This window comes from Triticum aestivum, chromosome 4B (assembly GCF_018294505.1).
Source record: "Triticum aestivum cultivar Chinese Spring chromosome 4B, IWGSC CS RefSeq v2.1, whole genome shotgun sequence".
Taxonomy (NCBI): Eukaryota; Viridiplantae; Streptophyta; class Magnoliopsida; order Poales; family Poaceae; genus Triticum; species Triticum aestivum.
In genome coordinates, this window is record NC_057804.1 from 580968962 (window position 1) to 581041050 (window position 72089).

General features: G+C 47.1%; 2 pseudogenes; one reads left to right on the forward strand and one right to left on the reverse strand.

Annotated features, from left to right (window-relative positions):
• Positions 1-11077: 11077 nt before the first annotated feature.
• LOC123090239 (aspartic proteinase nepenthesin-1-like) lies at positions 11078-26135 on the forward strand (annotated as a pseudogene).
• An 11218-nt stretch (positions 26136-37353) lies between these two features.
• LOC123089266 (salicylic acid-binding protein 2-like) lies at positions 37354-42795 on the reverse strand (annotated as a pseudogene).
• Positions 42796-72089: the final 29294 nt, after the last annotated feature.

Sequence of the window (72089 nt, forward strand, 5' to 3'; positions counted from 1 at the left end):
GGTACGCAAAAAATGATATACCTTTTGACAGTTTTTGCACATGAAGTGCGACCTGTATAGATAGTAGCCCCTGAGACTTGGTATGCTGTCGAAAGCGGCAGCGTGCCGAGGATCATAATCTCAGTTATAGAATGTCGCCTTTCCTATGCAGGTGGCGGAACGTTCGGTGGCCAGCCGGACTGATGGAGTTGCCGAGCTTAAGAGGCAACTCGACATTGCGGATGCGGACATCTCGCTGGTCAATAAACGACTTGATGAGTCACAAGGTACGTGGTTGCTCTGCGGTCGCCTAGTAAGGGAGCTGACGCCCATTCCTTACAATTTGTATGCCTGATGCAGATAGTGCTGCTGCCGTGGAAGGCCTTCGAACAGAACTTGCTCGGGCCAAGGAGCAAGCCAGAAAAAGCGAGGCGGCTGCCTCGAAGGCAGCGGAAGAGCTAGAAGCCGAGAAGGCTGCTCACTGCCGAAGCAGGAAGGAGATGGCCGGAATGGCCACAAAATTAAAAGTTGCTACCGACCGCCTAGAGGTTCTTGAAGGAGAACGCCGAGCGGAGCAAGAGGACCTGAAGAAGGCCGACGCCGAAGCCAAGGATGCCCGTAGTGCGATGCGGGCTATGAAGGAGGAACTGCGTCAGGTCGGAGACATTGTGGCTGGAGAGCCCTTTATGCTGCGTAGGAAGTTCACAGATCCGAAGTATGCTCAGCTGGGCCGATTGTACGGTGCGGAGGATCCTTATCTGGACTTGGCGGCGAGTGTGGCGGACGCAGTCGTGCACTTTCGAAGCCAGGAGGATCATGAAATGTAAGAGCTTTTCTGGTCTCAATTCCATAGTCCGGAGCATCCACTTCCGTTGAGTGATCGGCTGGTTGAGTGGGCTGAGTTGAATAGATTGTCCGAACTTGCCATGACGGATGTGGTCGCTCATCTGTGGCCGAAAAGGCCCAAGCCGAAGAGTTATTTTGGCTTGTTGCAGCAATTCCTTGGGGCGGTGCCGCGTATTGGGGCGATGAAGCGGTCGGCATGCATAGAAGGTGCACGGATGGCTCTCGCCCGTGGTAAGACATACTGGGCGGAGATGGATGCCACCGCTGTTGCATCCCGGGGTTCGGACAAAAGCCGATTCCCCACCGAGCACTATTTTGAGGAAGTCCTGCAGGGCGCTCATATAATAGAGGCACAGTGCTCGAAAGATGTTATGTTGAATGACATGTATGATTTCTGAGATCATGTTTATAATGCAATAACTTTTTATACTTGTGTGCTCAAGTATTGAACTATCTCCTGTGCGGCCGTATATGTATGAATAACCTGAAAGTTGTAGTCTTTGGCTTCAGCCCCCACGCACATGGTGCGGGGGTGTTTGCAAAAAGAAAAGCGCTTTTTCACACTTAATCCAACGTCTTGGTCCTTTTAGGGAGGTGATAGTGTAGCAAACTAGGCAACCGGACTATAATGCTTTATCACTTTCACTTAGCCATAGGAGCTCGAATGTGGGGTTACTATATAGCCCCAACGGCACCGCTCCTCTCCGAACTTCGGGGCGCGTATGTGCCTGACCGGGAAGCGGTCCTTCATCAAAGCGGAGGAATTCTAAACATTCCAATGGTCGATCGAGTGGTTGACCAGTCTCTCGCTATATCATGACAGTCAGTTTTCGGCTTTCTCTACTGAGGTGCTCGCCCGGCCGAACCGGGGCACAATCGCAGTAGTTCTCCTGGTGCCGCGTTAGCCGATGATACGGAACGTAAGGCAGCAAAACACAGGAGCCGGGCAAACCCAACATTTGACCAAAGACATGATTCGGAGATAATGCATATAAGGCTTAACTCGAGACGCCGAACACTCCCTGAGGTGTTCGGTCTTTATGATACCGGGCAGAACAATGCCCTAAGCCCCTAGTGTCCAGGTTCAGGCGGGAACTTCCGACGCGGCCGATGCCAAAACGCCAGCCTCCTCCTCGGTTATGGTAGGAAACCGGGGGATGTGTATCAACAAGAGACAGTAAGAAAGGTTGACGGAGGGTCTTAATCTGAAGAGAATCCTTGCAACGGGTCCCTGCTGCACGTCTGCGCCTGTGTCTCCGTTGTGTTGTATCCTGGACGGGTGTAGCACGTGCTTCATCTGTACAAGAGAAGAACTTAGTTTCCAAGAAATATCGTGCAGAGGTTGTATAAAAATAGAATAAAAGGAAGAAAATTGAGCTTTATTGGCTCTCATCATTTATACACGCGGCCCCTTATAAAGGGAATATGCGGCTGGGAAGCCCCTTGCCGGACTCGTCTAACCATGTCCGGGGTCTGAATGACCTGTTTTTAGGGGCTTTGACCCGCAAGGTCTGATTAGTGTGTGGCTGTCGAGGCAGTCTTACGTTCTCCGTGGTCGAGGAACACTCGGAGTTACTTTTTAATGAAATTATGCCACGTTGACCGGGCGTTTTTAAGCATAAAAAACGCGTAATGTGGTATTGCGTTAGGGCTAGCGAAAGCTGCGCGCCCCAGTAGTGCTTAAGGGCTACTGTTTGAATGGGGCGATGGATAGTGAGCTTTTCGCGACGGAGGTTGTCGGATGGACCGAACACAACCTCTAGTGGTATAGAGCCTGTATAATTGGCTTAAAGGCCTGGTGTCACTCCTTTGAAGGAAGTGCTACTATGGCGAATTTTGGTATGGTCTATCCCCATTCTGCGGGCGGTGTCCTGGTATTGCAGGTGTCGCGCTGTCTTTTCGTGTTATCACATGAAGTGAGTTCACTGTTTTGACTTCTAGTGGGAAAGTCTTCTGTTTTCCTGAGTGCTGATTTTGGGTTTCGTCACTTTCGCTTGGTGTGTCGAGCCCCTTGTGTTCGGCATTAAGTCGGTCGGACTGTTTGAAGACCCAACAATCTCTGTGGGTATGGTTTGCAGGCTTCCCGGAGGTACCATGTATTTGACATAGTCTGTCCAGAATCTTATTTAGGTTGGATAGCTCGTCACTGTTGTCCTTGAGGGGCAGTGTTTTGTTGTTCGGCCGAGAGCTTTTGAATCCGGCGTTGACCGCCGTACTATTTGGGCCATTTTCCTTATGCCGGCGATGATCTTTTCTGCGTCGTGATTTCCCATTTCCATCCCTGACTTCGGATGTACTTGGGTCGATGGTGCTGCATCTAGCCAGCCAGCTGTCCTCCCCTGCACAAAAGCGGGTGATGAGGCTTGTTAGTGCGGCCATTGTTCTTGGTTTTTCTTGGCCGAGGTGTCTGGCGAGCCATTCGTCTCGGACGTTGTGTTTAATGGCTGCAAAGGCTTCAGCGTCCGAACAGTCGACTATCTGGTTCTTTTTAGTGAGGAACCTGTTCCAGAATTTGCGTGCTGACTCTCTGGGCTGTTGAGTTATGTGACTTAAATCGTCTGCATCCAGAGGCCGGACATAAGTCTCCTGAAAATTTGCTCGAAACGCATCCTCAAGCTCTTCCCAACTTCCGATGGTATTTTCTAGGAGGCTTTTAAGCCAATGCTGAGCCGGCCCTTTGAGCTTGAGGGGTAGGTATATTATGGCATGGAGATCGTCTCCTCTAGCCATATGTATGTGTAGGATATAATCCTCAATCCAGACTCCGGGGTCTGTTGTTCCGTCATATGCCTCTATGTTTACGGGTTTGAATCCCGCTGGAAATCCATGATCCAGTACCTCGTCGGTGAAACATAGTGGGTGTGCTGCGCCCCTGTATTTGGGTGTGCCGTTGTCTTCAAATGTTTGGCGGGTTATGTTGCTTCCTGGAGTCTTCTTTTTTGGTCCATAAATAGATCTGACTGGGTCGTCCTTTTTCCGGGGATCTTTATGCTGATCGTGTGCCGGCTTGTGTGCGGCGCCCCTTGTTGCTCTTGGCCTGTCATCTGGTCGTCTATCCGGCCAGGCGGCTTCTTTCTTTTTTGACTGCGGGGGCTCTAAGGCCTCCTCGTCAAATTCGGGCAACAACTTGCGCTTCGGGTAGCTCTTTGTCTGGTGACTAGCGCCATGTTTATCTGCGCTGTTGAGTACTTTGCTCCATCTCATTCTGAGTGCGTCCTCTGCTGTTTTGAGCTTCCGCCTTTGCTTCTTCAAACTTCTTGTCGTGGCGACGAGCCTTTTATGAAGATTCATATGCTCTGGTGATGTGAGATCGTCTTCGCCGGGGATGGGTTGCTTGTCCAGTTCATGTCCGGCTGGCTGCTTGGTGACGTGTGCATCGTCCACTGCTTCGCCCTACTCTAGGGCCTTGTCCGTATGGGTGCCGTTTTTATCGAGGCCGGTCTTCGGGCGGCGCTTGCGTCGCCGTTTTGGTTGTTTGTTGGGGGAGTTGTCCTTCGCCACGTCCCGTTTTCCCTCATTGTCGCTTCCTTTTGGTGTATCCACCATGTATACGTCGTGAGTTGGGGTGGCTTTCCAGTGCCCGGTGGGCGCTGGTTCTTGGTCGTCTCCGGCATCGTCATCCATACCGTCGATGTCTTCGGAGTCATAGTCTAGCATGTCAGTTAGATCATCGACAGCGGCTACCAAGTGGGTGGTGGGTGGGATTTGAATTTCTTCGTCGTCCACATCCCAACCGTCCTGACCGCAGTCCGGCCAGGGCTCTCCTAATAACGAGAGATACTTTAGCGAACTCAAGATGTCGCCGAAAGGTGAGTGTTGAAAGATGTCCGATGCTGTGAACTCCATGATCGGCGCCCAATCGGATTCGATCGGAGGGGGCGCGGGGGGTTCGGAGTCCAGCGAGGAGTCCGACACCTCGGAGTCACGAGCTTTATGAGGGACGAGGTCAGTGTTCGGCTCTATCGCCGTAGAGGTTGCAGCCCCCGAGGCGATGTCTAGCCATCCGTCCTCGATCTGCGCAGCCGACTCCGAATTGAAGATCGGAGCGGGTTCTGGTGCGGCCTCCAGGGTACTGTCCGGCTGCAGAGCTAGATCATGCTTGCCGTGACAGTGCGGCACGCTCGGCTGTGGCTCGAATCCGTCGAGGATCAAGTCCCCGCGGATGTCCGCCGTGAAGTTTAAACTTCCAAATCTGACCTGACGGCCAGGGGCATAGCTTTCGATCTGCTCCAGATGGCCAAGTGGATTGGCCCGCAGTGCAAAGCCACCGAACACGAAGATCTGTCCGGGGATAAAGGCCTCACCCTGGACCGCATCGTTGATGATGGTCGAAGTATCCATCGAGCCTATCGGTGACGACACAGAGGAACTCTCAATGAAAGCACCAATGTCGGTGTCAAAACCGGCGGATCTCGGGTAGGGGGTCCTGAACTGTGCGTCTAGGCGGATGGTAACAGGAGACAAGGGACACGGTGTTTTACCCAGGTTCGGGCCCTCTTGATGGAGGTAAAACCCTACGTCCTGCTTGATTAATATTGATGATGTGTGTTACAAGAGTGGACTACCACGAGATCAAGGAGGCTAAACCCTAGAAGCTAGCCTATGGTATGATTGTTGTTCGTCCTATGGACTAAAACCATCCGGTTTATATAGACACCGGAGAGGGCTAGGGTTACACAGAGTCGGTTACAATGGTAGGAGATCTACATATCCGTATCGCCAAGCTTGCCTTCCACGCCAAGGAAAGTCCCATCCGGACACGGGACGAAGTCTTCAATCTTGTATCTTCATAGTCTTGGAGTCCGGCCGATGATGATAGTTCGGCTATCCGGACACCCCATAGTCCGGAACTCCCTCAACGCGTGAATACAAAGACCATAATATGTCCCTAGTAAGCTTCTAGTTGACTAGCTCGTTGATCAACAGATAGTCATGGTTTCCTTACTATGGAGATTAGATGTCGTTGATAACGGGATCACATCATTAGGAGAATGATGTGATGGACAAGACCCAATCCTAAGCATAGCACAAGATCGTGTAGTTCGTTTTGCTAGAGCTTTTCCAATGTCAAGTATCTTTTCCTTAGACCATGAGATCGTGTAACTCCCGGATACCGTAGGAGTGCTTTGGGTGTACCAAACGTCACAACGTAACTGGGTGACTATAAAGGTGCACTACAGGTATCTCCGAAAGTGTCTGTTGGGTTGACACAGATCGAGACTGGGATTTGTCACTCCGTATGAATGAGAGGTATCTCTGGGCCCACTCGATAATGCATCATCATAATAAGCTCAAAGTGACCAAGTGTTTGGTCACGGGATCATGCATTACGGTACGAGTAAAGTGACTTGCTGGTAACGAGACTGAACGAGGTATTGGGATACCAACGATCGAGTCTCGGGCAAGTAACGTACCGTTTGACAAAGGGAATAGAATACGGGGTTGATTGAATCCTCGACATCGTGGTTCATCCGATGAGATCATCGAGGAGCATGTGGGAGCCAACATGGGTATCCAGATCCCGCTGTTGGTTATTGACCGGAGAGCCGTCTCGGTCATGTCTGCGTGTCTCCCGAACCCGTAGGGTCTACACACTTAAGGTTCGGTGACGCTAGGGTTATTAGGAAGACTTGTATGTGATTACCGAATGTTGTTCGGAGTCCGGATGAGATCCCGGACGTCACGAGGAGTTCCGGAATGGTTTGGAGGTGAAGATTTATATATGGGAAGTTGTCATACGGTCACCGAAAAGTTTCGGGGGCATATCGGTATTGTACCGGGGCCACCGGAGGGGTTCCGGGGGTCCACTGGGAGGGGCCACCTCTCTCGGTGGGCCTCATGGGCTGTAAGGGGCAGGGAACCAGCCCCTGAAGGGCTGCCCCCCCTTGGGCCCATGCGCCTAGGGTTTGGGGGGAAACCCTAGTGGGGGCGCCCCCCTTGCTTGGGGGGCAAGCCCCCTCCCTTGACCCCCGCCCCCCCTCTAGATCTCATCTAGAGGGGGCCGGCCCCCTTCCCCCTTCCCCTATAAATAGAGGGGGTGAGGGGAGGGCTGCACACAACATCCAAGGCGCAACCCCTCCCCTCCCCAACACCTCTCCTCCTCCGTTAAGTGCTTGGCGAAGCCCTGTCGGAGTACTGCCTCCCCACCATCACCACGCCGTCGTGCTGCTGCTGGAGCCTTTCTTCCTCAACCTCTCCTTCCCCCTTGCTGGATCAAGAAGGAGGAGACGTCATCCGCTCCGTACGTGTGTTGAACGCGGAGGTGCTGTCCGTTCGGCACTTGGTCATCGGTGATTTGGATCACGGCGAGTACGACTCCATCATCCCCGTTCTCTTGAACGATTCCGCACGCGATCTACAAGTGGTATGTAGATGCATCTCTCTCCTATCACTCGTTGCTTAGATGAACTCATAGATGGATCTTGGTGAAACCGTAGGAAATTTTTTATTTTCTGCAACGTTCCCCAACAGTGGTATGCTTGTCCCTCGCAATAATGTAATGATGAGGGTATTGACGATTGAAAGGAGTGGCGCCTAACCATTAATCCTCCTAGAAACACACATTTGAGCCATCCTCAATGTCGAACGTCCAAAAGAAAAGAAATCCCCGCTTACATTCATAAGGCTTGCTCAACAGCGTGAGTCTCACATTTTCCATTCTACTCTTTGGAAGAGAGTTTTAAGCTTGAAAGTTTCTTGAAGATGCCAATGAAAAGTTTCATTATTTTGGTTGGTTTGAAGGGAATTAAAGGGGACCGAAGGGATTAAATCCTCTGTAAGTCAAAATCCTCTCCTATCCCTTGGAGAAGGAATTAACCTAATAGACCCTAAAGAGGATTATATAATCTACTCCCTCCGTTCGGAAATACCTGTCGCAAAAATGAATGTATCTAAATGTATTTTAGTTCTAGATATATCAATTTTCGAGACAAGTAATTCCGAACGGAGGGAGTAGGATAGACCACCCATCATGCACAAAATGTGGTATCAACCCAGAAATTTGAGCTGCCAGCTTTCCTCTTTCAGCAATAAAAATTGTCAACACGCCAAGGATAATACTGAAAAGGATTGGGAAAAGAATATCTCCTTGACGGGGTCTTTTTTGTTTGGAAGTATGCCCTAGCAATTTGTAACAAAATCATTCTTTTTTCAGTTCCCACTTGTAGTATTTAAGGTGTGTGATTGGCTGCGCTGTGCCTATGCATTGACATACTACCCGGAAAATAAATATTCAGCACAATTTATTTAGTGATGGTTCGTAGTTAAGGTTTTCGTTAGCAGCTGCCTGGGTCTGTTTGGAAGGCCACAAACTCACACCATGCAACAACCAAATGTTCAGATCGAGGTTTTTTTATTTCAAGAAATGAAGGGCCTCCGTCTTGGCGCCACAAAGCTATCTAATCAACACACAAGAATTGAAGGTTTCCATGTCTATAAATGGTGGAAGCTGCAAGAACAACTAACGTAGCTAGCTAGGAGCTCGAAAATGGGTATGGGTCGCCAAAGACCAAGACCAAGCGGAGTGGCCGTGACGGCGGCTATAGTTGCTCTCCAGCTTCTCCTTCCGAAAACATATAATAGAACACCTGCACCCAGGCCCTCCCTATCTAGCCATCCATTCTACGCATCGCGATTCCTGCAAACACATTTCTCTTTTTTGTTTCTCTCACATAAAACATGTTTTGAAGTTTAAACCTTTGCAGCATGGCAAAGTTTTCTATCTAGAATCTAGGATAAATCGCTCAGATTTTTTGTCAAACATAAATATACAAATTATGATTTTCTAGATTAGAAAATCATAATTTCTATATTTATGTTTGACAAAAAAATCTAAACAATTTATCCTAGATTCTAGATAGAAGGCTTTGCCACGCTGCAAAGGTTTAAAGTTCAAGACATGTTCTATGCGAGAGAAACAAAAAAGAGAAAATTTCATATAAAAAGTTAGTTGTGTTGCACAGATCTTAAAGCAATATTGGACACCCAGGATAGCAGGGCCCGGGTGCAGATGTTCTAAAAATCCACGTCCCTTCTCCTTCTCCCCGCGCCCGCCTCGTCGCAGGCGCACGTCCTCTTGCTTCGTTACATGAACCGCGCCAGGCCACTCATCACCAAGGTCGTCATGGATTTCTTGCAGAACCGCGCCGCCGAGGGCGTGACGGACATCTTCCGGCAATAGCCAAAGGATGAGAGCGGCGACGTCCCGGTGCCGGCGGGCCAAGACGCGCAGCCACAGGCTCAGCTGGGCAGTGCGGCGGTCGAGACCGCCGGCCTCGTCGTCTTCGACCTCGCCGTCGGGACGCGGACCATCTCCGGCGTCATGGACATCTCCTCCCAGCTCGTCTGGACGCAGTGCGTGCAGACGCCCACCAACCTGCATCCCAGAGAGTCTGGGGGAGGCTCCTTCTCGTGGCTCCCCTGCGCCAGCCCGGCGTGCCAGCGCGTGCTCAGCCGGACCTGCATCCTCGACAGCGACGGCTGCAGCTACGTCGTGTTGGAACCGCCACTGCCTTAGCCCTATGTCTCCTCTCTCTCTCTCTCACTCAGCTCACTGTCGCCTGCCGTGGCTCGATCAGAGAAAGGAGGAGGAAGATCAGACAAGTGGTGGACACGGTAGTTTTTCTGGCGCTCGAACGCCCCCTCGTTTCCTCGAGCACGAACTCGACCAAGTCATCTGTTACAACGATCACCCCGCGACTTTATACCCCGAGCCGGCGCACTGGGCACGCACCCACGCCTCCACTCGCCCCTGATTTCGCCCGCGCTCTCCGTGCTCTGACCGCGCCCATGCCGAGCCCCGACGCCCACGTCCACGACCAGCACCAACGGCTCGCATCCGATCAGGCCGCCAACGGCACGCCAACAGACCCAACACGCTACCCTGGTGCACGGACACGCCCGTGCACCCAACGCACGCACACACGCACACCCTACTCCTTGGACCCGACGCTCCCAGCAAGTCCAGCGCGCGCCCATACCCGCACTTGACGTGCCCGGCTCGTCGCCATGGCTTATTCGCCCATCATTCACGCCCTAAGCCGCGGCTCAGAGCAGCTCGGCGTCCTCGACGTCGCCGTCCACCAGCAGTGCTCGCCCCGCCGCCAGCTCCTTCCGCAGCAGGGGGCACTCCCTTTTGAAGTGCCCTCTGACGCCGCACTTGTAGCACTTGTCGCGACGATTGTCCCTACCGCCTGATGCCGTGCTCGCCGCGCCGTCATCGTCGTCGTCGTCCCGCGCACCTCCCTGACGCCGTTCCCGAGTTCGCCACCGTGCCGCCGTGTACATCAGCTGCCTGTCCGCGCGCTCGCCGCCCGCCTGCCCGCTTCGTCGAAGCCGCTCGTCGAACGCCTTCAGGCGGCCCAGCACGTCCTCGAACAACAGCGAGTCCAGGCCGCAGAACTGCTCCATTCCGGCGACGGCGGCGTACAGGCAATCCAGCACCGAGTCCAAGAGCTTCTTCACCATCGCCGAGTTCTCCAGCGTCGAGCCCAGCGCCGCGTAGCGCGCCGCCATGCCACCGAGCCTGCTGGCAAACGCATCCAAGGTCTCGCTCTCTGTCATGGGCAGGAGCTCAAACTCCCCCCAGAGCGTGCCCAGCCGCGCCGCGCGCACGCGGTCAGCGCCCACAAACCTCGCCTTCAGGCTCACCCACACCTCCGCGGCAGTTTTCTTCACCGCCACCTGCAGCGGCAGGTCCTCCGCGAGTGCACCGAGCAGGTACACCCTCGCCGGCTTGTCCTTCTTCGCGATCACAGTGGCCGCCGCGGTTGCCGGCACGACCACCGCCCCCACAGCCCGGCCGCATCAAGGTTTGCCTCCACCTTGATCGACCAGGCCGTGTAATTCTCTCTGGTGAGCAACGGCACCTGCGGCGGCAACGCACCGCCCGCTCCACCGGTGTACCGGACGATCGACATCGCCGGCGCGCCCTGGTCTGCACAAGGCTCTGATGCCAATTGTTGGAACCGCCACTGCCTAGCCCTAACTCTCCTCTCTCTCTTACTCAGCTCACTGTCGCCTGCCGTGGCTCGATCAAAGAAAGGAGGAGGAAGAAGATCAGACAAGTGGTGGACATGGTAGTTTTTCTGGTGCTCGAACGCCCCCTTGTTTCCTCGAGCACGAACTCGACCAAGTCATCTGTTACAACGATCACCCGCGGCTTTATACCCCGAGTCGACGCACTGGGCACACACCCACGCCTCCACTCGCCCCTGATTTCGCCCGCGCTCTCCGTGCTTTGACCGCGCCCACAATGAGCCCCGACGCCCGCGTCACACGGCCAGCCCCAACGGCTCGCGCCCGATTAGGCCACCAATGGCACGCCAACAGACCCAACACGCTACCCTGGTGCACGGACACGCTCGTGCACCCAACGCACGCACACACACACGCCCTACTCCTCAGACCCGACGCTCCCGGCAAGTCCAGCGCGCGCCCATACCCGCACTTGACGTGCCCGGCTCGTCGCCGTGGCTTATTCGCCCATCACGTTGCCACGTACGGCAGCGACGCCACCGCCTACACGTCCGGCTACCTGGTCACCGACACCTTCACCTTCGGGAACACGTCTGTACTCGGCATGGTGCTGGGCTGCAGCGCCGTGAGCATGGTCGACCTCTCCCTTGCCGGTGCGTCCAGCGTCATCGGCTTTGGCAGAGGGCCCCTCTCCCTCGTGTCGCAGCTCAACCTCTCAAGGTTCTCCTACTTCCTCGCGACCGACGACTCCGACAGCTCCGAGACCGTCATCCGTCTGGGCGACGACGCCGTGCCGCGGACCAGTGGCAGCCGCTCCACGCCGCTACTCAGAAGCACCATGTACACCGACATGTACTACATCAGGCTCACCGGCATCCAGGTCGACGGCAAGGCCCTGAGCAGCATCCCGGCGGGAGCGTTCGAGCTCCAGGCGGACCGCGGACGGCTCTGGCGGGGTGTTCCTGAGCACGACGGTGCCCCTGACGTACCTCGAGGAGGCCGCTTACAGCATGGTGAGGCGGGCACTGGTGACCAGGATCCATTCGCAGGGGGTGAGCCCATTCGACAGCCAGGACCTCGAGCACCTGTGCTACTTGTCGGCGTCCTTTGTTAATGTGAAGGTCCCAAGGCTGACGTTGGTGTTTGACGGCGTGGAAACGGCGATGGAGCTCAGGCCGGAGAACTACTTCTTCAAGGATGGCGCCGCGGGAGGGCTAGTGTGCCTGACCATACTGCCGTCGAGGGGCGGATCGGTCCTGGGAAGCCTGCTGCAGACGGGCAGGAACATGATCTACGACATTGCACTAGTAAAAAAAGGGTCAAATGTGAGACACATTAGTCCCGGTTTGTAACAGAACCGACACTAATGTGTCCATTAGTGCTGGTTCCAACGGCTAGGCGGGAGGATCTCTTTAGTACCGATTCGTGGCAAACCTTTAGCACTGGTTCGTGCCACGAACCGGCACTAAAGAAAGTGGTGACAGGATGTTGTCAGAGTGGGGCCCTTCCAGCACCTTTAGTACCGGTTCGTGGCACGAACTGGTACTAAAGGTCATCCTATATAAACCCTTCGTCCACCCGCACTCTGTTCTTCACCCTTTCCCCTCTCCCTCTCCTCTGTTCTTCCCTTCTTCCTCTCGAGTTCATCACAAAATTTGCCCCAAATTTGTCAAGATTTGCAGGCCCCCATCCATTCAAATGATCACCAAGGTTAGCAACTTTGTCCTTTCATCTCTCATTGCTAGATTAGCTCTTGCATTGGTTTATATAGTGATTAATTGTGGGTTTTAGTAATTTGGGAGGAATTATATGTGGTAGTATTTGATTTATATGCAATTTGAGGTCAAAATAACACTTAGTTTGCATATGTAGGTGTGGTTTACTTAGTGCCTTCTAAATCTCCGTCGTAACCACCGTCGATCGCCCGCACCGTCCCCTCGCCGGCACCACCTTGTGGTGAGCCTCTTGTTCATGAAATTTTATATAAAAAATTGATGTTTGTGTGATTTGGATATATAGTTACTCGTATAATAATTATCTTACCCGTACGTTGTTTGTTATACATAGTGCCATGGTTTTGATATCCGTCCCCGTCGGCCCTCGTCCTTGTTATGATTCGGATGTGGTATATTCTCTTTTAAAACTATTTGTTGCATTTCGTGTTTATGACAAATTATGCCCATCAAGTTGACATAGATATTTTTATCTAGGAGGTATGTGAACCAGAAATTCCAACCGACCCTATTGTCGAGAGGTTAAATTTAGTTGAAAGAGAAAACGAGTACTTGAAAGAAAAATTGAAAAGAATTGAGGGGGAGAAGATGGAATTGGAGTTGCATGTTGCCGATGTCGTCGATGATCACAAGATCAAGATGGAGAAAATGCGCTTGAAGATTAGAAAGATTAGAAAATATGCCATCGATAGTGAGGCTTGGTATCATTATGCTGTTGGATCAATTGTTACCTTAGTTGTGATCTTTATCACATTTGTTGTTGCATTTAAATGCTTTATCTAGAGAGTTATTTGTTTGTTGCATTTAAGTGTTGTATGAACTTTATGTATGAAGATGAGCCGGCAATGGATGTACGATGACTGATGCTCTCCCCAGTTCGTTGAGGGCGTGCATACTTTTCTGCTTGTGGCTGAGGCAAACAAGCGGGCGGATGGTTTTATGCCTTGTCCATGTGCCGGCTATAAGAATGGTCGCAATTACTCTACGTCAAGAACCATTCACGTCCACCTGTTTGAGTCCGGTTTCATGCCCCACTATAATGTTTGGACCAAGCACAGAGAAAGAGGGGTTATGATGGAAGACAATGAAGAAGAAGAGGGCGATGACAGCTATCCTTGTTGGAAATATGCCCTAGAGGCAATAATAAAAGTATTATTATTATATTTCCTTGTTCATGATAATTGTCTTTTATTCATGCTATAACTGTATTATCCGGAAATCGTAATACACGTGTGAATACATAGACCACAATATGTCCCTAGTGAGCCTCTAGTTGACTAGCTCGTTGTGATCAACAGATAGTCATGGTTTCCTGGCTATGGACATTGGATGTCGTTGATAACGGGATCACATCATTAGGAGAATGATGTGATGGACAAGACCCAATCCTAAGACTAGCACAAAAGATCGTGTAGTTCATTTGCTAGAGCTTTGCCAATGTCAAGTATCTCTTCCTTTGACCATGAGATCGTGTAACTCCTGGATACCGTAGGAGTGCTTTGGGTGTATCAAACGTCACAACGTAACTGGGTGACTATGAAGGTGCACTACAGGTATCTCCGAAAGTATCTATTGTTTTATGCGGATCGAGACTGGGATTTGTCACTCCGTGTAAACGGAGAGGTATCTCTGGGCCCACTCGGTAGGACATCATCATATGCGCAATGTGACCAAGGAGTTGATCACGGGATGATGTGTTACGGAACGAGTAAAGTGACTTGCCGGTAACGAGATTGAACAAGGTATTGGATACCGACGATCGAATCTCGGGCAAGTAAAATACCGCTAGACAAAGGGAATTGTATACGGGATCGATTGAGTCCTTGACATCGTGGTTCATCCGATGAGATCATCGTGGAACATGTGGGAGCCAACATGGGTATCCAGATCCCGCTGTTGGTTATTGACCGGAGAACGTCTTGGTCATGTCTGCATGTCTCCCGAACCCGTAGGGTCTACACACTTAAGGTTCGATGACGCTAGGGTTATAAAGGAAGCTTGTATGTGGTTACCGAATGTTGTTCGGAGTCCCGGATGAGATCCCGGACGTCACGAGGAGTTCCGGAATGGTCCGGAGGTAAAGATTTATATATAGGAAGTCCTGTTTCGGCCATCGGGACAAGTTTCGGGGTCATCGGTATTGTACCGGGACCACCGGAAGGGTCCCGGGGGCCCACCGGGTGGGGCCACCTGCCCCGGGGGGCCACATGGGCTGTAGGGGGTGCGCCTTGGCCTACATGGGCCAAGGGCACCAGCCCCTAGAGGCCCATGCGCCAAGATAAAGGAAAAAGGGGAGAGTCCTAAAGGGGGAAGGCACCTCCGAGGTGCCTTGGGGAGGATGGACTCCTCCCCCCTCCTTAGCCGCACCCCTTCCTTGGAGGAGGGGGCAAGGCTGCGCCTCCCCCCTCTCTCCTGCCCCTATATATAGTGGAGGGGAGGGAGGGCATCCACACCTGAGCCCTTGGCGCCTCCCTCCCTCCCGTGACACCTCCTCCTCTCCCGTAGGTGCTTGGCGAAGCCCTGCAGGATTGCCACGCTCCTCCACCACCACCACGCCGTTGTGCTGCTGTTGGATGGAGTCTTCCTCAACCTCTCCCTCTCTCCTTGCTGGATCAAGGCGTGGGAGACGTCACCGGGCTGTACGTGTGTTGAACGCGGAGGTGCCGTCCGTTCGGCACTTGATCATCGGTGATCTGAATCACGACGAGTACGACTCCATCAACCCCGTTCACTTGAACGCTTCCGCTTAGCGATCTACAAGGGTATGTAGATGCACTCTCCTTCTACTCGTTGCTGGTTTCTCCATAGATAGATCTTGGTGACGCGTAGGAAAATTTTGAATTTCTGCTACGTTCCCCAACAGTGGAATCATGAGCTAGGTCTATTGCGTAGATTCTTTGCACGAGTAGAACACAAAGTAGTTGTGGGCGTTGATGTTGTTAAATATGCTTACCGTTACTAGTCCAATCTTGTTTCGACGGTATTGTGGGATGAAGCGGCCCGGACCGACCTTACACGTACTCTTACGTGAGACAGGTTCCACCGATTGACATGCACTTGGTGCATAAGGTGGCTAGCGGGTGCCAGTCTCTCCCACTTTAGTCGGAACGGATTCGATGAAAAGGGTCCTTATGAAGGGTAAATAGCAATTGGCATATCACGTTGTGGTTTTGCGTAGGTAAGAAACATTCTTGCTAGAAACCCATAGCAGCCACGTAAAACATGCAACAACAATTAGAGGACGTCTAACTTGTTTTTGCAGGGTATGCTATGTGATGTGATATGGCCAAAAGGATGTGATGAATGATATATGTGATGTATGAGATTGATCATGTTCTTGTAATAGGATTCACGACTTGCATGTCGATGAGTATGACAACCGGCAAGAGCCATAGGAGTTGTCTTTATTTATTGTATGACCTGCGTGTCATTGAACAACGCCATGTAAATTACTTTACTTTATTGCTAAACGCGTTAGCCATAGAAGTAGAAGTAGTCGTTGGCATGACAACTTCATGAAGACACGATGATGGAGATCATGATGATGGAGATCATGGTGTCATGCCGGTGACGATGATGATCATGGAGCCCCGAAGATGAAGATCAAAAGGAGCAAAATGATATTGGCCATATCATGTCACTATTTGATTGCATGTGATGTTTATCATGTTTATGCATCTTGTTTGCTTAGGACGACGGTAGTAAATAAGATGATCCCTTACAAAATTTCAAGAAGTGTTCTCCCCTAACTGTGCACCGTTGCTACAGTTCGTCGCTTCTAAGCACCACGTGATGATCGGGTGTGATGGATTCTTACGTTCACATACAACGGGTGTAAGACAGTTTTACACAGCGAAAACACTTAGGGTTAACTTGACGAGCCTAGCATGTGCAGACATGGCCTCGGAACACGGAGACCGAAAGGTCGAGCATGAGTCGTATGGTAGATACGATCAACATGAAGATGTTCACCGATGATGACTAGTCCGTCTCACGTGATGATCGGACACGGCCTAGTTGACTCGGATCATGTGATCACTTAGATGACCAGAGGGATGTCTATCTGAGTGGGAGTTCATGAGATGAACTTAATTATCCTGAACATAGTCAAAAGACCTTTTGCAAATTATATCGTAGCTCGCGCTTTAGTTCTACTGTTTTAGATATGTTCCTAGAGAAAATATAGTTGAAAGTTGACAGTAGCGATTATGCGGACACTAGAACGCTTATGTCCTTAATGCACTGCTCAGTGTGCTGAACCCCAAACGTCGTTTGTGGATGTTTCGAACATCGAACATACACGTTTTGATAACTACGTGATAGTTCAGTTAAATGGTTTAAGTAGAGGCACCAAAGACGTTTTCGAAACATCGTGGAACATATGAGATGTTTCGAGGGCTGAAATTGGGATTTCAGGCTCGTGCCCACGTCAAGAGGTATAAGACCTCCGACAATTTTCTTAGCCTACAAACTAAGGGAGAAAAGCTCAATCGTTGAGCTTGTGCTCAGATTGTCTGAGTGCAACAATCACTTGAATCAAGTGGGAGTTGATCTTCCAAATGAGATAGTGATGTTTCTCCAAAGTCATTGCCGCCAAGATGCTAGAGCTTCGTGATGAACTATAACATATCAGGGATAGATATGATGATCCTTGAGATATTCGTGATGTTTGACACCGCGAAAGTAGAAATCAAGAAGGAGCATCAATTGTTGATGGTTGGTGACACCACTAGTTTCAAGAAGGGCAAGGGCACGAAGGGATACTTCATGAAACGGCAATTCAGCTGCTGCTGTAGTGAAGAAGCCCAAGGTTGAACCCAAACCCGATACTAAGTGCTTCTGTAATAAGGGGAACAACCACTGGAGCAGCATTACCCTAGATACTTGGTAGATGAGAAGGCTGGCAAGGTCGATAGAAGTATATTGGATATACATTATGTTAATGTGTACTTTACTAGTACTCCTAGTAGCACCAGGGTATTAGATACCGGTTCGGTTGCTAAGTGTTAGTAACTCGAAATAAAAGCTACGGAATAAACGGAGACTAGCTAAAGGAGAGCTGACGGTATGTGTTGGAAGTGTTTCCAAGTTTGATATAATCAAACATCGCACGCTCCCTCTACCATCAAGATTAGTATTAAACCTGAATGGTTTATTGAATCTCGATCGTAGTGATACACATTTTCAGGCCAAAAGATATAAGATAGTAATGATAGTACCACTTACTTGTGGCACTGCCATGTAAGTCATAATGGTATAAAACGCATGAAGAAGCTCCATGTTGATGGATCTTTGGACTCACTCGTTTTTGAAAAGTTTGAGGCATGCGAACCATGTCTATTGGTATATATGCATGAAGAAACTCCATGCAAATGGACCGTTTGAACTCACTTGATTTTGAATCACTTGAGATATGCAAATCATACCACATAGGCAAGATGACTGAAAAGCCTCAGTTTCAGTAAAATGGAACAAGATAGCAACTTGTTGGAAGCAACACATTTTGATGTGTGCAGTCCAATGAGTGCTGAGGCATGCAGTGAATATCGTTATGTTCTTACTTCACAGATGATTCGAGTAGATGTTGAGAATATTTACTTGATGAAACACAAGTCTGAATTATTGAATGGTTCAAATAATTTCAGAGTGAAGTAGAAGATCATTATGACAATAGGATAAAATGTCTATGATATGATCATAGAGATGAATATCTGAGTTACGAGTTTTGGCACACAATTAAGACATTGTGGAAATTGTTTTGCAATTAATACCGCCTGGAACACCATAGTGTGATGGTGTGTCCGAACATCATAGTTGCACCCTATTGGATATGGTGCGTACCATGATGTCTCTTATCGAATTACCACTATCGTTCATGGGTTAGGCATTAGAGACAACCACATTCACTTTAAATAGGGCACCACGTAATTCCGATGAGATGACACCGTATGAATTATGGTTTAGAGAAACCTAAGTTGTCGTTTCTTAAAGGTTTGGGGCTGCGACGCTTATGTGAAAAAGTTTCAGGATTAAGCTCGAACCCAAAGCGGATAAAATGCATCTTCATAGGACACCCAAAACAGTTGGGTATACCTCCTAATTCAGATCCGAAAGCAATATGAATTGTTTCTAGAATCGGGTCATTTCTCAAGGAAAGGTTTCTCTCGAAAGAGTTGAGTGGGAGGATGGTGGAGACTTGATGAGGTTATTGAACCGTCTCTTCAACTAGTGTGTGGCAGGGCACAGAAAGTTGTTCCTGTGGCACCTACACCAATTGAAGTGGAAGCTTATGATATTGATCATGAAACTTCGGATCAAGTCACTACCAAACCTCGTGGGATGACAAGGATGCGTACTACTTCAGAGTGGTACGTAATCCTGTCTTGGAAGTCATGTTGCTGGACAACAATGAACCTACGAGCTATGGAGAAGCGATGGTGGGCCCGGATTCCGATAAATGGCTCGAGGCCATAAAATCCGAGAACGGATCCATGGACTTTGGTGGACTTGCGCGATGATCGGCAAGCCATTAAGATAAATGGATCTTTAAGAAGAAGATGGACGTGGATGGTAATGTCACCGTCCATGAAGCTCGACTTGTGGCGAAAAGTTTTTCACAAGTTCAAGGAGTTGACTACGATGAGATTTTCTCATCCGTAGCGATGCTTAAAGTCCGTCGGATTCATGTTGGCATTAGCTGTATTTATGAAATCTGGCAGATGGATATCAAAACGAGTTTCCTTACCAGTTTTCGTGAGGAAAGGTTGTATGTAATACAATCAGAAAGTTTTTGTCGATCCTAAGGATGCTAAAAGGTATGCTAGCTCCAGCGATCCTTCTAAGGACTGGAGTAAGCATCTCGGAGTTGGAATGTATGCTTTGATGATGATCAAAGATTTTGGGTTTGTACAAAGTTTATGAGAAACTTGTATTTCCAAAGAAGTGAGTGGGAGCACTATAGAATTTCTGATCAGTATATGTTGTTGACATATTGTTGATCAGAAATGATGTAGAATTTCTGGAAAGCATATAGGGTTATTTGAAATGTGTTTTTCAATAGAAAACCTGGTTTAAGCTACTTGAACATTGAGCATCAAGATCTATAAGGATAGATCAAAATGCTTAATAATACTTTCAAATGAGCACATACCTTGACATGATCTTGAAGGTGTTCAAGATGGACCAATCAAAGAAGGAGTTCTTGCCTGAGTTGTAAGGTACGAAGTTAAGACTTGAAGCTCGACCACGGCAGAATAGAGAGAAAGGACGAAGGTCGTCCCCTATGCTTAAGACGTAGGCTCTTCAGTATGCTATGCTGTGTACCGCACCTGAAGTGTGCCTTGCCATGAGTCAGTCAAGGGGTACAAGAGTGATCCAAGAATGGCTCACAGGACAGCGGTCAAAGTTATCCTTAGTAACTAGTGGACTAAGAAATTTTCTCGATTATGGAGGTGGTAAAAGAGTTCGTCGTAAAGGTTACGACGATGCAAGCTTGACACCTATCCGGATAGCTCTGAGTAGAGAGACCGGATACATATAATGGAGCAATAATTTAGAATAGCTCCAAGTAGAACAGTTGTTTGGAATAGCTCCAAATAGAGCGTGGTAGCTGCATCTAGGAGATGACATGGAGATTTGTAAAGCACACACGAATCTGAAAGGTTCAGACCCGTTGACTAAAACCTCTCTCACAAGCAACATGATCAAACATAAAACTCATTGAGTGTTAATCACATAGTGATGTGAACTAGACTACTGACTCTAGTAAACTCTTGGGTATTAGTCACATGGCGATGTGACCGGTGAGTGTTAATCACATGGCGATGTGAACTAGATTATTGACTCTAGTGCAAGTGGGAGACTGTTGGAAATATGCCCTAGAGGCAATAATAAAAGTATTATTATTATATTTCCTTGTTCATGATAATTGTCTTTTATTCATGCTATAACTGTATTATCCGGAAATCGTAATACACGTGTGAATACATAGACCACAATATGTCCCTAGTGAGCCTCTAGTTGACTAGCTCGTTGTGATCAACAGATAGTCATGGTTTCCTGGCTATGGACATTGGATGTCGTTGATAACGGGATCACATCATTAGGAGAATGATGTGATGGACAAGACCCAATCCTAAGACTAGCACAAAAGATCGTGTAGTTCATTTGCTAGAGCTTTGCCAATGTCAAGTATCTCTTCCTTTGACCATGAGATCGTGTAACTCCTGGATACCGTAGGAGTGCTTTGGGTGTATCAAACGTCACAACGTAACTGGGTGACTATGAAGGTGCACTACAGGTATCTCCGAAAGTATCTATTGTTTTATGCGGATCGAGACTGGGATTTGTCACTCCGTGTAAACGGAGAGGTATCTCTGGGCCCACTCGGTAGGACATCATCATATGCGCAATGTGACCAAGGAGTTGATCACGGGATGATGTGTTACGTAACGAGTAAAGTGACTTGCCGGTAACGAGATTGAACAAGGTATCGGTATACCGACGATCGAATCTCGGGCAAGTAAAATACCGCTAGACAAAGGGAATTGTATACGGGATCGATTGAGTCCTTGACATCGTGGTTCATCCGATGAGATCATCGTGGAACATGTGGGAGCCAACATGGGTATCTAGATCCCGCTGTTGGTTATTGACCGGAGAACGTCTCGGTCATGTCTGCATGTCTCCCGAACCCGTAGGGTCTACACACTTAAGGTTCGATGACGCTAGGGTTATAAAGGAAGCTTGTATGTGGTTACCGAATGTTGTTCGGAGTCTCGGATGAGATCCCGGACGTCACGAGGAGTTCCGGAATGGTCCGGAGGTAAAGATTTATATATAGGAAGTCCTGTTTCGGCCATCGGGACAAGTTTCGGGGTCATCGGTATTGTACCGGGACCACCAGAAGGGTCCCGGGGGCCCACCGGGTGGGGCCACCTGCCCCGGGGGGCCACATGGGCTGTAGGGGGTGCGCCTTGGCCTACATGGGCCAAGGGCACCAGCCCCTAGAGGCCCATGCGCCAAGATAAAGGAAAAAGGGGAGAGTCCTAAAGGGGGAAGGCACCTCCGAGGTGCCTTGGGGAGGATGGACTCCTCCCCCCTCCTTAGCCGCACCCCTTCCTTGGAGGAGGGGGCAAGGCTGTGCCTCCCCCCTCTCTCCTGCCCCTATATATAGTGGAGGGGAGGGAGGGCATCCACACCTGAGCCCTTGGCGCCTCCCTCCCTCCCGTGACACCTCCTCCTCTCCCGTAGGTGCTTGGCGAAGCCCTGCAGGATTGCCACGCTCCTCCACCACCACCACGCCGTTGTGCTGCTGTTGGATGGAGTCTTCCTCAACCTCTCCCTCTCTCCTTGCTGGATCAAGGCGTGGGAGACGTCACCGGGCTGTACGTGTGTTGAACGCGGAGGTGCCGTCCGTTCGGCACTTGATCATCGGTGATCTGAATCACGACGAGTACGACTCCATCAACCCCGTTCACTTGAACGCTTCCGCTTAGCGATCTACAAGGGTATGTAGATGCACTCTCCTTCTACTCGTTGCTGGTTTCTCCATAGATAGATCTTGGTGACGCGTAGGAAAATTTTGAATTTCTGCTACGTTCCCCAACAATCCTGGCCATGGGTTCCCTGAATACGATGATACAACAATGGGGGAAGAAGCTGAGCCGGTAATGCGGGAAGAAGCTAAGCCGGCAATACGGGAAGAAGCTGAAGAAGAGGCATCAGATGAGCCCGTTGATGATCTAGGTCGGGCCATTGCCGATGCAAAGAGAAACTGCGCAAGTGATTTGGAGAAGAAGAAGTTGTAGCGCATGTTAGAGGATCACAAAAAAATGTTGTACCCGAATTGCATAGGTGACAAGAAAAAGCTGGGCACCACACTGGAATTTCTGCAATGGAAGGCAGAGAATGGTGTATCTGACAAGGGATTTGGAAAGTTGCTGGTAATGATAAAGGATATGCTTCCAAAGGACAACGAATTGCCCGAGAGTACGTACGAAGCAAAGAAGGCTGTCTGCCCTCTAGGGTTAGAGGTGCAGAAGATACATGCATGCCCTAATGATTGCATCCTCTACCGCGGTGAGTACGAGGATTTGAACGCTTGCCCGGTATGTGGTGCATTGCGCTATAAGATCAGCCGCGATGACCCTGTTGATGTCGAGAGCGAGCGCCCCAGGAAGAAGATTACTGCCAAGGTGATGTGGTATTCTCCTATAATACCAGGTTGAAACGTTTGTTCCAAAACAAAGAGCATGCCAAGGTGATGCGATGGCACAGATAAGACCGTAAGAAAGACGGAAAGTTGAGTGTACCCGCTGACGGGTCGCAGTAGAGAAAAATCGAAAGAAAGTACGGGAAGGAGTTTGCGGATGACGCAAGGAGCGTATGGTTTGGTCTAAGCGCAGATGACATTAATCCTTTTGGGGAGCAGAGCAGGAACCATAGCACCTGGCCTGTGACTCTATGTTTGTATAACCTTTCTCCTTGGTTGTGCATGAAGTGGAAGTTCATTATGATGCCAGTGCTCATCCAAGGCCCTAAGCAACCCGGCAACGACATTGATGTGTACCTAAGGCCATTAGTTGAAGAACTCTTACAACTGTGGAATGAAACAGGTGTACGTGCGTGGGATGAGCACATGGGGGAAGAATTTGACCTAAAGGCGTTGCTGTTTGTGACCATCAATGATTGACCTGCTCTCAGTAACCTTTCAGGACAGACAAACAAGGGATACCGCGGATGCACGCACTGTTTGGATGATACCGACAGTATATATTTGAATAGTTGTAAGAAGAATGTGTACCTGGGACATCGTCGATTTCTTCCGAGCAGGCATCCCGTAAGAAAGAAAGACAATCATTTCAAAGGTGAGGCGGATCACCGGACGAAGCCTCGCCACCGTACTGGTGCTGATCTACATGATATGGTCAAGTATTTGAAGGTGATATTTGGAAAGGGTCCTGGCGGACAACCTGTTCCGAAGGACGCTGATGGACGCGTACCCATGTCGAAGAAGAAATGTATATTTTGGGACCTGCCATATTGGAAAGACCTAGAGGTCCGCTCCGCAATCGACGTGATGCATGTGATGAAGAATCTTTGCGTGACCCTGCTTGGCTTCTTGGGCGTGTATGGGAAGACAAAAGATACACCTGAGGCACGGGAGGACCAGCAACGTATGCACGGAGAAGACGACATACATCAGGGTCATGCGAGCTACGCTCTTACCAAAGAAGAGAAGGAAATCTTCTTACCAACAACACGTGACAGTACGCACGCCCAATATTATTGTGGGCAAACAGTTTACGTTCCCGAGGTGGGCAATGTGATAATAACCAAGGACCATATAATGCAGGCTGAAGTTCTCAACATCACTGTTGGACAACTCCTCGAGATCGAGCCCATGCCTGTGCTTAGAGAGGATGAAATAAAACGGAAATATGTCCGGGGCCAACCTTTGGTCGAGCCAGACAAGGTCAAGAACCTCCCAACGAGAATGTATGAATTGCATCAATGGTACATGAACATTACCAAGATTTCAGATCGATTGTCCCTCATGGTGAATGTCAAGGAGGAGCATTACTTCCATGAGAAAGCTCTGTCCGTTGAGTATTCTGAACTGTTTCAGTTATACAATCAAGACGCACTCGACAAATCTATCGCCAGTTGCTATTGTCTGTAAGTGATTTCTTTCTGTAATTTAAGTCTCAAGCTAGCTGTAGTGATCCTTTTGATCAATCATTACCTGTAATTATCCTCACTATATTCTTTTCTGTGGTATTATGCAGGATGAAGATGTATGAAATGAGAAAAGGTGGACGCTTTGGCATTGGGTTCATTGACCCAAACACCGTTAATGAATACACATGACTAATAAATCCACATCATCAAAAGGACGTAGAGGACAACATGCTAGAGTTCTTGAAGCGCCTCAAATACAATGAAGATATACTACTTCCTTACAAGTTCCAGTGAGTCACACTGTCTTGTACTACAAATTCTCTGTTTTTGCCTACTAGCTAGCTACATGTTTTTGCTTACATATACCCGCTTAATTAAGACATGCAAACGTATGTGCATGCAGATTTCACTGGATCTTGTGTATCATTAAAGTTGACGCCAGAACAGTTGAAATACTGGACTCACTACTCAAAGAAAATACTGACTATAACATCTTGTTTGGGATAGTCAACAGGTAATTTCAATCATTATTAACTATATATCTCGGCCTATTTAGTTCGTCATTTCATGATATGAACTATTTAATAACCCCTTTATTCATTTTCTTTGTCGACGGACAGGGCTTGGGCAAGGTTCATCAGCGTCACGGAAAGCGAATGGAAAAAAAAGCTTAAATGGTTTCAACCCAAGATAAGTAATTAAGTAGTACTAGCTAGCTAGCTAGCTGCCATCTCTTTAATTATCATGATTGATTAATTATTATCTGATCAAATTCCATTCTCGTAAAGGCCTTGAAGCAGGCGCAGGGGACTGATCTGTGTGCATTCTGCGTTTGCGAGAACATTCGCATGATGGCGTCCGAAAGGAGCAGATCTCAAAGACAGGAATGAGTACGCTTGTGAGAACACTATTCACAATTTTTACACCATTATCGATATCTAGTCACACAACTAATACACATGCATATTGATCTCCTTCTTAACAGTTCAGAGAGGTGCGGGAGAAGCTCCTAGAAACGGAGCGCGTAGAAGCACTTTAAGAGGAAATAGCGGGATTTTTGCTCGACCAGGTCATAAATCCGAAGGGAGAATACTATTACCCGCTACCGCCCCCATGAAAACCACTTCCAATTGTCATCGTGCTCCGAAGGCACCAATTAGGCTAATGCCACTGGTTCCGAAGGCAACATGCATATGTAGGAGAAATTGTATATAGCTATACATGTGTGTATGTGTGAATTAATTAATATGGTGGTTTGTGAGACATTGATGATATATATATATGCATGATTGGTTCTACTAGAAATTCTATATATATATATATGCATAACGTGTACAATGTGTAGTATCGTAAAATACCAGCAAATGAAAAAGAATTAAAATGGAAACACAAAATCAAATGAAAAAAAATCATAAAACTAAAAACCCCCCAAACCTTATAGTATCGGTTGGTCTTACCAACCGGTACTAAAGGGCTCCAGGCCCCCGGAGCTGGCTCGTGCAACGTGGTTGCCCTTTAGCACCGGTTCGTGCTGAACCGGTACTAAGGGGGGGGGGGGCTTTAGTGCCCACACTTTAGTGCCGGTTATGGAACCGGCACTAAAGGGCCTTACGAACCGGTGCTATTGCCCGGTTCTGCACTAGTGTTGGTGCCGGACGGCTGACGTTCGAGACCACCGAGGCGCCGCCGTCGGAGGCTCCTTCTCCGATTGAAAGGAAGGAGGATGTTTCTCCGAAAGAGAAGAAGACCGCGGAGGCTCCGGCGCAGTCGCTGCGGCTGTGGCAGTGGCTGTCGAAGTTGTCACTGGTGATGAAGATAGTTATTGTAGCCATCATTGGGGCAGCGGTGGTGTTTGCCTGGCGTACTTATACAGCTCGCCAGAATGCATTGCCACGCCCAGCTGGACGTCCTGAACAGTGAAGGTCATGGTACATTGCTTCAAGATTCGTGCTACCCTTTTGCATTTTCAATCCTCCACCTTAATCACCCAGCGTCGATGTAGTGCGCCATTAATTAAGGATGTGACGACTCGATCCTTACTCACTTGTCACCGTATCAAGATCAAGATATGACGCGCCACTAAGGGGGTGACTGCCCAACCGTTGCCCATTTGACACTACACCAGGGTTTCGATATGGCGCGTCGCTAAGAGGGTTATGCCCCAATGATGTTTTTCTGGGTTTCATCTTCATAAGAGTGGCTGAGTTTTGACATTGGCTTGCCAAGCTTGTCACAATTCCCTACTCCATTAACCGGGCTTGGGACGACCGATTATGTTGAGACATCATAGGCGGAGTTGGGCTGAGCCTGAAAAAGCTGAACATTTTGAAATGTTTTCGTAGTCCAGATAAAAAAATTTCATGGGGAAAACATTCACGAAGTCTAGACACGGACACACGATGGCATCTGCACAATGAAAAATGGATGGTCTTCATCTCGACACGAAAGAGCCACCTTCTCCCAAGCGGGAATATTGTCATGTAGAATCTTCACTTCTTTCGGGAGGATATCGTAAAAATCCCTCGGTATGATGGGTTCACGAGGAATATGGACGAGCCGCAGTGGAGGATGAGGAGGACGAGCCTCTGCTTTGGTTAGATCCCGAGGATTTGTTAATTTGACCTTCGTCTTCTAAACCGGTTTCTCAGTGCCCCATAAATCTTTCTTGTTAGTAGCATCCTGCTTAGTACTGGGCCCACAATATCACCTACTCACCTTTTAACGCATCTCCGGCCACATTGCAGTGTATTCGGAGTCAACACTGGTAGGGAGGGTGTTGCTTGTGAATGTAATTATCTGGAGGCGTCTCAAATAATACACCCTCCTGGCAACCAGCTGGAGTAGACATGAGATAGTCATGATTAAAAATCGAATCAGCGTCCACCTACTCCACCTTGTCGTCCATGGATGAGTAGCCATCGATCCTTAGGACCTTCTTTATGTTTGGTTGGACCCAAAGGATATGGTCCGCGTGTAGCGAAAGCAAGCGGGGTAACCGACGGCGAGGCCATTTCATCTGGGATGTCACGCCCAAATAAGTTAGATCCATAAACCACCTCAGGGGCGATATCCAGCAATCGAAGAGTTTCATCTTTTGTGTGTCATCTGGCAATCGAAGAGTTTCATCTTATGTGGGTCCGCCCGCCCCTTCAGGTTGTTCTACCTTAACCACGTGAACCTGAAACATGTCAGTTGGCAAATGCACATTGTGCATCACTTTCTGTTTCGGTTGTATGATTAAGCATGTTGCAACTTATAAGTTGGTCTGCTAGACCCTCCACTAGAGTGGCGGGACTAAATTTTACACCCCCTTGTCATGCATGAATGGGCCATATGGGACCCTGGGATTTTCCCTAGGAATTATTGAAAATAATAATGCACTAGAATTTAATAATTTCAACACTCAGCAAACATGGGAGTAAGAAGTGTTATTCCTATATTGAAAGAGGATCATTGTATATTGTCTTGAAATTTTGACACCAAAACTGCGAAGAAGCCTTGAACACCAAAACCGCAAAGCCTTGACAATTTCCGAGTTGCATGTATTGCATGAAGATTTTAGCGATTTGCATCCTGAGACTACCAATGCAAGACTTCCACATTATTTCCAAATTTGCTTTGTATAGGAACAATAGTAAGAACACAACATGTTATAATCTGAATTACTGTAACTTTAACATGCCATTGTAGCCATCATATATATTTACCCGTTGAAGAAGATATGTACTTATAATACTATGAAATTCAAGTCATTCCCAAGCATTCTTGTTGTCAGTATTAGTAATATGTAAAAACTGTTATTCTTTAAAAGTAAATAGAACAAACAGAAGGTATGACTAAGCTTTCAGACATATAAAGATATGTTGTCCATTTGCAAATAACTACAGGAGAAGGGAAAAAGTAATACATATGTTCTGGATGCCCTCAATGTAGGCCTTGAATTGTCATTTTTTCTGTGAGTAATATCTAAGCATTAAAGTTTTGGCAGCAAAAATTGAACGGGTTTACATGAAGAAGAGAAACATGATCTTTTCTCTGTAAATAACTCCTACCTCCGTCCTAACTTATTAGCCCCCTAGTATTCAGGGTCATATTTTGACCATGATTTCAACTAATAAAATATAACTTATACATAGCAAAAATTATATTATCAAAAATATGTTCAAATACAAATCCAATTATATAATTTTTGATGACATGCATTAAAATTTTGTTAGCTAAATTTGTGGACGAAGTGGGCACAAAATACGAAAAAGACCAATAAACCAGGATGGAGGTAGTACATACTCAACTAACCAGCAATTGGCTGCACTGTCAGGTTAGAGTACTAGGCACTATCTACATGGATCGAGAATTGTCCGGGTCCAGGCCTTAATGAGGAGGGGGATTTGTGGTGCCGGACTGGTGACTGTCAGGTTAGAGGACAAGTCCCATGTTCAGCAAGAGAGGATAAGAGAACTATGCAGATGTTGCCCACCAAGAGTGCCCTTAAGCCAAGAGTATGTTGGGGATGGTGAAATTTGAGAGAAGGGCATGCTTTACATGGCCGATGTGAACCATCAACGTCGTCATCACCATCGCAATGGTGGAGTAGGGACTGGAGGTAGAGGTGTGGTTGACGATGAAGGATTCAGGCGACGGAGGACGCCACGCCCTAACGGTAAACTGCACCTCCTTGTCTAGCAAAATTGAACTGCGAGTCACTCCATGTTTGTCGTCGGTAATGGGGATGGGAGAGGAGGTGACACCGGTTGCAGATTTTTTTCATCTCCAGGTGATGGATGTAGGTTGACTAGACGAGTGCGTCGTCGACATCGACGGTTAAGGAAAATATGGAAGGAGGCTGGTTGTGGCGGTGCTGCAGGGAATTTCCTATTTCTCGCATTTTCTGGCAAATAGTCGACCATACGCATACCTGATAGATAGAATGAGGCCCACCTACTAGGCATGCGAGACACCAGTTTTGTGAACCTTCTGAAGGTTCATGACCGGTTCTGGGAACCTTCTAGAATGTTCCTAAACAATTATTTTTTCTTTATTTTTCTATTTTTGTTTTGTTTTGATTTTGATTTTTCTTATTTTTCTTTTCTGTTGTTTTTCTGTTTCTTCTTTTCTTTAAATTCATAATTTCAAAAAAAATGTTCCACTTTCAAATTTTATTTAGATTTTCAGAACATGTTAGCATTTAAAAAAAATCATGTCTTCAAAAATCTGTTGACAAATTTTAGAAAATGTTCAGAAATTTGAAATTGTTCATAAATTTCAAAAATTATTCACATTTTAAAAAATAGCTCAGCTTTTTTAAAAAGTGTTCCTCTTTACAATTTTTTATGTTTTTAAAATTCATAATTTTAAATGCCTAGAATTTCAAAAATTGTCATACTGTCTAAATTTCTTCAGATTTTCAAAAAATGTTCGCGTTTTTAAATAATGTTCAATTTTTTGAAAATATCGGTGTTTTTAAAGTTTGTTCCCAAATTTAAAATTGTTGAAATGTTCAAAAATTGTTTTGATTTTCAAAATTCGTTCAGTTTACAAAAACCATTCAGACTTAAAAAAGCAAAAAAATTGAAGAAATGTTCAAAAAAGTTCTAAATTTTTTTGATCTGTCGCAGGAGATATTTCTTTTAATATTTCGTGGTGTTCACAAGCACCAGCGCCCATGAGCTCCAGTGGCTAGCAACAACAATTCGGCGGCTAGAGGTCCCAAATTCGATCACAAGGGGGTTCTCAACTTTTTTGGGCATTTTTATAATGCACAGTTGCGCCACAACGACCCGGGCGATACAACGTCGAGCTTGCCTGTAAGGGGGCGTTTGGTTCAAGGGCGAAGTTGGGTTGGCTGGTGATATCCCCAGCCACCTGGTTAGGGATAATCACGTTTGGTTGTTTGGTTGTATGGGATTGGTTGTGTTGGATAGCCATTTTTTGTTGTTTGGCCGGAAGGATGAGAAGTGGATAGATTCTTGTAATGACACATTTTGTTCAATCAGTTCATTACAATTATTCTGCCCATCCATTAGCGTTTTGCAGAGGCTGCAGTAGTGTAGGCTTATATTTATCTAAGTGCTATCAAAAGGACATCAAAGGGGAACACCAGCACCAAACACACGCACACATCAGATCGGGACTGCATTGCTGATTCTATTCGTTGGCTCGGTGCTCCTCCGTGCTAGCTGCAGAGAAATGGAAAGATGCTTCAGATCGGGAAGAAACTGGGATCAAGCTACACTGTCCATGAAAGTTTGCAGAGAAATGAAAGAGGGAAAAGTGGAGGCCACAGCGAGCTGCCGGCACCACGGCGCTTGAGCACCGACATAACCCTCCGCTGGCGCCTTCGTTCTCCGGCTCCACGGTGCTTCCATTCCCCGTCGTTGCCTTCCGCTGTCGTGGGGAGGGGTCAGAATAGAGACATGTATCTTTGCATGTGGGGAGGTGAAAGAGGAAAACGCTTCGACGCGGGCGGGGTGGCTGCCCTCGTCCGCCAGTTTCTCGCGGCTATCAGCAGACAACGGATGCCTTTGGAGCGGAAGTTCAGGCTATGGCTGGAGCGATCGCCCTTGCTGCTGACATCGGCGTAGTTCGGGCTACCTTTGAGACTGATAGTCAACTGCTGGTGGAAGCGCTTGATGTTCGGAAGATCGATTCCTCGCCGTATGCTGTCATTCTTGAAGATATGAAGCTACAGTTAAAACTCTGGTTTGCTAAACATAGTGTACGAGCATGCAACCGGAGCGAGAACAAGGTAGCACATGAGTTGGGCCAAATCGGCCGTATGTGTTTAGCTGAGATATGTATGCACTGGGAGAATGATGTACCGCCCTTAGTGGCTGCTCATGTGTTGGGCGATCTGCCTACACACCGTTAATCTATAAAGCTTTGCTTGCTTTCAAAAAAAAACTTTTCGGTCGAATATTCCCTAAATTGGGTTATCCCCAGCCATCGCATCCTTCCTTCCAAACGTATGGTATCCTTCGGAAATCTGGCTATCCCTATCCCACCCACCGAGGGATAGCCTAAGAACCAAACACCACCTAAACGGGCTAGCCCAATCGGGCGCTGTCCCCTATGCGGCGTGCGGCAATCGTGCGCAACGTGCTGCGTGTAGGAGCTCCAAGCACCTAGTTACTTGCTTGATGGGCTTCGTGCAGGCTCCAGGCCCGTTAACCACAATGCGTCAATTTTTCTACGAGAATAGCCAGCCTAAGTACATCTAGCTCACTTTTTTTCCGATGGTAATAGAGTTTTATTCCACAATCATAGGGTTACAATCGAGAGGCAAAAGTTCCTCCACACATGGTGGTCCTCGACCCAGCCATACAGCAGTAGTATGTTCCGTACGACTGTACGTAGCCAGACGATCTGCTACCCTATTTTGCATACGGCTAATTTTCATAGGAATAAAAGTTCTATCTACCATAAGATGACTAATCTCATTAACAAGATGCCCATAGGCCGATCTAGTTAAGCTAGTACCAGATAATGCGGAAAGAGCTATCGATGAGTCAGACTGGACGATGATGGCATGCTCACAATGCTGGATCGCTATCGCCATGCCCTGCATTAGTGCATGTAGTTCCGCCTCGAGTGCGTCATTGCAGTTGAAGATGTATCGATAAGCAGCAAAGATAACACTTCCATCATGCCTCTGTAGTACCATACCTGCTGCAGCTGACCCATCCGCCTGGGAGAAGGATCCATCTACTGATAAAGAAGCTTGGCCCGACGGAGGAGGCGGCCATGGAGGGGCCTGCGAAACCACCTTCGCGACCAGACGTTGCTCCTGCACCATAGGCATTTTGCCCTTGATGATTTCGTCCGTTGAGAATCTCCTGGCCAGGTCCACCGATTGCATGTAGCTCTGTAAATATAACACCGTCGACGGAATCGGTGGCACCTCCGTCCCGTGCATTAAATCATTTCGGAGCGACCGTAGACGCCACAACAACATGATCACATAGTCCTTCATGAAATCATCACAATTTGCAAGGACGTTTAGCAACCAGTCTTTCCCCGTGTCTAGCAGCTCTTCCTGCCGGGGTAGTTTCCATACCGCCCTCATTTGTGCCCAAACCTCTTGAGCATAATCACATGCAACGAGCGCATGGAAACTAGTATCTTCTTCCTTGGCACATAATGAACAAGAATCTCTCTTTGAAACGTGCCGATATTTCTTGCATACATTAGTAGCCAGAGTCCCAGAGACTACCTTCCAGGCTAAGATTTTCATTTTTAGCGGCACTCTAGCATTCCAAATACATTTCCAAACAAGCCTTTGTCCGGTTGGGTGAGTACTGGACGCTCCCACCATGTCTTGGACCTTGCCTAGCATGGCCAAACGGTAGGCACTACGGACCGTGAACTGTCCGTTCCTTTCTGGGAACCAAGCTAGGAAGTCTTGCCCGTTTCTCGGTGAGGTGCGTATTTTCAAAATCTCACATACATCCAGATCCCAAAAGTGTTCCCGCATGAGCTGCTCCTTCCAAGCACCATGCTCATCAATAAAGTCTGCTACCCAATGTAGGCGGCAATTTCCTTTGGGCGTGATCGGACGTAGATTATGGCCTCGTGGAATCCAGGCATCTCTCCATGTTTTGATTAACGAACCATCCCCCACACGCCAAATGATCCCTTTCTTCACAAGCTCAAGACCATGGACAATTCCTTTCCATACCGCAGAAGAAGTAGCAGGGAACACCGTGTCTAGGAGATTTCCGTGGGGGAAATATCTAGCTCTGAGTAATCTTGCGCATAAGCTTTGAGGGCAGTCCAGCAAACGCCAAGCCTGCTTTGCAAGCAGGGCCTGGTTAAAAGCTCGCATATCACGGAAACCCATGCCTCCCATAGCCTTGGGGAGCATCATTTTTTCCCAGCTTAGCCATGCCATCTTCCTTTTTCCCTTCTCCACTCCCCACCAGTACTGTCACGTCATCCGTGTTAACTCATCACACACAGAAGCTGGCAATTTGAAGACGCTCATAACATACGTAGGAATGGCATGCACGACCGCCTTGACGAGGATTTCCTTATTACCCACAGACATATATTGTTCGCTCCAGTCTATTAATCGCTTCCGCAGGCGCTCCTGTAGTGTTTCAAACCTTCCTTTATGCATTCTTCCCTCAGGAACCGACAACCCCAAATATTTTGGATCAAACACCTGCTGAGTTATATCCAAAAGGCCCTTCACCTCATCCGCCACCGCCGCATCACAATTGTCCGAAAACAGGATGGAACACTTCTCAGGGTTGATAAGTTGACCCGTTGCTGCAGTATAAGTGTTCAACAAACCCTTGACAATGCTAGCTTGCTGGCCAGACGCCTCAAAGAGCAACATTGTGTCGTCCGCAAAAAGCAAGTGGGATATGATTGGTGCACCCCGACAAATACTCACACCCCGCAAGTCACCATCCGCAACAGACTTGGAGATAAGAGCAGACAGAGCATCAGCGACAAAAAGGAAAAGAAAAGGAGACAATGGATCACCTTGTCGCAAGCCCCGCGACGGGGAAAACACCTCAAGTAATTTCCCGTTGAGCTTCACTGAATATTTTACCGACTTAATGCATGCCATAATCCATCCTATCCAAATGCCAGAAAAACCCCACTTCACTAGGGCCTTCTCGAAAAAAATCCCAATCCACACGGTCATAGGCCTTTGACAGATCAAGCTTGAAAGCACATGCTGCAGGACTATTGTGCTTAATGGACTGGATGTGATGGATGCATTCAAAAGCTATGATAGAGTTATCGGAAATCAACCTCCCTGGAATGAAGGCACTTTGGTTCTCGGATATGAGGTCTGCCAAGAGAGGTCGAAGACGATTCACCAAACAATTGGACACAATTTTGTAAATCACATTGCATAAACTTATTGGCCGAAAGTCCTTAAGAACTTTAGGGAAAGGCACCTTTGGGATCAGCACAATGGCAGTATCATTCACACCCTCTGGCATGACTCCTGATTTGAAGAACTCCAACACCGCCGCCGTGATTTCATCCTTCATGACCCCTCAGTTGCGTTGATAGAATCTAGCCGGGAAGCCGTCTGTGCCTGGTGCCTTCAGTGGACCTATCTAGAACAGCGCATTGGCCACCTCCTCCTCGGAAAAAGGTGCACATAGAGTGTCATTCATCTGTTGGGATACTTTGGGCAATATATGCTCAAGGACTGAATCCGGAGCCAGGGTCGGGTCCTTAGTAAACACTTCCTTAAAGTACTACGTGGCCGTCAACTCCATATCGGTGGGGACTGAGCACCACGTCCCGTCGTCTCGCCGTAGGCGCTGGATATGGTTCCGCCGTGCCCGCCATACTGCTCACCGGTGAAGGTAAGAGGTATTTCTCTCCCCCTCCTTAAGCCACGTGATTCGTGACCGCTGCAGCCAGAGCATCTCCTCCTGATACAAAAGCTCATCCAGCTTGTACATTTTTTGACGTATGGCGTCTCTAGCTGCGCCATGAAGTTGCATATCCGCCAACTCAGCCCGAAGCTTTTCAATCTTCGTAATCACATGCCCAAACTTCTCCTTGCTCCAAGCCCGTAGCTTATTCATCATCTCTTTCATAGTGTCCCGTACTGCACCAAGGTGACCTTGCGGTTTACTCTTATGCCAAGATTCAGCAATCACCTCTCCAAGTCCAGGATGCCTCTCCCACATAATCTCATATCGCGGGCTTATCTTTGTCCGCCTAGGCTCCTCATGTGCAAGCCTAATCATCAGCGGGACATGGTCTGAACATGAAGTAGCAATGTGTGTGACCTGCGCAAACGGGAACAAATCCCGCAGTGCCTCGTCGGCGCATGCCCTGTCCAGTCTTACCCGCACATTCCGATCTCCCATTTGCCCGTTGTCATAAGTAAACGGGGTTCCTGAGAAGCCCAAGTCCATGAGCTCGCAAATCTCCAAACAATCACGGAAAAGCAGCATTTGATTTTCAGACCGTTGCGACCGTGAAAAGTGTTCATGTTGCCACATTGCCTCATTGAAGTCCCCACATACTAGCCACGGATCTGACGACACCGCATGGAGATTTGAAAGAGCACTCCACCTACGATGACGGTGGTCCACCCGTGGTTCTCCATACACAAAGGTAGTTCTCCAAGTCTTGTCATTAGCTCCATCGACAATTCTCACATCAATATAACGTGCACAAGAGTCCAGCACCGTTACTTGCGGATTTTCATCCCAATACAGCGCTAGCCCCCCACTTAGACCTTCGCTTGACACACCAGCAAAACCTTTCATTTGCAATCTCCACATCAGTTTCTCCATCTTACTTGAGGCATGACGAGTTTCTGACAGAAAAATCAGCCCCAGGGAATTGGCTTTTGCGAGGGCCAAAACCTCACGAACTGTCCGGCGGTCCCCCCTCCCCCCCCGGCAGTTCCAAACTAGGGTACTCATTGGACCCGGTGGTCCTCCTCGAAGGAGGCTGCCGATTTCTCTTCAGACACTTTCGGTGTAGTAACCTTTGCTCTCTTGATGTTTGAGTTGTTAGTCGGAGAAGCTTGGTCTCCTCCATCTTCCCCCAGACCCTGAGTCAGCGCCAAAGTACCCGAGGAGGCTTTGTTTTTGTTCCTCCCCAACTTCTAGTTCCATGGCCAACCTCTTCCGAGCCGCTGGATCCACCTGCATGCTGCTGGTACCATGCTTCGACGGACTAGACGCCGTGTCAGTTAAATCTGGGTCCACAACCTTAGCCACTTCCTTTTCCTTTGCTGACGAACGCTGAAACTGCTTCTGATCGGAGCTATTGCCAGCCTCATCCTGCCTTATTTTGTTCAGTCCATCGGCATACAGCCAGGGACCAAATTTCTTCTCCTTTTCATCATGAACCCCAGATCCACACTCCTTAAAGTCGTGCCCAATAAGGCCACAAACGCTGCAGAAACGAGCTAACTTTTCATAGCGAACTAAGAACACTTGCCTCTCCTTTCCTCTGACAATGCTAACAAACTTTGTTAGGGGTTTTTGGATATCATGCCGCACCCTAACCCTCACATAATCGCCACGTGTGTTCCCGTTCAGCCTCATCTCCAGGATATCACCGGAGTTCCTTAACAAAGATTCCACTATATTCTTCTTGCAAAAGCCCTCGGGTAGCTTGTGAATTTGGAGCCAAATCGGCATAAACAGCACCGACACCTCCTCCACCTTCGTGAACCCATCATATGGTGCCATGAGCACCGCCATATTCCTGAAGAGCCATGGCCCTTGATCCATCATGCGTTCCCAATCGCCGAGACACTCTGCCTGAACTACGAAGACGTTTGGTCCGACGGGTCTGAACCTCACGGGCTTCGCCGTGTTCCAAGCAGCACGCATATCCTTGTAGAACACCGTCGGGCTAAAGGTTTTTGCCGTATGAACCCTATCCAGGGCTAGCCAGCGTACGCCTTCGTTCACCGCCGGATCGTCCTCTTCAATCACCAGATCATCGAAGTCTGCATCTTCCAGATGGAGTTGCTCCATGAAATCACCAAGATCTGCCGCCTTGGCGGCATCACCGCAGCCACTACTCTCCGGACAGAGCATCGGCCACCGGATCCATCATCCCTTGGAGAGGCGTAACCCCCGACCACCGGGATGAGAGGCGCGGGGCGGGAGCACGCGAACCCTACGAGGGACGGATCTTCGATCGGTAGGAGGACTCTCAGGCGATGGGATCGCCAGAGAGGAGACAAACCCTAGCCTTGGCGTAGGGAAAAAAACTTGCGCGCACACACACATCTAGCTCACTTAGTGGATCATGAAGAGAAGTGTTTGCGGTAACATAATATGTTGCCGTAACATAACACAGAAGAAAAAATGAGTCTACATCTAAATAAATGAAGATTTGTATGATACCACACATATGTTAGTACCGACTATAAAGATAATAACATATGTATGTTACTAGTTTAAATTAGTAATACGAGTATATCAAGAGTCCACAGTTTTACTGTTCTTAATAAAGCCTCCTTTGTTCATAGGATATAAATATCATAGCTCACTTCTAAATGGGGCCTGTGGTCTCCAGAGGAAATCTGCCCATGACGTCGATCATAATGGATCGACAACGAGTAGGTGCTCACCTACAATTATTTTGATTACAAATTAAAATAGCCACAAAGTTCCATGCAGCACTTGTGAAACATCATCTGTCTGAAATTGAGTACGATATAAATGTCTTGGAACTTGCGGCTATTTTTTAATAATAAAAAAAATATCGGCCGGCCCGACCATGAGGTAGCAAGAGCAGTACGTACTGTAGATTGATCAGTAACAAAGGCCGGCAACGACGGCCACAGTACTGACAAATCAAAAATTAATACCGGCAACGAGCAACGGGCGCCACACCATCGTCAATGCAAGCAGCATACTTGCCGGCGATGTCGGCGAGGCAGTGCGCGAGCTCGGCCGGCGTCGAGAGCAACGCCATGTGGTCGGCGCCGTGGATTTCCCTGACCTCGTCCACGGGGCAGTTCCGGACCATCCACCGTTGGAACCCCTCAAAGATGGCGTTGTCGTCCTTGAGGACGACGAACACCTTGCGCACCGAGCCGTAGCGAGCCTCGGTGTATGGTGGCTGCAGTTTCAGGTTGTCCACGAACATCGAGCCGACCCTCATCAGGGATTTTCCCAGCGTCAGGTCCTGCCAAAAACATGCAACGTCAGGATTAATTTCCTCTTTGGCCAATCTCGATCTCAAATCTCAGTGTACAGCTTGCTAGCAGGAGCTAGCATTCCGTCGACGTTCGAACAGTTTTTTTTTTTGAAAGTCACCGCGGGAGGGGCGAAAGCCCTCCACCTGAAATTTCTTTTTCTTTTTATTGAATCACCCCCCGGGGGGAGGCAGGTTTTAACAGAGGGAGGGAGAGAAGCGACATCACCCCTCGACGCACAGCCGCGCCGGAGAGGGTGGGGGGAGCACAAGCCCTCCCCCGAGGCAAGCAAGATGAACTAGCCGGAGTACGCGAACACCAGCAGCCACCTGTCAATGCACGGCCGATCAGCCACCTTCAAGCGCCCCCTTCACAGGGCAGCCTCCTCCCTGCAGCAGCCGAGGAGACGGGCAAGGGAGTGCGGCGCGCCTTGGAAGACCACCGCGTTTCTATGCTTCCAAAGCTGCCAGCAGCACAACAGAACAAAGGACACAGCAGTAGCTTCGCCGACCATGGCACCAACGTCCAGGTCCTGTAGAGCCCCCACATTGTATCCTCGTCCGGCCACCTCGAGTCCAATGGTTCTCCAGAACGCGCGCGCGAAAGGACAAGAAAAGATCATGTGATCCGCCGTCTCAAGCGTATCACCGCAGATGGGACACGCCGCCTCCTCCGCAGCGACGATGGTTTTCCGGAGAAGGACGTCCCGCGTGTGCACCCGTCGCTGGGTCAGGAGCCAGCCGAAGAAGCGGACGCGAGAGGGAGCAGCGCACCCCCAAATGAACTCGGCGAAGGCAGCTTGCACCCCACCGAACCTCTCCAGAGCGTAGACCTTGGCCGCCGCAATGCCCCCCCGAGGACCCGGGCACAAAACCGAGCTCCGCACGTCGTCCCCCGGGGCCGGGGCGACCCCATCCATTAGCATCAGGAGGGAGTCCCGCTCCGCCGTGCCGACAGTGGTGAGCCTGGGTACAAGAGCACTGCTCAGCCCGTGGGAGCGCACCCACCACACCGTGGCCTCGCGATCAGTCGCGTGTGAGAGGAGGGCGGGGAAGGCCGCCGCAACAGCTCCACATGGGAGCCAATTATCGAACCAGAAGGATGTTCGCTTCCCGTCACAGACCTCCACCGCCGTGAGACTGCGGTAGAGCGGGAGGAGACCGCCGAGAGCCTTGCCGTGCTCCCCGGTCGTCCGAGCTGCCGACCCGGAGAGGAGGGACCGCCCCGCGAGCTCAGCCCAGACCCACGTCGCCCATCGCGACGATGCGCAGCAGGTATGGAGTCGATGAAGCATCTTGATCAGGAGGCACCGGTTTTGCGTCGCGAGGTCGCGAACCCCCAGCCCGCCCTCCGCCTTGGACCGGCACACTCGCTCCCACGCCACCAAACATTGGGCGCCAGACGCGCGCTCAGCCACGTTCCAAAGGAAGGCACGACGCAGCAAGTCAAGCGCTTTGATCACCGCCGGAGGGAGCAACATAGCCGCCATAGCGTACGTGGGAAGAGCATCCAAGACGGCATTGATGAGGACGAGCCGCCCGGCAGGGGAGAGAAGGCGCGCACGCCACCCCGACAAGTACTTGTCGACTTTGGCGATCATGGGGAGGAAATCCACGAAGCAGAGTTTCTCCCAGGAGAGAGGGAGCCCGAGGTAGGCCTGCGGGAACCCTTGAACATCGCAGCCGAGGGCGCCGACTGTTATGTCCAGCACGTCCGCCGGAACATGCATGGGCACGAGCGTGCTTTTGAAGAAGTTGATGGTGAGTCCCGTGGCAGCCGCGAAGTCGTCGAGGATCCGTCGCAGACGGGAAGCCGCTCCGACATCCGCCTTGAGAATAACCAACGTATCATCCGCATACTGCAGCACGAGAGGTGGTTCTCCGTCCACAAGAGGATGGAAGAGCCCGCCGTCTTGCCGGATCATCTGCTGCAGCACGTCGGCGACGATGAGGAAGAGGTAGGGCGAGCACGGGTCCCCCTGTCGCAGCCCCCGGCGCACCGTGAACCATTTCCCAGGCACGCCGTTTAGGAGCACCGCCGATCGGGAGGACCGGAAGATCGAATCCAGCCAAGAGCACCATTGGTCAGGGAACCCTCGCACCTCGAGGATTCGGCGCAGCGCACCCCAGTCTACTGTATCGAAAGCCTTAGCGAAGTCGAGCTTGTAGACGAGCGCGGGGGCGCGGCGCCTGTGGCAACACTGAATGACCTCGGCAGCGCAGACAAAGTTCTCCGAGATGCTTCGGCCAGCCAGGAACCCGGACTGACCGCAGTCGATGATGCTTCCAATCTGTCGCTACAGCCGCGAGGTGAGGCCGCGGCAGAGAATTTTCACGTCCGCGTTCTGGAGGTAAACGGGGCGGAAAGCAGCCGGCGTTGGCACCCCCGCCCCCTTGGGCAGGAAGGCGATGTAGGCCCGGTTGATCGCGTCGAGGTCCGCCGTCCCGTCGTGGACAGAAGCGAAAAGCCGCTGCAGGTCCTCGGAGACGACTCCCCAGGCCGCCTGGTAGAATGCCGGACCGAGGCTGTCCGGCCCAGGAGCGCTGGAGCGGTCCAGCATAGTCGCCGCCTCCTTGATCTCGTCGGCCGAAAATGGCCGAGTCAGGGCAGCTCCGTCGACCCGAGAAGCGCCACGGTACAGGGCCGGCAGGTCGAAGCGCCAAACGGACGAACGCGCCCTGCCCAGGAGCTCGGAGTAGAAGGAGAGGAGGGCCGCCGCCTTCCCCGCGTGGTCGAGGATGGTAGTCCCGTCCACATCCAAGGCCCGGACGGAGTTGGATCGCCTACGCTGGGAGGCGCTTGCGTGGAAGAAGCCCGTGTTCTCATCACCCTCGCAGACGGCTCGACATTTCCCGTGCTGCTTCCAGTACGCGCTCTGACGCTTGATGGAGGCCACCAGCGCCAGACGCGAGTCATGACGGAGCCTGTTTTTAGCATCGGATAAAGGACGGCATTCCTCCCAAAAATCAACCAAGTCAATCAGGAATTTACAGTCATTATCGAAAGCGGGAATGAACTTGTGTTGCATTTTCCAAACCTTGGCCGCTGCTCTGTACCTCTTCTTGCAGGCTGCCAAGCAGCCCACCGCGCACCGCCCATGACCAGCATTCGACCATGAAGGAAGGGTGGAGGGGAGGAACTGAGGGTCGCGGAGCCAGGCGTTCTCAAAGAAAAAGCGCGGAGATGAAGGGATTTTGGTGAGCGCTTCCACGACCAAGGGGACGTGGTCCGAGGTTGGCCGAGGGCAGGAGGAGAGGGACGAGTCCGGGAAGGCTACATCCCAGGCCGAGTCAAACAAGACACGGTCTAAGCGAGCCAGCGTCGGCGGGTCTCGCTTATTAGTCCAGGTGAACATGCGATCAGACAGCGCGAGCTCGTGCAGCGCAAGCCCGTTGATGAGAGAGTTAAAAACCTCAGCGCGTGAGGCATCGAACCTATCGTTGTTTTTCTCGTGGGGGAAACGGATCAAGTTAAAATCTCCAAGCACCATCCAGGGCCCGGAGATGTCTCGGGCGACCGTCTGGAGGTCGAGAACAAAGTCCGTCGTGAGAGCGTGATCGGAGGGGGCATAGACATTGGTGATCGAGAAGGAGAGAGCGGTCGTGGTGGATAGGAAGGAGGCGGTGAGCGTGAAGCGGGAGGACGAAGAGGAGGCCAGAGAAAAGACGCGGGGGTCCCAAGCCGTGACAATACCGCCACGAGACCCATCGGCATGCTTACAGACATACGACTCGAGACGAGCCGGCAGGAACGAGCGAGCTTTGAGAGAGGGGAGATCGTCCAACTTGCTCTCCTGGATGCAGGCGATGGCAGGGCCGACAGCGTTGATAGAGTTTCTAACGACGTCACACTTATCCCTATCCCCCAGCCCTTGCACATTCCAACACAGGAGCGAAAGCTTGACACACGGGGCACTATCCATTACAGGCACGGACACCCACGAGAACGAGGGAGGACCCCGTCCCGAACACCCGGCCCAGGAGAGGAAACAGATACGCACGAGACCCGCTGTAGGTATCCGCAAACAAGGGCCTAGAACACCGGGGGGGGGGGGGGGGGGGGGGACGGCGCGTGCGCATCTGCGCACACAGAGAGCCACATCGTCACTAGTCATCACCGGGACGGATGAAATCATGGCCGCAGAGCGCACGGCCGCCGCCTCGGCGGCGCTCAACGGCTTGAGGCGCGGCGAGCAGCTGGAAAGAGCATCATGAAGCGCACGAAGCCGCATCGCCCGTTCGAACAGATTGATTAACAGATCGACAGGTACATACCTCCGGCGAGCACAGCTGGTAGAACTTTGCTCGGGTGACCAGCGGCCCGAACCGCATGGAAGTAGGGAGCTTGCCCTCTGGATCTTGAGGCTTAAACTCCATGTCCATCCAGTCCATTCTCCGCTTCATGTACTTTTTAGATCCAGCAAACATTCATCAGTGGTACAAAAAGCGATAAGCTGGTGTGTATATGTTGGTGTCTTCTGTTTCCGCGTACGTCAAATCTAAGCTGCAGATTCGAGGAAGTCGATCATGGTGTGTACCTTTTCAAGCACGTACGACGGCGGCGACCTGTGGTCCGGCATGAAGGCGGAGACGAACACCGCAGCGGCGACCTTCTCCGGGAACAGCTCGCAGGCGAGGGCGATGCTCACGCCGCCGAGGCTGTGGCCGACGAGCACCACCTTCTCCCCGGGCGGGACGGACCCCATGAGGTCCAGCAGCGGCTTGCTGTAGTCACGGAACGTCGGCACCTCGCGCAGCGGCCTGGGGTCCACGCCCGACGCCGCCAGGTCGGGCGTGCTGACGCGGTGCCCAGCCGACCTGAGCCGCGTCGCGACCTTGAACCAGGCCCAGCCACCGACGCATACGCCGTGCACCACTGCACCAGAACGAAGTGCTTGCTGCTAACTTGGTCAGCCGGAGCCGCCATGTGCATACGCCGTGCACCGGAACGAAGTGTTTGTGCCTGCGGCTCTGATGTCTACAAACTCGGACGCTGTTGCATCTATAAGAGCATCTCCAACACGCCGCGCACCGGAAAAAACTGTACTTTTGCGCGCGCGGAGCCGACACAGGCGCTCCAGTAGCCGCGCAATAATCACGCACGCAGTATAATGAGTTCAGTGCATGGAGGAAAATGGCATCGCATGCGGTGCTGTTTATTTAGTGCGCCCGTTCTCGCGCACTGGACAGCGACGAGTCGCGCACGATTCACCAACCGCAAGATCTGAGACCGCCAGGCGCTGGCGTCGCCGCCCGCACCTTTCCTATTTGCTCTGCGACCCGTCGGCGCTTCCCCCGCCTATCCCCACGCGTCGCCACTGCTTCCTCCTCTCCTCGCCGCCGACCCTCGAGTGCACCATTGCGCTGACGAACAGCGCCCGATGGCCGTTTGCAGCTCGGCGCCCACAACGTGTTTGACAAAACGCTTGCAAATTATGTATTGCTTCAACTTTATGTTTTGTAAATGAATTTGATGCATGTTGTTTGTAATTTTAAACTAGTTTAAATTCATTAGTGTAGATGAGTTCGTCCTATGATTCTTTCGACAAAGAATTTGATATTCAAGAGGACCTCACAATGATCCTAGCTATGCACGTCAATAAAAAGCCGAAGCACGATGGTTCGGTTATGGTCGTCAGAAATTGTGGAGGGATAAGATCGATGCCCACAATAGATTGACGAGGCACTATTTTATGGAGAATCCCACATACCCCGAGTCCTACTCTCGGCGCCGTTTTAGGATGAGCATCGAGTTGTACAAACGCATTGCGGAAAAACTGGCGAGGCATGATCGGTTGTTTCAGCAAAGGAGGAATGCCGCCGGAGTACTCGGGCATGGCACCTTCCAAAAGGTGACTGCCACTTTGCGTATGTTGGCATACGATATTCCGGCGGATCTTCTTGATGACCACTTGGCCATGGGTGAGAGTCACGCCATCATATGTGTCAAGCGCTTCACAGTCAGAATTGTGCAAGTGTTTGGTCCGGAATATTTGAAAGCTCCCAATGCTGAAGACACCGCAAGAATTTTGGAGATGAGCAAAGCTGGCGGGTTCCCAGATATGCTTGGCTCAATAGATTGCATGCATTGGAGTTGGAAGAACTGTCCTAAGGCATGGAATGGACAATTCCACGACCAGAAAAAGGATTCCACTATAATCCTTGGAGCGGTTGCCAACCAGGAGACTTGAATTTGGCATGTTTTTTTAATGCCTGGATCTTTGAATGACATCAACATTCTTAATCAGTCACCGCTCATGAATAAGATTACAAATGGTGAAACTACACCAGTGAAGTATGTAGCAAATGACCATACATACAACTATGGCTACTATCATACAAATGGCCCATGCGATGCAACGATAGAAAAAAAATATCATAATTTTCAATGGCTATGACCACATTTTGCTGCATCACCGAGGTACACTATCACTCTCGATTTCATGAAATCATGAATAATTTTTAAAATCATGAACATTTTTAAAACTATATTTGAAATAGTGAACATTTTTTTAAATTTGGGAACACTTTTACAAATTTTCGAACATTTTCTAGAATCAAGAACATTTTATGAATTCATTAATATTTTATACTATTCAAAAACATCTATATTGTGAATATTTTTAACACTTTTCTTGAATCGACAAACATTTCTAGAATAAACCATTTCTATTGAAATTGTGAACAATTTTTAAAATTCACGATCATTTTTTTGATTTAACCAACATTTTTTGAAATGCTTGATCATTTTTTGAATCAGTAAATATTTTAAGAATGAATAAACTATTTTGTAAGTCACAAATAGTTTTTAAATTTTTAGGATATTTTCAATTCATGAACATTTTTGGAATTAGCAAAATTTTGCTCAATTTCATTAACTTTTTTAATACATCATTTTAAAAAAATCATGAACATCTTTTGATAACCTGAACATTTGTTTTAAAATATTTGAACTTTTTGGAATAAGCAAACATGTTTTTTTACAAAATCATGAACATTTCTTGAATCCACAAATATTTTATGATTTCTTTAAAAAAATTACATAATTCTCAATTTTCTTTTATTTTTCAGACTTTTTTGAAATCCCAAGTTATTTAAAGTAGAAAAACGAAAAAACAAAAAAGGAAAAAATAAAATACAAAATTTGAAAAACAGGCCGCCTGGATATGGGCCAGCCCAAACATGCGTGCTGTCTTCTCCCGCATGCAGAGCATAATTGGTTCTATGCCCAAAGTTGGCATTGGCTAGTGATTAGTTGGCTACCAACTTTTCTTGTCAGTCTCACAAAAAGTTGGCAATTTTTGGCAACTTTTGATTTTTCCAAATATTGGCTTTCCAAATGTTGGCATCGAACCAATTATGCTCGCAGAGCACAGTATAGGAGGTCCCTACTGCATTGAGCCGCCCCAGGCGGAGGATTCCCCTGTGTGAAATGTTTTTTCTCACCTGGCATTGGTGGGTAATATTTTGCAACTTTGAGGCCAATTTCGATGATGTGCCGCCAGAAGCAATAGCCCCTTTATTATTAGGTATAGATAAGGTATCAATCGTTTGTGGGGGTGGCAGGCCTACCTTGAAATTCAAGGGTGGCTAGTTAGAAAAGGAGGGATTTTCATAAGCTTACATAAAAGTTAGTTAAAAAATAATAGGGCTTTGCTACACCTACGAAAGACTATATATTTTGGGGCTTACGTAATGATGTGTCAATTGTTAATTGGATGTTAGTGGGGGTGGCAGGCTCACCCTAAAATTTAGGGGGATTTTTATTTAGGAGAGAACAGATTTTTCTAAGCTTACATAAAAGTTAGTTTGGAAATGATAGGGCTTTGCTAGACCTACGAAAGAATACATGATTTGGGGCTTACGTAATGAGGTGTCAATTGTTAATTGGATGTTAGTGGGGGTGGCAGGCCCACCCTGAAATTCGGGGAGGGGGTTAGTTAGGAGGGGAGGGATTTTCATAAGATTACATAAAATTTGTTCGTAAGTGTATCATTTTCGAATTGACATCCATTGAAAGAGCCACGTGGAAAGGAGAATAAGGCTGAATAACGTGAAAAGGAGATTATGAAGCTTATTAGCGAGGTATTGTAGGTTGCTTGATTTTTATCAGAAGAATCACCTAGAAGGAGCTTGTTAGTTACTCCCTCTGTAAACTAATATAAGAGTGTTTAGATTACTAAAATAGTGATCTAAACGCTCTTATATTAGTTTACGGAGGGAGTACACTATATGAAAATCACACGTTGTCTGCAAGTAAGCCGAGTGCCAAAACACGGTTCATCAGCTTACGTCCATGTAAGCCGAGTAGGGAATGAAAAACATACGGCAAAAAAAGATAATTGGCTTACATAGAAATAAACAGAGTGAGTACCAAAAACGATCTCGACGTAGGACAAAGACTCGGCATATAGGCAGAAAAGCACTCGGCTTACAGCCAGTGCTTGACAAAGGTTCTTGCCATGTGTCGATCATGGAGGCTGCACACGGCTTCATGACGGTGCTAGTTATAAGCTGAATACTCGATAAACGGCACTAGGCCTACATGTAGCCTATTTTCGAAATCTATTTTATTTTGCATTTTAATGTGTCGCATTTGCATTTATATTCACTTATTGCATTTTATTTTCCCTATATCTCAACCATTCTATTTAGGCTAGTTTTCATCGCCCTTTCGATCCCCAACTTCATGATAATTACCAACCTTTTGCATTTAAGTTGTGGGGTATTGCCTTGTACTCTTCATGACCCCTAGTTACCCATATTAGGATCACATGCAAAACGATAAGTTGTTCCAAACCTTAATATGATTTGACGAATCTCTTGTTCAGTAAGCCCGAAAACGTCTACCCCCTAGTTTTTTTTTTCAAAAGGGGTGATTCCATCAGCATTACCCTATATATTTGTGTATGTTATAAGTTGTTAAATGACCATGAGAAAATCCCTATGACCTGCGAGATAGTCTGACAAGAAGGTTCGGGACTTAGAGTGCTCATCCCCCTCTTCGAGTTGACAGGAGGGAATCTTGTGGACAAGTGCGCTCAAACCTGGTTTGGCACACTAGTAGAAAAATGGTCTAATGTGCAGCTCATTAGTCCCGGGTTGTACTTGAGCCGGCACTAATGTGACCATTAGTGCCGGTTCCAACGGCTAGGCGGGCCGCTCTCAGTAGTACCGGTTCGTGGTGAACCTTTATCACCGATTCATGCCACGAACCGGTACTAAAGAGAGTGGTGGCAGGATGTTGTCAGACTGGGGCCCCTCCAGCACCTTTAGTACCAGTTCGTGCCACGAACCGGTACTAAAGGTCATCCTACATATAAACCCTTCGTCCAGCTCTCTGTTCTTCCCCCTTTCCCCTCTCCTCTCTTTTCTTCCCCTCTTCTCTCGAGTTCCATCACACATTTTGCCCAAATTTTGTCAAGATTTGAAGGTCCCCATCCATTCAAGTGATCACAAAGGTTAGCAATTTTGTCCTTTCATCTCTCATTGCTAGATTAGCTTTTGCAATGCTTTATGTAGTGATTAATTTGTGGGTTTTAGTAATTTGGGAGGAATTATATGTGGTAGTTTATTTGATTTATATGCAATTTGAGCTTAAAATAACTCTTAGTTTGCATATGTAGGTGTGGTTTACTTAGTGCCTTCCCGTCTCCGTCGTAATCACCGTCGATCGTCCGCAACGACCCGTCGCTAGCACCACCTTGTGGTGAGCCTCTTGTTCTTATCTTTTTTATATAAAAAAAATCATGTTTGTGTGATTTAGATATATAGTTACTTGTATAATTATCTTACCCGTATGATGTTTGTTATACATAGTGCCATGGTTTTGATATCTGTCCCCGTCGGCCCTCGTCCGTGTTATGATTCGGATGTGGTATATTCTCTTCTAAAACTATTTGTTGCATTTCTTGTTTATGACAAATTATGCCCATCAAGTTGACATTGATATTTTTATCTAGGAGGTATGTGAACCGGAAATTCCAACCGACCCTATTGTCGAGAGGTTAAATTTAGTTGAAAGTGAAAACGAGTATTTGAAAGAAAAATTGAAAAGAAGGGGAGAAGATGGAATTGGAGTTGCATGTTGCCGATGTCGTCGATGATCACAAGATCAAGATGGAGAAAATGCGGTTGAAGATTAGAAAGATTAGAAAATATGCCATTGATAGTGAGGCTTGGTATCATTATGTTGTTGGATCAATTGTTACCTTAGTTGCGATCTTGATCGCATTTGTTGTTGCATTTAAATGCTTTAGCTAGAGAGTTATTTGTATGTTGCATTTAAGTGTTGTATGAACATTATGTATGAACTTGTATTAATTTGGTCTATTTGGTGGTGTGTAATGAAGATGCGCCGGCAATGGATGTACGATGACCGATGCTCTCCCCAGTTCGTTGATGGCATGCATACTTTTCTGATTGCGGCTCAGGCAAACAAGCGAGCGGATGGTTTTATGCCTTGTCCATGTGCTGGCTATAAGAATGATCACAATTACTCTAACTCAAGAACCATTCACGTCCACCTGTTTGAGTCCGGTTTCATGCTCCACTATAATGTTTGGACCAAGCACGGAGAAAGAGGGGTTATGATGGAAGACAATGAAGAAGAAGAGGACGATGATAGCTATCCTGGCCACGGGTTCCCTGAATACGATGATACAACAATGGGGGAAGAAGCCGAGCCGGCAATGCGGGAAGAAGCTGAAGAAGAGGCATCAGATGAGCCCGCTGATGATCTAGGTCGGGCCATTGCCGATGCAAAGAGAAACTGCGCAAGTGAAAAGGAGAAGAGGAAGTTGTAGCGCATGTTAGAGGATCACAAGAAATTGTTGTACCCGAATTTCGAAGGTGACAAGAAAAAGTTGGGCGCCACACTGGAATTGCTGCAATGGAAGGCAGGGAATGATGTATCTGACAAGGGATTTGGAAAGTTGCTAGTAATGATAAAGAATATGCTTCCAAGGGACAACGAATTGCTCGAGAGTACGTACGAAGCAAACAAGGTTGTCTGCCCTCTAGGGTTAGAGGTGCAGAAGATACATGCATGCCCTAGTGACTGCATCCTCTACCGCGGTGAGTACGAGGATTTGAACGTGTGCCCGGTATGCGGTGCATTGCGCTATAAGATCAGCCGCGATGACCCTGGTGATGTCGAGGGTGAGCGCCCCAGGAAGAAGATTCCTGCCAAGGTGATGTGGTATGCTCCTATAATACCACGGTTGAAACGTTTGTTCCAAAACAAAGAGCATGCCAAGGCGATGCGATGGCACGGAGAAGACCGTAAGAAAGACGAAAAGTTGAGAGTACCCGCTGACTGGTCGCAGTGGAGAAAAATTGAGAGAAAGTACGGGGAGGAGTTTGCAGGTGACCCAAGGAACGTATGGTTTGGTCTAAGCGCATATGGCATTAATCCTTTTGGGGAGCAGAGCAGCAACCATAGCATGTGGCCTGTGACTCTATGTTTGTATAACCTTCCTCCTTGGTTGTGCATGAAGCGGAAGTTTATTATGATGCCAGTGCTCATCCAAGGCCCTAAGCAACCCGACAACGACATTGATATGTACCTAAGACCATTTGTTGAAGAACTATTACAACTGTGGAATGGAAAAGGTGTACGTGCGTGGTATGAGCACAAACAGGAAGAATTTGACCTAAAGGCGTTGCTGTTCGTGACCATCAATGATTGGCCTGCTCTCAGTAACCTTTCAGGACAAACAAACAAGGGATACCGCGGATGCACGCACTATTTGGATGATACCGACAGTATATATTTGGATAGTTGTAGGAAGAATGTGTACCTGAGACATCGTCGATTTCTTCCGAGCAGGCATCCCGTAAGAAAGAAAGGCAAGCATTTCAAAGGTGAGGCGGATCATCGGACGAAGCCTCGCCACCGTACTGGTGCTGATGTACATGCTATGGTCAAGGATTTGATGGTAATCTTTGGAAAGGGTCCTGGAGGACAACCTGTTCCGAAGGACGCTTATGGACGCGCACCCATGTGGAAGAAAAAATCTATATTTTGGGACCTGCCCTATTGGAAAGACCTAGAGGTCCGCTTCGCAATCGACGTGATGCACGTGACGAAGAATCTTTGTGTGACCCTGCTTGGCTTCTTAGGCGTGTATGGGAAGACAAAAGATACACCAGAGGCACGGGAGGACCAGCAACGTATGCACGGAAAAGACGGCATACATCAGGGTCATGCCAGCTACGCTCTTACCAAAGAAGAGAAGGAAATCTTCTTTGAATGCCTGCTCAGTATGAAGGTACTGTCTGGCTTCTCGTCGAATATAAAGGGAATAATAAATATGGCAGAGAAAAAGTTACAGAACCCAAAGTCTCATGACTGCCACATGATTATGACGCAACTGCTTCCGGTTGCATTGAGGGGGCTTCCACCGGAAAACGTTCGATTAGCCATTGTGAAGCTATGTGCATTCCTCAATGCAATCTCTCAGAAGGTAATCGATCCAGAAATCATACCAAGGTTACAGAATGATTTGGTGCAATGTCTTGTCAGTTTCGAGTTTGTGTTCCCACCATCCTTCTTCAACATCATGACGCACGTCCTAGTTCACCTTTGTGAAGATATTAACATTTTGGATCCTGTATTTCTACACAATATGTTCCCCTTTGAGAGGTTCATGGGAGTCTTGAAGAAATATGTTCATAATCGTGCTAGGCCAGAAGGAAGCATCTCGAAGGGCCATGAAAATGAGGAGGTCATTGAGTTTTGTATTAACTTTATTCCTGACCTTAAGCCGATTGGTGTTCCTGAATCGCGGCATAAGGGCAGACTGGATGGAAAAGGCACGCTAGGAGGGGATCAAATAATATATATGGACGGGCATTCTCTCACTGAAGCACACTACACAGTTCTACAGAATTCCGCCTTGGTGGCTCCGTATATGGAGGAACACAAGAATTTTCTACACTCCAAACACCCGGAGCAGTCTGACGACTGGATTACACATGAACAAACAGGGACTTCCGCCGGTTGGTTGCAGACACGTGCCATGCATGATGGCGATATTAAAGATGACCTGTACTTGCTGTCCTAGTTACCATCTTCGAATATAATGACTTTCAAAGGGTACGAGATAAATGGAAATACATTTTACACGATCGCCCAAGATAAGAAGAGCACCAACCAAAATAGTGGTGTCCGCTTTGATGCAACAACCAACATGGGAAAGGAAACATATTATGGTTACATAGAGGACATATGGGAACTTAACTATGGAGGTGGTTTGAAGGTCCCTTTGTTTCGGTGCAAATGGGTCAATATGACACGAGGCGGGGTACCGGAAGACCTGCAGTACGGAATGACAACAGTGGATCTCAACAATCTTGCGTATGCAGACGAACCATTCGTCCTAGCCAATGATGTGGCGCAGGTTTTCTATGTGAAACACATGTCTACCAGGCCGAGAAAAAGAAAAGATAAGGAAGCGAATGCATCATACGATGATCCAAAGCGCCACATAGTTCTTTCAGGGAAAAGAAACATCGTGGGAGTGGATGACAAGACAGACATGTCAGAAGATTATGAAAAGTTTGATGAAATTGCTCCATTCACAGTGAATATTGATCCGAGCAACCAGTTAAATGATGAAGATTGTCCATGGTTACGGCGCAAAGGGACACACGGAAAGAAAAAGTTTCACACCCAAAGATCCCACTCTGGGATGTGATAGGCTTCACCGTCATCACTTTCTTCTGTAGTGACTTTTTAGACTTATATATCTGGAAAGTGCCGCTTCGAACAAAATGGAGGGAATCTTTGTAATAGTTAGGGTACTTATGTGTTTTGGTATTTGAACCCGAATAAATTTTATGTGAAAAAACTAGATGCACTTCGTCTACAAATTAGTTCGTCAAATAATTCAAATTTAAACTATTCAAATTTGAAAACTACTAGTACTAGAAGAACACCCGTGCGTTGCAACGGGGCCACATTAACTTTAAAAGTTCAATATTAATATTCTCATATATATCAAGTGACATTGGCAACCTTTTTTATCATCAATTCCTCACACACACTCTCTGCCTCCCTCTTCCTCACTCTCTCGCCCTCTCCCTCTCTCTCTCTCTAACACACACATATCCATCTTATTGGGTACGGGACCATAATCCATCTATTTCACACACACAAGCTAGTACATAACAATATGGATTATGTGTATTATATTTGCCACCATAACTGAGGGAATTAATTTCATGTAAATAGGCCAGCCACAGCTCCAAGAATACGCGGAGGAGGTGGCCCGGGTCGGCGTCGGCGCCGTCCGGCACGGGCCACGGGCCCGCTTCCAAGCGCGTCTGCGCGTCGGCCACCCACGCCGTGTCCTTCAAGTGCCACTTCCACCGCACCAACTCACAGGGTCACGGCCATGGCCAGGGCCAGGGAAGCCGCCCTTCTTTGCCCCCTTCACCGGCCGCGGCCAACGCGGTGCCGCGGCACCCGGCCTCGCCGTCCTCGTCCTCCAGCACCGTCGCGACCCAGTGACGCAGCCCAAGCATCGGCCTCGAGAATCAAGAACGCTCGACAACGTAGAGGGAAGGAAAGATCATATACATGTCATAAGAAAGGGAGTTTATTTATTGCTCCCTCGATGTATTGTTTCCTTTGTTTGGAGATTGATTACCATCCGTGAGTTAAGGTAAGGTTTACGTGATTGAGCGATTTTTTGAAATCAATTATTTGTTTTCTAATTAATGTAACTGAGTGATTTAAGGTAAGGTTAATTAATTTAGATTTGATCTTTAGAGATTGTTCGTGATTGATTCTACATTACTAAATAACTTGCGCTAGTATGAAAAGTTCTGATCTGTTTAGATTTCTTTCGTTGTGTGAGAGGGTAACGCGAAAATAAACCGATGAAGTGAGGGGAGGGAACGAAAAAAATCTACGAAAAAAAACCAGCGAAGGTAGGAGGAGGTACCAAAAAAAACCATGGAAGGTGGGAGGAGACTACCAACTGTTTCATTGGGAGTAAAAATTATTAGAGATTAGAGATTATTTGTTTCCTGAAAATCTATTATTTGTTTCCTAAAGCAAATTGCATTAATGAGAGAGATTTCATAGATTTGGTTAAGGTAGGAAAGAATCTATTATTTGTTTGCTAAAGCAAATTGCATTAATGGGAGGGATCCGTTGATTTGGCTAAGGTAGGAAAGAATCTATTATTTGTTTGCTAAAGCAAATTGCATTAATAGAAAAGATCTGTTGATTTGGCTAAGGTAGGAAAGAATCCATTATTTGTTTCCTAAAGAAAATTGCATTAGTGAGAGAGATTTGTTGATTTGGCTAAGGTAGGCGGTTTTTGCGGTTCGTGGCGGCTTAGTGTGAGGTGGGACGAGGTACCAAAAAAAACCATGGGAGATGGGACGAAAAAAACCTGGGAGGTGGGAGTTGTCCCTGGTTAACCTACGAAATTTCGTAGATTTTTTTAGGACGAAAAAAAACCGTGGAAGGTGGGACTAAAAAAAACCTGGAAGCGAGACTACCAACTGCTCCATTAGGAATAGAGACTAACAGAAAGTTTGTAATTTTTTGTAGCTAAAGAAAAAATATTCATAAATAAATAAAGTAGAAAAGAAAAAAAAACTAATTTTTTTGGAGACTTAAATAAAAAAGCCCACCTACTGGGCCACAGCGGCCTGCATACGACTAGTAACCCAACCTGTAGTTGGGCCAGGATGTAGGCCCGCAAGGCCCAGTAGGCCCATAGGGCAGAGAGGCACAGTTAGGTCCAGAAACCTACTATAGAGAGGAGTTCGAGAGAGCAGCCGCGCCAGGGCTTTTAATCAAGTGCGGGCGCCCCTCGGCTAGCGAGGTGGGACTAAACTTGCCCGCACCGCACCTGCGCCAGTGCACCCCCTTTAGTACCGGGTCGTGGATCCAACCGGTACTAAGGGGGGGGGCTTTAGTACCGGTTGGAGCCACGCCCCGGTACTAAAGGGGGTGCGCTTCCCGCCACTTCGGCTAGCCAAAACAGACCTTTAGTACCGATTAGTAGCTTCAACCGGTACTAAAGGTAGGTTCTATATAAGAAAACACTTAAAAAAATTGTCAGTTCGTTCTCCCTCTGCTTCTTTCTCCTCTGCCCCGTCACCGCCGCCCCTCATCGCCGCCCCCGTCGCCGCCTCTCGTCGCCGTCCTCGTCGCTGTCCGTCGCCGCCGCCCCCGTCGCCGCCCCCTCTGCCTCGCCATCTCGTCGCCTCACCATCGCCCGCGCTGTGATCCCCTCTCCCCGGCCCCTCCAATCAAAGCCGCCGCGCTGCCAGCGCGGTGCACACGCGCACGCATGCGCGCGCACACACACACACGCACACACACACACACACACGATTCTATTTTAGTTTTTAGTTTTTAGTTTTTTTAGTTTTTTCTGTTTTTTATACAAATGTTTTAGATGAATTAATTAATTAGATTATATTAATGTCAAATAGTATATAGTGTTAGAAATGTTACAGAAATGTTAGAAATTTTAGAAATGTTAGTTTTAGCTAGATGAATTAGATTAATTTCAAATTGTTATAGAAATGTTAGAAATGTTATAGAAATGTTAGTTTTTAGTTTCTTATAATTTTAGTTATAGAAATTTAGAATTTGCATATAAGGAATCACAATGCAATCATTTAAAAAATGTTACTTTTGCGGCGTATAGTATTTGTTCTCGACGATGCCCGGCCCGCATCCTCGCCGTCGACCGTTCGCGACGATGTCCTGCTTCAGAGGACCCATGTCCGGGACTGGGCTCCGCCGGGCTGGCACTGGGAGGTGCTACCTTCAGGGGCTCGCTGCTTGGTGAGCAACCCGGGTCCCGTCGTCGACCCTGAGCTCCTTTGGTGGCGTTCCCGTGGGCCACTTTCGGTGCGGAGGGAGCCGTCCCCGCCGGAGGTGGTGCATCGTTGTGTCAGGGAGGAGGACAAGCACGTCCGTCACTACAAGGCTGCTATGGATGTCGGGTTCTCCAATACCTGGCAGGGTCTTTGGGGAGATGACCGGAGCTATGATCCTGTGATGGTTTCTTCTCTTTGGGTGCCCACCGCTGATACGTCTCCAACGTATCTATAATTTATGAAGCATTCAGGCTATATTATTATCTGTTTTGAATGATTATGGGCTTTATTATACAATTTTATATTACTTTTGGGACTAACCTATTAACCGGAGGCCCAGCCCATATTGCTGTTTTATTGCCTGTTTCAGTATTTTGAAGAAAAGGAATATCAAACGGAGTCCAAACGGAATGAAACCTTCGGCGTCGTGATCTTTTGGAAGAATATCATCCTGGAGGCTTGGAGATCAAGTCAGAAGATCCTCGAGGAGCCCAGGAGATAGGGGGGCGCCCCCCCTATAGGGCACGGCCCCCTGTCTCGTGGACCCCTCGAGCACCCCCCGACCGACTTCTTTCGCCTATATAACCCTACGTACCCTAAAACCATCGAAAATCAAGATAGATCGGGAGTTCCGCCGCCGCAAGCCTCTGTAGCCACCAAAAACCTCTCGGGAGCCCTTTCCGGCACCCTGCCGGAGGGGGAACCCATCGCCGGTGGCCATCTTCATCATCCCGGCGTTCTCCATGATGAGGAGGGAGTAGTTCACCCTCGAGGCTGAGGGTATGTACCAGTAGCTATGTGTTTGATCTCTCTCTCTCTCGTGTTCTCTCTCGTGTTCCCTCTATGGCACGATCTTGATGTATCCCGAGCTTTGCTACTGTAGTTGGATCTTATGATGTTTCTCCCCCGCTACTCTCTTGTGATGAATTGAGTTTCCCCTTTGAAGTTATCTTATCGGATTGAGTCTTTTATGAGAACAGTTGATGTATGTCTTGCCGTGCTTATCTGTGGTGACAATGGGATATCATGTGCCTCTTGATGTATGTTTTGGTTACCAACTTGCGGGTTCCTCCCATGAACCTATGCATAGGGGTTGGCACACGTTCTTGACTCTCCGATAGAAACTTTGGGGCACTCTTTGAAGTACTTTGTGTTGGTTGAATAGATGAATCTGAGATTGTGTGATGCATATCCTATAATCATGCCCACGGATACTTGAGGTGACAATGGAGTATCTAGGTGACATTAGGGTTTTGGTTGATTTGTGTCTTAAGGTGTTATTCTAGTATGAACTCTTGAATAGATTGATCCAAAAGGATAACTTTGAGGTGGTTTCGTACCCTGCCATAATCTCTTCGTTTGTTCTCCGTTATTAGTGTCTTTGGAGTGACTCTTTGTTGCATGTTGAGGGATTGTTATATGATCTATCTATGTTATTATTGTTGAGAGAACTTGCACTAGTGAAAGTATGAACCCTAGGCCTTGTTTCCTATCATTGCAATACCGTTTACGCTCATTTTTATCGCTTGCTACCTTGCTGTTTTTATAATTTCAGATTACAAATACCTTTATCTACCATCCATATTGCACTTGTATCACCATCTCTTCGCCGAACTAGTGCACCTATACAATTTACCATTGTATTGGGTGTGTTGGGGACACAAGAAACTCTTTGTTATTTGGTTACATGGTTGTTTGAGAGAGACCATCTTCATCCTACGCCTCCTATGGATTGATAAACCTTAGGTCATCCACTTGAGGGAAATTTGCTACTGTCCTACAAACCTGCGCACTTGCAGGCCCAACAATGTCTACAAGAAGAAGGTTGTTTTATATTCTTCTGGATTAGTTAAATAAAAGCTATGGTGGACAATACCGACTGAGAGGGAGAAGATGCCTTGTTCGAGATCATACGCTCCCCTCGCGCACCAAATGATCCAAATGAAGAAGATGACGGCTCCCAATATCTGTACAATACCGGGGAGGGTGATGATATGATATTCGATCGCGACGACCGAATTGATGAATTCATGGACGACGACTTTGATTATGATGGCGAAGAAATTAATGATTATGATGGCAAAGAAAATGTTGATTTTGAAATAACAGAGACCGGCGAGGTATATTCATATAAGCAGGCATCTTGTGATCATCACATGTTTTAAATGATTTGAAGATATATTAACGAATCGTTCTTTCTTCTTCCAGCCCTCCGGATCGAGCAAATCTTCTACAGGCAGAGTGCGAGGCCCGGGCAAAAAGTTGAAGGAGGGCGTAAAGTACAACATCGATGCCATCAAAACTAGTGGTGAACCAATAGCGCATAAGAACATTGCAAACAAGTTCGTTTGTCAGTGCGGAGTTCTTGTGAAGGGCAAACTCCCGATCTCCCTTGAAGAATCGAAAGAGCCATCAAAGCCCCGTCCAGATCTTACTTTTGTCGACGACAAAGCAAAACCTGCGCTTTGGGAAAATCTCATGGAACATTTCACCCTACCAGATCATTTCACAGCTGCAGATGTGGAGAAAGTCAAGGACGCTGCTCTTAGGAAGATGGAAATTGCATTCAACAACCACAAGAAAAATGTATGGAATAACTACGTCAAAGCAGGAAAGAAGACTCCAGAATTCAAGGGAACACTGGAGAACCAAAGAGAACACTGGCCCGCTTTTGTGAAATTCAAGGAATCAGAATTATCTAAGGGATGGTCCAGAAGAAACAAGGACAATGCCGCAAAAAAGGAGCAATTCCATAGGCTGGGGCTAGGTGGCTACGCGGTGGCAATGCCTAAGTGGGATAAGGCTGAGCAAGAGATGCTGGCTGCACATGTCACTCCAGTTACATTGAGCTGGCCCCCAGGTGCAGAAGTTGGTTCTATGCGCATGGGAGGGCCTTGGACCCGAAGACAGGCCAGGTTTCGAAGAAGGCATGTCTTAAAGGAGTTGATGTTATGTTAGTTGAAGGAATCGAAGAAGCTCAAAAGGGGATGTTCACGCCCAACAGAGAGAACGACAAGCTTACGCGTGCCCTGGGAAATCCTAAACACCCCGGAAGAACACGAGGCAAGGGCGTTGTTCCATGGTATGAGGGATTTTCTGACTGGAACACCGACTACAGAAGCCGTGCGAGAAGGAAGATGGAGGAGGAGAAGAAGAAGAAGCTGGAGGACGAGCAAAGGAAGCAGGAAGCAGAACGCCTTCAAGACCTAGAATTAGCACACGCGGACTTGGCACTCAAATTCCAGCGCCAGCAGCAGCAGATCGACTCGCTTAGCCAGGAAAGGGGGTCTCTACAGCGGCAGCAGCTAGCGGATGATCCAACATTGGATAGCACCGTCCCATCCAGGCCAAGAAGCAGCGTGGGTTCTGCCCCGGGCGACGCACTGCTGGATAGATACCCTGTGGATGACATCATCAAGAACACTAACTGTGAGCTACACTTCAAAATAAAGAACATATCCGTGAAGGCGGCGGGCGCCGTTGCTTATACAAATCCCCCCGGAGCAACCAACCATTGCTGAACGATTCCAGCCAGCTATGCTCGTGTCGTGGTTGATGAGGTGTTGGACCAATATTCGGGGCTAGCGCTTGACATTCCTGGAGGTGACGAGGAGCACACACTGGGAGAGGCCATACATCATATCATCCTATGGAGAAAGGATTGCATCATCTTTTGAAGGCAACCGACACCGTGTCAGCTAGAGCTTGACATCCCATGAGGTGACGAGGAGCAGACGACTCCCGCTCCTCCTAGTCCGGCACAGCTTCAGTCCACTCCTCCTACTTCAACTTAGCCAACGCGTGAGGCCACTCCTCCTACTTCAACTCAGCCAACGCATGAGGCCACTCCTCCTGCTTCAACTCAGCCAACACGTGAGGCCACTCCTCCTCCTCCAAGTCCACCAATGCGTGCCACTCCTCCTCCAAGTTTGACTCCGCGTCAGTCGTCTCCACTGCCTCAGCAATCGCGGAAGAGAGCCACCGCAACTACGGTGCGTAGTGCTACAAGTCGAGGTAGTACAGGAGGTATAGGCGGAGGCAAGCGATTTAGATATGGTCCAAGCCTCGCGCCTCTTCCGCAGAGGCCTTACGACATGACCAAGGAGCAAAACGAAGCCATAGTGAAGGCCCAAGTGGACTCCCATTTTGGACCGAAACCGCCACCGCCGCAAAGGGAGAAAGTGCCCAAGGATAAGATTGACCACTTTATTTGTATGGCTACAGCACCAGCTCCCAAGCCTGTTGACTCAAACTATAAGCGCCAAATCAGGAAGGCACATCGAGGACGACAAAAGTGGTCGAGCTTGAGCTCGAGCCAAGCAGCTGGCCAAAAATGCAGGAAAACCGTTCCCCAGCTAGGAGAACACGCGGTGCAATCGATCCCCCCGCTTGTTGTACCAACACATGAGAGTACAGGCGTTGGTCAGCTAGTAATAACCGACGAGCATAGAAGGCAGGCTGAAATGCTCGGTATCATTGTTGGACAACTCCTCGAGATTGAGCCCATGCCTCTGCTTAGAGAGGAGGACATAAAATGGAAATATGTCCACGGACAACCTTTGGTCAAGCCTGAGGAGGTCAAGAAACTAACAACGAGAATGTATGAATTGCATGATTGGTACATGAAAATTACCAAGAGTACCAATCGAGAGTCCCTCATGGTGAAAGTCAAGGAAGAGTATTACTTCCATAAGCTAGCTCTATCCATTGAGTATTCAGAAATATTTCAGTTATTCAATCAAGACGCACTCGACAAATCTCTAGTCAGTTGCTATTGTCTGTAAGTGATTTCTTTCTGTAATTTAAGTGTCAAGCTACCTGTAGTGCTCATTGATCGATCATTACCTATAATTATCCTCACTATATTCTTTTCGATGGTATTATGCAGGATGAAGATGTATGAAATGAAAAAAGGTGGACGCTATGGCATTGGGTTCATTGACCCAAATACCGTTAATGAAGAAACATGGAAATATGCATGGTATCAAGCAGATGTAGAGAAAAACATGCTAGAGTTCTTGAAGCGCCTCAATACCAATGAAGATATACTACTTCCTTACAACTTCCTCTGAGTCACACTGTCTTGTACTACAAATTCTGTTTTTACTTACTAGCTAGCTAGATGTTAATAATTATTACTACCAGTGATGAGTGTTATGCAATTGCCTGCTTAATTAAGACATGCAAATGTGTGTGTGCATGCAGTTACCATTGGATGTTGTTAATCATTAAAGTTGACGAAGGAACAGTTGGAGTACTGGACTCACTACTTAAAAAAAAAGACTACTCAACCCTGAAGGGGATAGTCAACAGGTAATTTCAATCATTATTAACTATATGTCGGCCTCTTTAGTTCGTCATTTCCTAATATCAGCTATTTAATAACTCGCGTATTCATTTTCTTTACCGGCGGGCAGGGCTTGGGAAAAGTTCAATAATGAGGTTCCAGGCGAATGGATAGAAAAGCTGTATTGGTGGCGACCCAAGGTATAACTAATTAAGTAGTACTAGCTAGCTACCATGCATCTCTTTAATTCGAGTTTCAATATCATTAATCATCATGCTTGATTACTTATTATCTGATTAAATTCTATTCTCGTAAAGGCCCTGAAGCAGGCGGAGGGGACTAATGTGTGTGCATACTACGTTTTCGAGAATATTCGCACGATGACGTCCGAAAGGACCAAAACTAATAGACAGCTATCGGTACGTTTGACAGAACAATATTCACAATTTTTACATCATTATTGATATCTAGTCACATAACTAATACACAAGCATATTGACCTCCTTATGAACAGTTCGAATCGGTGCGGGAGAAGCTCCTACCAGAGGAGTGCATACGAGCACTTCAAGAGGAAATAGCGGGATTTTTGCTCGACGAGGTCATAGATCCCAAAGGGGAATTCTATTACGAGCTACTGCCCCAATGAACCACTCCCAATTGTCATCATGCTCCGAAGGCACCAAGGAAAATGCCACTGGCTCTGAAGGCACCAAGGCAAATGCCACCGACACTGAAGGCAACATGTAGGAAAAACTGTATATATATACATGTGTATGTGTGAATAATGGTGTGGTTGTGAGACATTTTCGATGATATATATGCATAATGTGTATATAGGCATGATCATGTATATAGGCATCACGTCCGTGACAAGTAGACCGACTCCTGCCTGCATCTACTACTATTACTCCACACATCGACCGCTATCCAGCATGCATCTAGAGTATTAAGTTCATAAGAACAGAGTAACGCTTTAACAAAGATGACATGATGTACATGGATAAACTCATGCAATATGATATAAACCCCAACTTTTTATCCTCGATGGCAACAATACAATACGTGCCTTGCTGCCCCTGCTATCACTGGGAAAGGATACCGCAAGATTGAACCCAAAGCTAAGCACTTCTCCCATTGCAAGAAAGATCAATCTAGTAGGCCAAACCAAACTGATAATTCGAAAAGACTTGCAAAGATAACTCAATCATACATAAAATAATTCAGAGGAGATTCAAATATTTCTCATAGATAAACTTGATTATAAACCCACAATTCATCGGATCTCGACAAACACACCACAAAAAGAGTTACATTGAATAGATCTCCAAGAATATCAAGGAAACATTGTATTGAGATTCAAAGAGAGAGAGAAGAAGCCATCTAGCTAATAACTATGGACCCGAAGGTCTATGGTAAACTACTCACAACTCATCAGAGAGGCTATGGTGGTGATGTGCTACGTCTTGAGCTTGCGTTGTGTTTCCTTGAAGAGGAAAGGGTGATGCAGCAATAGTAGCGTAAGATTTCCCTCAGTTTTTGAGAACCAAGGTATCAATCCAGTAGGAGGCTCCTCAACAAGTCCCACGAACCTACACAAACAGAACTCGCAACCAACGCAATAAAGGGGTTGTCAATCCCTTCACGGCCACTTACGAAAGTGAGATCTGATAGAGATAATATGATAAGATAAATATATTTTTGGTATTTATAATATAGATGCAGAAAATAAAGATGTAAATAAAAGTAGGTCGGAAGCAAATATGATAAGAGATAGACCCGGGGGCCATAAGTTTCACTAGAGGCTTCTCTCAAGAGCATAAGTATTACGGTGGGTGACCAAATTACTGTCGAGCAATTTATAGAAAAGCGAATAATTATGACGTTATCTAGGCATGATCATGTATATAGGCATCACGTCCGCAACAAGTAGACCGACTCCTGCCTGCATCTACTACTATTACTCCACACATCGACCGCTATCCAGCATGCATCTAGAGTATTAAGTTCATAAGAATAGAGTATTAAGCAAGATGACATGATGTAGAGGGATAAACTCAAGCAATATGATATAAACCCCATCTTTTTATCCTCGATGGCAACAATACAATACGTGTCTTGCAACCCTTTCTATCACTGGGTAAGAACACCGCAAGATTGAACCCAAAGCTAAGCACTTCTCCCATGGCAAGAAAGATCAATCTAGTAGGCCAAACCAAACTGATAATTCGAAGAGACTTGCAAGGATAACTCAATCATACATAAAATAATTCAGAGAAGATTCAAATATTATTCATAGATAAACTTGATCATAAACCCACAATTCATCGGATCTCGACAAACACACCGCAAAAAGAGATTACATCAAATAGATCTCCACAAGAGAGGGGGAGAACATTGTATTGAGATCCAAAAAGAGAGAAGAAGCCATCTAGCTAATAACTATGGACCCGTAGGTCTGTGGTAAACTACTCACAACTCATCGGAAGGGCTATGGTGTTGATGTAGAAGCCCTTCGTGGTCGATTCCCCTTCCGGCAGAGTGCAGACGAAGGCTCCAAGATGAAATCTTGCAGATACAGAAGGTTACGGCGGTGGAAATTGTGTTTCGGGTGCTCCCTGGATGTTTTCAGGGTACGTAGACTTATATAGGAGGAAGAAGTACGTCGGTGGACGCCCGAGGGGCCCACGAGACAGGGGGGCGCGCCCTATAGGGGGGCGCCCTCCTATCTCGTGGAAGCTCTGGCTGCTTCTTGACTTACACTCCAAGTCCTCTGGATCACGTTCGTTCCAAAAATCACACTCCCGAAGGTTTCATTCTGTTTGGACTCCGTTTGATATTCCTTTTCTTCGAAATACTGAAATAGGCAAAAAAAACAGCAATACGGGCTGGGCCTCCGGTTAGTAGGTTAGTCCCAAAAATGATATAAATGTGTAAAATTAAGCCCATAAGCATCCAAAAGGGGTAACATAATAGCATGGAACAATCAAAAATTATAGATATGTTGGAGACGTATCAAGCATCCCCAAGCTTAATCCCTGCTCGTCCTCGAGTAGGTAAATGATAAAAAGAGAATTTTTTATGTGGAATGCTACCTAGCATAATTCTTAATGTAATTTTCTTTATTGTGGCATGAATGTTCAGATCCAAATGATTCAAAATAAAAGTTCATATTGATAAAAGAAACAGTAACACTTCAAGCAAACTAATCAAAGCAATCATGTCTTCTCAAAATAACGTGGCAAAAGAAAGTTCATCCCTACAAAATCATATAGTTAGGCTATGCTTCATTTTTGTCACACAAAGATGTTCCCAACTTCTATACCCCCGATGACAAGCCAAGCAATTGTTTCATACTTAAATAATCTTCACGCAATACATGAGCATGAGCCATGGATATCGCACTATGGATGGAATAGAATATGATGATGGGGATTGTGTGGAGAAGACAAAAAAGGAGAAAGTCTCACATTGACGAGGATAATCAACGGGCTATGGAGATGCCCATCAATTGATTTCAACATGAGGAGTAGGGATTGCCATGCAACAGATGCACTAGAGCTATAAATAAATGCTCAACAAAAGAAAACTAGTGGGTGTGCATCCAACTTGCTTGCTCACGAAGACCTAAGGCATTTGAGGAAGCCCAACGTAGGAATATACAAGCCAAGTTCTATAATGAAAAATTCCCACTAGTATGAAAAAGACAACTTACGAGACTCTCTACATGAAAAACATGGTGCTACTTTGAAGCACAATATATGAGACTCACTACATAAAGAACAAAATGCTACTTTGAAGCACAAGTGTAGAAAAAGAGATAGTAGCATTGCCCTTTTTATTTATTTATTTTTCTTTCTTCTTTTTTTTGGCCTTTCTTTTTTTGGCCTTTCTTCTTTTTTTCTTTGGGAAATTCTCTAAAAATGATGATCATCACACTTCTATTGATTACAACATATGAATTACAACTCGAAACTAGAACAAGATATGACTCTATATGAATGCCTCTGGCGGTGTACCGGGATGGTGCAATGAATCAAGAGTGACATGTATGAAAAATAATGCATGGTGGTCTTGCCACAAATACGATGTCAACTACATGATCATGCAATGGCAATATGAAAAAAATAATGTATGCCATGAAGATGATAAATGGAACGGTGGAAAGTTGCATGGCAATATATCTCGGAATGGCTATGGAAATGCCATAAATAGGTAGGTGTGGTGGCTGTTTTGAGGAAGATATAATGAGGTTTATGTGTGATAGAGCCTATTGTATCATGGGGTTTGGATGCACCGGTGAAGTTTGCACCAACTCTCAAGGTGAGAAAGGGCAATGCACGGTACCAAAGAGACTAGCAATGATGGAAAGGTAAAAGTGCGTATAATCCATGGACTCAACATTAGTCAAAAGAACTCATATACTTATTGCAAAAAATTATAAGTCATCAGAAATCAAGCACTATGTGCATGCTCCTAGGGGTATAGATTGGTAGAAAAATACCATCGCTCGTCCCCGACCACCACTCATAATGATGCACAAGCCAGGTACACTTCATGTTTCAAATTTGTTACATAACTTTAACCATACGTGCATGCTACGGGACTTGCTAACTTCAACACAAGCATTCTTTAAATTCATAATCACCCAAACTACCATGACTTTAATATCACTACCTCCATATCTCAAAACAATTATCAAGTATCAAGTTGACCATAGCATCCAATTCACTTCCTATGATAGTTTTTATTATACCCAACTTGGATGCTTACCATTCTAGGACCAAATTATAACCATAGAAAATACCATGCTGTTCTAAAATACTCTCAAAAAGATATAAGTGAAGCATGAGAGACTAGCAATTTCTACAAAATAATTCACCACCGCGCTCTAAAAGATATAAGTGAAGCACAAGAGCAAAAACTATCAAGCTCAAAAAGATATAAGTGAAGCACATAGAGTATTCTAGCAAATTCTAATAAAATATGCTTCTCCCAAAAGGTGTGTACAGCAAGGATGATTGTGGTAAAGTAAAAATCAATAACTAATATAATACACGACACTCCAAGCAAAACACATATTATGTGGCGAATAAAAATATAGCTCCAAGTAAAGTTACCAATGAACGAAGACGAAAGAGGGGATGCCTTCCCGGGGCATCCCCAAGCTTAGGATTTTGGCCATCCTTGAATATCTTGGGGTGCCTTGGGAATCCCCAAGCTTAGGCTTTTGCCACCCTTTATTCCATAGTCCATAAAATCTTTACCTAAAACTTGAAAACTTCACAACACAAAACTCAACAGGAAATCTTATAAGCTCCGTTAGTGAAAGAAAACAAAACCACCACATAAGGTACTGTAATGAACTCATTATTTATTTAATTTGGTGTTAAACCTACTGTATTCCAACTTCTCTATGGTTTATAAACTATTTTACTAGCCATAGATGCATCAAAATAAGCAAACAACACACGAAAAACAGAATCTGTCAAAAACAGAACAGTCTGTAGCAATCTGTAACTAACGCAAACTTCTGGAACTCTAAAAATCATACAAAAATAGGACGTACTGGAAAATTTGTGTATTGATCAGCACCAAAAAGAATCAATGCAAAATTACGTTTCTGTGATTTATTGAATTTTTTCTCGTGAGCGCAAAGTTTCTGTTTTTCAGCAGAATCAAATCAACTATCATCATAGTTTATCCTATAGGTTCTACTTGGCACAAACACTAACTAAAATAGAAAAACACATCTAAACAGAAAGAATAAACAAAAACTTAAAAATAAACAGAAACAAAAACAAAAAACACAAAGAAAATTGGGTTGCCTCCCAACTAGCGCTATCGTTTAACGCCCCTAGCTAGGCATAAAAGCGAAGATAGATCTAAGTAGTGCCATCTTTGGCACTTGATTCATAAGTAGCCCGCATGATAGATTCATAAGGTAATTTGACTTTCTTTCTTGGAAAGTTCTCCATGCCTTTCTTTAATGGAAATTGGAATCTAATATTCCCTTCCTTCATATCAATAATCGCGCCAATCATTCTAAGGAAAGGTCTATCAAGAATAATAGGGCAAGAAATATTACAATCTATGTCAAGAACGATAAAATCCACGGGCACCAAATTTCTATTTGCAACAATAAGGACATCATTGATTATTCCCATTGGCTTTTTAATGGTGGAATCCGCAAGGTGCAAATTTAAAGAGCAATCATCAAGATGATGGAAACCTAGAATATCACATAAAGTTTTCAGAATCGTGGAAACACTAGCACCCAAATCACACAAAGCAAAACACTCATGATCTTTAATTTTGATATTTATAGTAGGTTCCTACTCATCATTAAGTTTTCTAGGTATAGAAACTTCCAAATTAAGTTTTTCATCATAAGATTGCAACAAGGCATCAACAATATGTTTGGTAAAAGCTTTGTTTTGACTATAAGCATGATGAGAATTAACAACAGATTGCAACAAGGAAATACAACCTTCTAAAGAACAATTATCATAATCAAATTCCTTGAAATCCGAGATAGTGGGTTCAAAACTATTTAAAGTCATGACCTCTCCAATCCCACTTTTACCAAATTTAGCATCAAGATCTAAAAACTCTGAATTCTTGGGACGCCTTCTAGGTAAAGTTGACTCATCATCAGTCCCATAATTATCAAGATTCATGTTGCAAAACATAGATCTAATAGGAGACGCATCAATAACTTTAAGATCTTCATCATTATTTTCATCTAACTTTTCTGGTTTGGCGGCCATCTTATTGACTAAGGTGGCTTGCTTATCAGAAATTTTGGCTATAGGATTTTCAAGACGGGTAATTTGAGCATTAACACCATAAAATTCTTTATTCATATCATCAAGCTCTTTGTTAATAAACCCCAAAAACTCTTTTAGTTCCTTAAGCTCTTTTCTAAAGAAATTATTGTGCTCAAATTGCAAATTCATAAAGCTTCTAATATTTGATTCAATCTCCTCCATCCTTCTAAGAAGGTGGTCGGAACCCTTAGGCGAAGCCATAAGGTCAAACAAGCACACAAGCAAACAGAAAAAAGGCAAGCGAAAAGAGAGGAGGAGATTGAGAAAGAGAGGGCAAATAAAACGGCAAGGGTGAAGTGGGTGAGAAGAAAACGAGAGGCAAAAGGCAAATAATGTAAATGCGAGGGAGATGAGTTTGTGATGGGTACTTGGTATGTCTTGACTTGAGTGAAGACCTCCCCCGCAACGGTGCCAGAAATCCTTCTTGCTATGTCTTGAGCTTGCGTTGGTTTTCCTTGAAGAGGAAAGGGTGATGCAGCAATAGTAGCATAAGTATTTGCCTCAGTTTTTGAGAACCAAGGTATCAATCCAGTAGGAGGCTCCTTAACAAGTCCCACGAACCTACACAAACAAACAAAGAACTCGCAACCAACGCAATAAAGGGGTTGTCAATCCCTTCACTGCCACTTGCGAAAGTGAGATCTGATAGACATAATATGATAAGATAAATATTTTTTTGGTATTTTATAATATAGATGCAGAAAATAAAGATGCAAATAAAAGTAGATTGGAAGCAAATATGATAAGAGATAGACCTGGGGGCCATAGGTCTCACTAGAGGCTTATCTCAAGAGCATAAGTATTACGATGGGTGAACAAATTACTCTCGAGCAATTGATTGAAAAGAGAATAATTATGACGTTATCTAGGCATGATCATGTATATAGGCATCACGTCCGCAACAAGTAGACCGACTCCTGCCTGCATCTACTACTATTACTCCACACATCGACCGCTATCCAACATGTATCTAGAGTATTAAGTTCATAAGAACAGAGTAACGCATTAAGCAAGATGACATGATGTAGAGGGATAAACTCAAGCAATATGATATAAACCCCATCTTTTTATCCTCGGTGGCAACAATACAATACGTGTCTTGCAACCCTTTCAACCACTGGGTAAGAACACCGCAAGATTGAACCCAAAGCTAAGCACTTCTCCCACTGCAAGAAAGATTAATCTAGTAGGCCAAACCAAACTGATAATTCGAAGAGACTTGCAAAGATAACTCAATCATACATAAAAGAATTCAGAGAAGATTCAAATATTATTCATAGATAAACTTGATCATAAACCCACAATTCATTGGATCTCGACAAACACACCGCAAAAATAGATTAGATCAAATAGATCTCCACAAGAGAGGGGGAGAACATTGTATTGAGATCCAAAAAGAGAGAAGAAGCCATCTAGCTAATAACTATGGACCCGTAGGTCTATGGTAAACTACTCACAACACATCGAAAGGGCTATGGTGTTGATGTAGAAGCCCTCCGTGAACGATTCCCCCTCCGGCAGAGTGCCGACGAAGGCTCCAAGATGAGATCTCGCGAATATAGAAGGTTACGGCGGTGTAAATTGTGTTTCGGGTGCTCCCTGGATATTTTCGGGGTACATAGGATTATATAGGAGGAAGAAGTACATCGATGGATGCCCGAGGGGCCCACGAGACAGGGGCGGGCGCCCTCCTATCTCATGGAAGCTTCGGCTGCTTCTTGACTTGCACTCCAAGTCCTCCGGATCACGTTCGTTCCAAAAATCACGCTCCCGAAGGTTTCATTCCGTTTGGACTCCGTTTGATATTCCTTTTCTTCGAAATACTGAAATAGGCAAAAAAAACAGCAATACGGGCTGGGCCTCCGGTTAGTAGGTTAGTCCCAAAAATGATATAAATGTGTAAAATAAAGCCCATAAGCATCCAAAATGGGTAATATAATAGCATGGAACAATAAAAAATCATAGATACGTTGGAGACGTATCATGATGTAGAAGCCCTCCATGGTCGATTCCCCCTCCGGCGGAGCGCCGGTGAAGGCTCCAAGATGGGATCTCGCGGATACAAAAGGTTACGGTGGCGGAAATAGCTTTTCGTTGTCGCCTTTGATGTTTTCGGGGTACGTGCGTATATATAGGAGGAAGAAGTAGATCGGTGGACGCCCAAGGGGCCCACGAGATAGGGGGCGCACCCAGTAGGGGGGGTGGCGCCATCCACCCTCGTGGCCGCCTCAGCAGCTTCTTAACTTACACTCCAAGTCCTCTGGATCATGTTCATTCCAAAAACATGCCCCCGAAGGTTTCATTCCGTTTGGACTCCTTTTGATATTCCTTTTCTTCGAAACACTAAAATAGGCAAAAAAACAGCAATATGGGCTGGGCCTCCGGTTAGTAGGTTAGTCCCAAAAATGATATAAAAGTGTAAAGTAAAGCCCATAAATATCCAAAACGGGTAATATAATAGCATGGAACAATCAAAAATTATAGATACGTTGGAGACGTATCACCGGTTACAGAACCGGCACTAAAGGCCCTTACGAACCAGAGCTATAGCCCGGTTCTGCACTAGTGGCATGTCCTCCTGATGTACCCTGACACAAACCTAGAGGAATTACCATGGTCCACCCCCTCTCGCTGTTGGTCAAAGCCCTAGACCATGCGAGGCCCATGGACATGCCATCATCAAAAACCATGTGAGAGAGGGACGAAAAACCACCCCCACCTGTAGGTGGCCCTAATATAAGTTTGAAATAACTTTGATGTGGCACCTGCCTTAGTTTTGCAGGATGGTTCGAGATTTAGAGTGTCGGTCCCCCACTTTGTGCCGGCGGGAAAGAATCTTGTGAACGCATGCACTCAAAGTTGGTCTGGCATGTCACCATGACCCTCCCTGACACAAACCAACAGGAATTCACCATGGTCCACCCCATCTCACGGTCGGTCAAAGCCCTAGACCGTGTGGGCCCGTCGAATGGGCACTTTGTTGAAAATCGCGCGAGGGAGGTCTCAACACCACCCCCACCTTCACGTGGACCAAATATAAGTATGAAAATGTGGTGTGATGTTTAAATACTCAATGCACAACTTTGATGTGATATTAGTCTCACAAAATCGGACAGTCCGGCGAGAAGGTTCTGGGCTTAGAGTGTCAGCCACTCCACTTCATGCCAGCGGGAGAGAATCTTGGGAAGGCATGCATTCAGACTTGGCATGTTCCTCGTTCCTGGCCTCCGAGGGTGTGATATCGGGGTACGTGTTTGGCTTGCGTCACGCATCTCCAAGGCAGCCAGGTTGTTCTACCGGATGCCATGTAGCAGCGTCACGTCGTCGGCGACCTAGTCTACCTCACCGACCTCGTCCTCATCCATGATCGCAAAAGACGACAGTGAAATTTTTTGGGGGGAGGAGGAGGACCTCGAGTGATGGGCTTTTCCAACAGGGCCCTATCGCAGTGCGGGAGGTTCCGTTGATAGAGGATAATGGAGTTGCTGACCGGCCAGCTGTTAGCATGGCGCAAAACTTGCACAAGGGCCTGCAGAATGATCAAGCACTACTACAGGATGCTGATAACGCAACACTATGATCAGAGACCCTTCGACGAAACTGTGTGTAATGCAATAATCGCAAACGGTGGTGTGAAAAAAACATCAAAAAAGGTGCAAAACATTTGCGATGGCGGAGATATCAAACACGGTTCAGATTTTAGTTACATGTGGAATGTTGGGCATACGGTTGATCCAGCAGAACTGTTTGCGATGAGGAAGATCAACAGAAACGGGCAGCCATATCATTGTGTGTGCGATATACGACATACAGTTCCCTCCAATGAACTATGTGCTATTAGGGAGTGCAACAGAAACGGTCAGCCAGATCATGGTGTGTGTGATATACGGCATACGGTTCACTCAGACAAATTGTTTTCGATTAGGCAAGAGAATGGAAACGGTTCATCTTAACAAGATTTGTGTGATATGCGGCATTTGCAATCAACCAAAAGAACACAAACGATTCGTCTAAACAAGATGTGTGTGTTACGCAGCAAACAACCCACTTGAATGAACTGTTTGCGATGAGAAATTATAACACGGATGGTTACTATAGTAAGCTCATGTGCGATTCTGTTCGTACAAAAAACTTTGAAAAATGCAAACTAGTTGCTTGCGGTGGCTAGGAGTGTCGCACAAGATGTGTCTGTGAGCACTCGTGTGCGATGATTAGTAAGTTACACATAATGAACAGCCGCAAGGGTGATATGCTGATCATGGAGTCCGAGAGACCGTCATCGGAAGGCCGCCGGCTCAGCTTTTTAGCCTATATTTTACTCCCTCCGTTCCCAAATACTTGTCTTTCTAGGCATTTCAAATGAACTCAACATACGAATGTATGTAGACATATTTTAAAGTGTAGATTCACTCATTTTGCACCGTATGTAGTCATTTGTTGGAATCTCTAGAAAGACAAGTATTTAGGAACGGAGGGAGTATTATAATTGTATGCATAAGTAGGTCGTGAGTGTTTTGTGCCTTGCCGCATGTGGCATTTTAAATTATCCTGAATATGTATGATAATTATTAACCATTGTCATTGTAAATTTGCCTCAACGGCGAACAGAGCACGCACAGGGATGCCATGGACTCATAAAAAAAAGCAGGGACGCCACGGCGAGCAACCACGTGGTCAATCTTCCTGGCACCCCGTGGGAGACGCGATGACGCATCCATAGGACACGATGGTGATATCATGACCGTGTGTGATAGTAGGCAGACACGTACACGTACATCCGAGAACAAGGGCCCATGTTTCAGGCTTCCGATGCGTGGCATACGGTTGATCCAAAAGAACTGTTTGAGATGAGGCAGAACAACAGAAACGAAGCTTTGTAGGCCCAGAACCATCATAAATTTTGATTTTGTTTCTTGTCACATTGCAGATTACAACGCAATAAGTAATTGCAAATCTGTTCACACCGATCAAACTAATATGTGTTCACATTTAGCACCGGGCTATAAAAACTACCCACTCAAAAATTACTTCACAATTCCTCTCCTCATCAACCATAAATCTAGTCTTTCCTGCCAAGTCGTTCCGCCATGACCGGTAGGAGGAGTTTCAGGTGGGGGGGCATATAACAAGGCAACAAAGACCAAGGCTGCGGAAGCACTAGAGAGGTCCTGCCGCAAAGCGGCAACCGCAGCAGAGATGTCCCGGCGCGTTGCGGAGCCCTCAAATGAGCTCTCACGGGCACGCGTGGGCTCTCACAAG